The sequence below is a fragment of the Helianthus annuus genome, chromosome 17, assembly GCF_002127325.2.
Source record: "Helianthus annuus cultivar XRQ/B chromosome 17, HanXRQr2.0-SUNRISE, whole genome shotgun sequence".
Lineage (NCBI taxonomy): Eukaryota > Viridiplantae > Streptophyta > Magnoliopsida > Asterales > Asteraceae > Helianthus > Helianthus annuus.
The window spans coordinates 42,211,595-42,283,683 of record NC_035449.2 but is presented as its reverse complement, the minus strand read 5'-3'; the positions used below and the strand labels follow the sequence as shown (position 1 = coordinate 42,283,683).

Genomic DNA, 72,089 nt, shown 5'->3' with positions numbered 1-72,089 from the left:
AGAATAGATTTTTCAGACTTTGATTTATGCATCAATTATGATCATGTGCACAACATAAAGGTGTATGTCAGATCACCAAAGACAAAAGTTCCCCCAGAGATATTGGAAGATGCAAGATCTGGAGACATCATTGAACTACCAAGTAAAAGTGACAGACATAACTATGGTGTCATCTTCAGAGATTTTGAAAGAAACAAAGCTCTGTTCAGAAGTGTTGATATCTGCATGTACTCAAACTAGACTCTGAAGTTTATCATGAAAGGTATGAACAAAAGACAAGAACAACTTCAGAAGATAGGAAAGAACTTGGAAGGTCACAGAAAAGAAATTGAACAAATGATTGAAGAATGGATTCAAGCAAGAACCTGGTACAAAGACATGTATGACATCTGCAACAAGTATATCTCCTACAAGAAGAAGTTAAAGAAAGGAGATGTGCACAAGAAATTGAAGCTGACTTGAAGAACTTGTTTATTTGAATTTTTATCTTTTATGTAATTTGTTTTTCAGAACATCAGTAACTAGTTTAAATTTGCAAAATGTTTAAGTTTCCACTGTTTGGAAATTTTCTTTTCATGCGATAGTTCATTTTCTTACAATACTTAGGGGGAAACTGTTAGGAAACTTTGTTTGTAAGTATTGAAGAAAATTAGATTCAACTGGATCTATGAAAAAGATAACAGTCCTGAAGATCACAACAAGAAGAAAAAGATCAGATAGGACAACTGAAGTGAACAACATCTACTTCAAAGTATCATAAGTTGATCAAGTGCTTAAGAAGATTATCAGAAAAGGTCATTTCTGATGGATCTGATGATATTTCTGATGAAATATCATCAGTTTCTAACGATTCTGATCATCAGATTTTCTGATGATTTGTTCACCAGAATTTCTGATGAAGTGGTTTATCAGAAATTCTGATGAACACCCCACTTGTCTAAAAATCAACTCTATCCTGCCACAATAACCGAAGCACTTGACATTATTGGATATCATGATTACAAAGGCAACTTGAACGTTGTATCCAATGAATATGTCAAATTGCTACTTTATGCAGGACTTTTACATGAATAAACAAATGTTTATTCATGTATTCAGCCTTCTATAAATAGAAGGCTCACCCAGCAGAAGACAATGAGTTAAGCTTAGAATTCAATACATACTATAAAACTCCATTGCCCTCTCACCTGCAAAATTCAAGATTCATTTGTAATAGATAATAATCTTACATCACCTTGTAAACCATTTTGTTTTAAAGTGACATAAAATTGATAATTATGTAGGTCTTGTTTCTTGAAAGTATGATTTCCATTTCCGCACAACTTTTTCATATCTACTGAAATCACTTACCATATTACGTGAAAAGAAGTTTTTAAGTCCAAACTGGGACCAACAGCCAACGTCAAATTCAAGGGATTTGCGTCGTCTATCGGCGTAACTTTTCTGATGACTCCGAGCTTTCAGCAGATTGTCTCGAATTTGGAGGATCTTGACAGTCGTTTCTTTAAGTAGCTCGGGACCGGTTAGTTGCGCATCTCCGATCTCATGCCACACAATCGGTGATCGACATTTTCTTCCGTATAATGCCTCAAATGGTGCCATTTGTATGCTAGAATGATAACTGTTATTGTACGATAATTCAACTAAGGGTAAGTGAGCGTCCCAATTACCACCGAAATCTATGACACACGAGCGAAGCATGTCTTCAAGAGTACGAATCGTTCTTTCAGTCTGACCGTCAGTTTGGGGATGGAAAGCGATACTTAGATTAAGCATAGTACCGAGAGCAGATTGAAATGTTTCCCAAAGACGCGAGGTAAACCGACCATCGCGGTCAGAGATGATGTCACGAGGTGTACCGTGTCGACAGATAACTTCGTCGATGTATATTCGGGCTAATTTTTCTACCTTGAAGTCTTCTCGTATCGGCAGGAAATGAGCAGATTTAGTCAAGCGGTCAACGATAACCCAGATGCTATCGTGACCTGAGGTCGTACGCGGGAGTTTCGTGATAAAGTCCATGGCTATGCTTTCCCATTTCCACATCGGGATCTCGGGTTGCTCGAGCAAGCTAGCGGGTCTTTGTTATTCGGCCTTGACTTTTGAGAAAGTCAGGCTCTTTGAAACATAGATTGCGATATCCTTCTTCATTCCAGGCCACCAGTAACGTAGACGAAGGTCATGATACATTTTGTCGGCACCAAGATGAATAGAGTATCAAGACTTGTGGGCTTCATCCAACAAGATTTGTCGCAAGTTAGTGCGTTTGGGAATCCAAATTCGGTCAAAATAATGGAATACCCCGCTCGATTTATTCACTAATTGTTCACCATTATGGTAAATCCTTTCCTTCTTCAGGGTGCGTTCGGTAAAAAAAGCATGCTGAGCGTCACAGATGAGGGTTTCAAGATGATGCTGGGTGTGAACATTACGAACGCTATGCAAATAGCTTCGTCAGCTGAGGGCATTGGCAACGACATTTGCTTTGCCAGGGTGATAACGGATCTCACAGTCGCAATCGTTGAGAAGTTCTACCCATCGACGTTGATGCATATTCAGTTCTTTTTGGCTGAAGATGTGTTGTAGGCTCCTATGGTCGGTGAAGACCGTACACTTGGTACCGTAAAGGTAGTGTCGCCAAATTTTCAACGCAAAAATAACTGCGCCTAGCTCGAGGTCGTGGGTTGTATAGTTCTTCTCGTGGATCTTGAGCTGACGAGATACGTAGGCGATAACCTTGTCCCGTTGCATGAGAACACAACCAAGACCAAGGTTCGAGGCATCACAATAGACAATGAAGTCATCGTTTTCTTCGGGTAAAGCGAGAACGGGGGCATTGCACAGCATATGCTTGAGGGTTTGAAAGGCAGTCTCTTGTTCGGTTCCCCAAACAAAAGACTTGGCTTTATGCGTTTAGGAAGTAAGCGGGACAACGATTTTCGAGAAGTCAGTGATGAATCTACGGTAATAGCCCGCCAATCCGAGGAACGAACAAACATCGGCGGTGATTTTGGAGTAACCCAACTCCTAACAGCTTCGATCTTCGTGGGGTTGACGTGAATACCTTGACTATTAACGATGTGACCGAGGAATTGAACCTCCTCTATCCAAAATTCACACTTGGAGAACTTGGCATAGAGTCGATTTCCTTGGAGTAGCTCGAGAACCAAACGAAGGTGCTGTGCATGTTCGGTTTTCGACTTCGAATATATAAGGATATCGTCGATGAATACGATGACAAAACAGTCAAGAAATGGTTTGCACACACGGTTCATCAAATCAATGAAAATCGCGGGTGCATTGGTTAAACCAAAGGGTATTACGACGAATTCATAATGACCATAGCGGGTTCGGAAAGCAGTTTTCGGAATATCTTCCTCCTGAATGCGTAACTGGTGATAACCTTAGCGCAAATCGATCTTCGAAAAACATGTGGCACCTTGCAATTGATCAAAAAAATCATCGATTCGGGGCAGGGGATAACGATTCTTGATTGTCAGCTTATTCAACTCCCTATAGTCGATGCACATCCGGAACGACCCATCCTTTTTTTTGACGAAAAGGACTGGTGCGCCCCAAGGAGAGGTGCTAGGGCGAATAAAGCTTTTGTCAAGTAATTCCTGGAGTTGACTAGAGAGTTCGCGCATTTCGGACGGAGTGAGGCGGTAAGGAGATTTAGCAACAGGGTTGGCTCCAGGAATGAGGTCAATACGAAAATCAATATCACGGCTCAGGGGTAAACCAGGTAGATCATCAGGAAATACATTAGGGAATTCACGAACTACAGGCACCTTATCGATTGCCTTTACTTCCTTTTTCTCCGCTACTACTATGTGAGCTAAGAAAGCTTGGTATTCCTTGCGGAGATACTTGCTAGCTTGGACACACGACATGAGTTGGAGTTCCTTCGAAGCGACTTCACCGTAGACACACAATTGATCACCATTAGCGAGCGAGAAGCGAATCATCTTATCGAAACAAACAACTTCAGCACGATTCTCACAAAGAAAGTCCATGCCTACTATGATGTCAAAACTACCGAGCTGCATCGGAATAAGGTCGATAGGAAAGATGTGATTGTTGAGTTCGAGAGTACAATCACGAAGAACAAAATTGACAGCAACGGTTCTTCCGGTGGCAACTTCAACATCGAATGATGAGGGGAGATGGGCGCGCTTACGATTAAGGAGCTTTTCGAATTCTAATGACACAAAACAGTTATCGGCTCCAGTATCAAATAAACACGAAGCATATATATCATTTACAAGGAATGTACCATTGACCACATTGTTGTCGACTTGAGCTTGATGGATGTTGATGTTGAAAGTACGTCCGCGTGCTGCTGGCTGCTGCTGCTGTTGCTGGGGCTGCTGTTGTTGTGACTCTTGCTTCACGACTCGATTCGGGCACATGTTTGCGAAGTGGTTGGGATCACCACACGCAAAGCAAGTTCTAGTGTGGATCGCGGGCGCAGGAGCTGCTTGTTGGCCTTGAGGAGCGGGAAGGAGAGCTTGTTGAACAGGAGCTTGACCTTATGCTGGAGCTGGAGCTTGATGTGGACCTGTACGGCAGTTGGTAGTGAAGTGGTCATACATGTTGCAATGCACACAATATCTGCAAGCAATTCCCACTGGGTGGTGATAGGTACAAGTAGGACAAGCCGGGTGAGGACCAGTGTATGCATGCTTGGCCTGCGGTGCTTGGGTAACAGGTGCCGCTACTTGGTGGTGTGAGGTTGCGGTTGAGCTGGAACTGACTGGAGAGGAGTGGCAGCGATAACAGCGCAATTCTTGATACTGTTGTTGTTCTTCCTCTTGCAATGGGAGGACTTTGAAGATTGCGGCGCGACAACGGTTTCAGCGGTTGAAGCAGCAGTGACTTGATGCAGATTCTTGGAGGCTTTATCCCAATAACTAGCCTTGACTCGCTTGTCGTTTATCTCAGGAGCGAGTAAGAAAGTTTCCTCAATGGTTGACGTCTTTGCAGCTTAAACGAAATCAGCCACGCAATCCGGAAGAACACGGATATACTTCTTGATGGTGATTTCGGGCGTAGAAACTTGACCTGGACAGATTATGCTTAGCTGCTTGAAGCGAGCAGTCAAACCAGCGTTGTCGCCATCCTTTTGCTTGAGATGCCAAAACTCATCCTCCAACTTTTAAAGCTCATGGGGAGGGCAAAACTCTTTCATCATCAAGTCCTTCAACTCGTCCCATGTTAGCCCGTAAGCTGCATCATTTCTGTGCTTGTTTCTTTCGGCAGTCCACCAGTCCAGAGCCCTGGACTGGAAAACGCCGGTAGCATTAACAGTGCGGAGATTATCAGGACAGTTGCTTTGACGCAGGGTGACTTCAATCGAATCAAACCATTGAAACATGGCCGTAGGACCATCTTCTCCGGTAAACTCTTTTGGTCCGCAAGCTTTGAACTGCTTGAAGCTAAAAGCAGACTTAGGTGAATCAGTCCTGGATTCTTCTGAAGATTTGCTAGTGTTTTCATTCAGCTCACTAACAATCTGGGGGATAACTTTCGCCATTTGCTTAGCGATGAGGGCGGCAAGGCGTTTGTCATCATGGTTGCGGCGAGATGATCGGGAGTGAAATGATCCAAATGACGACATTGTCTGCAACAGACAGCGCCATAGGATTCAAAACGCTATATAATCGAATCTCACCTCGCACATACTACTACTAAAGCTCAGGAACACAATGATGTAACACATAGACACATAATCATAGAATCACGTAAGTACGTAAGGCACAGAAGCACGTAAGCACGTATTGCACAGAAGCACGTAAGCACGTAAGGCACAGAAGCACATAAGGCAGGTAGAACACAGAAACCATACTATATTTTGCACGTATTCATCTATATTCAAGGTTCGCGCGTTCGAGAATAGCGATTGCGATTAGCGAGTACACAGCGAGTAGTGTAGCATAGGCGAGTAACATGACATGCGAATATCCACAAGTAGTAGCGATTTTTTAGCGTATTGAGATAGATGTGCAATGCAAATCCTGTGTGTCGATCAAAACGGTCAACGAAAAGCGTATAAATCACCAAAATCGAAACTTATAAACAGGTAAAACCACATAAAACACATAGAATTCCACGTAAAACGACAAGTATCAGAGTCAGTAGTTGCGGGTTCAGAGTCGAAACACATAAAATCAGCGATTGCAAGCTTGAAATTCAAGATAGATTGTCCAAGGCTTGATAGACTTTGACTACCCAAAGTGATTCGACTATTCTCAGTGACTACAAGTATACGTTTTGGCCTAATAGACTGTGCTCTATCACCGGCACACGGTGAATGGCACGCATCCTTTCGGTTATTCGCGCAACTCGAGTCGTTGGAATCCATTGAGACTTTGGTGAGAGTTTTGTAAAACCAAAATAGAGAGGGGAACGAGCCATCAAGGTTCAGGTTTCACCCCTGACTTAACGACTACATTCCTGATTGTGTGATGAAATCATGAGATTGAGGGAGACTTTGTGTTGAAGTACGGATTTCACTCCTGATTCAACGGGTTGATCGAGGAATAGCAATAAGCTCGTGCGGAACCCCCAACGGGTTCGCACTAGGCGGTCACTATAGACTAGGTCGTCTCTAAGACATTGACCCGGACTAGGTCGAGTCTTGCCTAATTCCCTATAGTTATGGCTCTGATACCAATATGACACACCCCAACCGATGGCGGAAACATCGGGGCACGACACTGAGCGAAACAGATTGTCCAGGAATTCCATAACAACTACGATTGCCAATTATTTAAACATCACGTCCCATACCATGACATAATAAGTAGCATAGTTATTACAGACAATTCAAAGACAAATAGTTCTGTTTCGACAACTCAAATATAAATTGTTTTTGTTTGTTTCTAGACTCCATCCTAGCTCAATTCCAGCAAGTAACAAGCAAGCATCCTAAGCACCTGTCACATACGTTAAAATAGAGGTCAATACACATAGTGTAAAGGTGAGCATACAAGTTTACTAATATAATAGGGTTCGAAATCGTTTACGCATAACCAGCATGTAACATGTATTAAGTGAAGGCAAGTAGGTTATCGACAGAGAAATATGCACAGACGTGACTACGAGTTGTAGAATGCGCAACACATATCCCCACTGGGACACGTGAAGTAAAGCCCTTAACAACCCCTGTCCACGACAGGTGCTGAGTCCAAACTATAGTACTATCGTTGCTAAGGTGTCAGGCAACAATCACTATGCCAACATAACATACAAGCATTCATCGAATAATACGTAGCATGCAATAACGGTCAGCGTATAAATAGTATTTACGTTGTGTGTCGATTGTAATTTAGGATAAGTAACGTATGTAACACCCAAAAGTGCGTAAAGTAAAAAGGGTTCGAGTATACTCACAGATAGCATTTAACAAGTAAACACTCTCTTCGATTGAAGGGAGCGCTGAGAGATTAGCATGAACAGTTAACGGTAGTATAAGCGATGAGCGGTGCGTTAAACAGTGAAACGTGGTTAAGTGTCGAGTGGCAATCCGATCGGGTGGCTATCCGATCGGTTGGCCATTCGATTGGATTGACATTTGTTTGGTAAGGATGTGCTTGTGTATGATGGCTTTGAAATTTTTGTTGTAGCATTTTGAAAACAGAGAAGTATCTCTACTCTTCAGGGCGATCGATCGAATGGTCGTTCGATCGGATAGCGATCCGATTGGCGGGACACTTAGTGAGAACAAGTTCACAGCAGGGTTGTCACTCGATCGGATAGCAATCCGATCGGATAGCAATCCATTAGAAACTGATGTTCTTTGAAAATTATGAAAATGGTTAAGTGTGGGACCAAGTGCTATCCGATCGGATAGCAGTTCGGTCGGATGGCTATCCAATCGGGCGGCAATCCGTCCCAACGAACCTGATCGTCTTGAACTTGATTATTTTTGAAAGTTTTGCAGTTTGCTCGAGGCGGTATGATAACGTTCTAAACAACGGAACTTCGGCCAGTCCCAAGTCATTCGATCGAACAGGAATCACCCTAATCCGATCAGTTGACTGTTCCTTGACGGTTGTTCATGTTTATCCCGAAATCGGTTGTCTCGTTGATAGGATCCAGATCTCAAGCCGATGCTTCACTAAGAATGAGTAGAAGACCAGAACGAGCTCCGATTCTATCGGTTCTAAGTGCATTGAGTGTAAAAGAGTTGAAAGAAAGTTAGAAAACCATCTTTCAATCCTTTTAACCATGGAAATGTTTGGATTTATGTGAAAATCATGTTTAGTCATGTGGAAATCCTTCAGATCTGAGTTATTCTTGGTGGAATGAGGTCAAAACTTGAAGTTCATAAGAATTCCATGATGACATCACCCTAGAACACCTCAAATCCGTTGATTTCACAGTTAAAAGTTAAGATTCAAAAGAGAAAATGATGAAGAAGTGTGTGTAGATCTTAGAAGTACAAGATTTAGGTTGAAAACTTACAAGAATCGCGAGAAAATCGAGAGAAAGGAGGTCTTGAGTGAGCTGGTCGAGTGAGAGAGCTGTCACATCACAAATGATATGACAGGAGGGTATTTATAGGTTACCAAAAAGGGAAAGATGCATAAGTATCGACTAGGATGCACCTCGATCGGATAGCACCTCGATCGGATGGCCATTCGATCGAGTGGTCACTCGATTAAGTGGCTCCGACGAGTTGTGATTTGGCGTTTTGTTTCGCGTGTTGGGCGTTGCGATGCGTTTAAGCGAGTATCGATTATGCGATGCGATAGGTTTATAATAAACACACAAATACTATATCTAACATACAATCACTATAAATAACTTGCGTTTAGCGTTTGTGATTAAGTTGCGTTGCGATTGCATTTTGATTAATCACCACAGACATAAAGTAAGCATGCACAAGTAACACATAAGTAACACACACACGTAAACAATATTCAGAATCTTTTTTTTTCAATCAAGGCGCAATTGCGATGCGATTAGCGATGAAGCGATAAAACATGCGATAAACATCGATTAAATCTCGATTATTAATAGATACTCCACATAATACAACTAAAGCGATTAAAATAAAAGACTCGAGGACAAGTCAAGAAGTAAAATCAATAGTTGAGCAACGAATGACAGATCGCAATTAGCAATCTTTTCTTCCTTTGACTTCAATCTTGACTTTGACTTTCGTAACACGGGGTGTTACACTTTGGAAGACATACGCATTCTGTCCCCATACGCAGGTTGATCCGGCGCTCCCTTCAATCCATTTCAGATCGTGTTTAGCTATTAAACACGCACTGTGAGTATACTCAAACCTTTTTTCGCTTAACAAACTTTTGGGTGTTATATACGTTCTCTATCAAAATACACAACACTTAAACACCTTAGAAACGCTAACCGCACTCACATGATATACGTGATTAGATGAATACTTATTGCTATGTTACATAGTGATGGCTTGCCCTACCGCCCTTAGCAATGATTGTACTATAGTTTGGACTCAACACCTGTTTATTCAGGGGTTGTTAAGGATCACATACCTTACTTCACTTGTTCGCTTCGGTGAACATGTGTTGCGCATACTCTACTCGCGGTCATGTGGTTAGCTTGTATCATTGCGATAGTTACATGATTCGCCCGTTACGTGTTACATGCTGGTTATGCGCAAACACTTTTTATACTATACTTATGCAAACTTGTGTACTCACCTTTCCATTATTGTATTGACTTTATTTTAATGTATGTGACAGGTTGATGGATTCTATGCTGCAAATGGATAGGAAGTCTAGAAACCCACAATAAAAATCTAGGTTGTCGGACTTTGATTTGGTTGAGAGACATGTTATCCCTTATGACTGTTTGTTGAAATATTTGTTTATTAGTATGGGATAATGAACTTGCTAAATATTGTCACTAAATAGTTATGGATTCTCTTGAGCAATCTGGTTCGCCTAGTGCCGCGCCCCGATGATTCCGCCATCGGTTGGGGTGTGACAACTAGCGTCTTACTCTGCCCAACTGGCTGGTTATTTCCTTATTACTCTTTTCCGCTCCATTTACACCAGGATCTAGCAAAACACAAAACAATATAATATAATATAATATAACACTAAAAACTAAATATAAACAAATAAAAGCTATACAAAAATTATACACTTTACACGAGACAAATATGTGTATTTTACCACACATCAACTACTTATATCTCATTGAATCAGTTATGTTTCGCTTGCAGTAATTTTATTTATCTGTTGTATTCTTTCATTATGTTGGTCTTTCTAACATAGTGTTAAAAGTATTATTTTAGACATTTTTGCATAAGTACGCAAATGAGGACGTTTCTATAGGATCATGGTTTATCGAGCTTGATATTGAGCATATTTACTACCGAATTATGTTGTGGGACACCACCTGGTAAAGATTCTAATTTTCTAAACTCGTGGTGAATACACAAACAAAGGTGAGAAAACGACCGAGTTGGGTAATGGGTTCCGGACTTCATGTTAAAATGAGTAAGTTTGGTGTGGGCCAAATATGATTATCGTGTTATTTTTTTTTCATACACAAGTTCATAGACTATATATTTGCACGATTAAATCTCTAAAATTTTTACTTCACGACGGTCTTTATAATAAAGTTAATTTAATCGTCTATGGTTGCGATGCTCAAGAAGAGAATTGTTACAGAGTCGCCCAAAGGTATGAATTGCTTCAATTTTGTGTTTATAGTTTTGATTATTCATTTTGTTGTATAGTTAACACCTGTTTGTTTTGAAGATACACACCACTATGAGTATGAGGTTCTTTTATTATGAAAGATATAGTAGGACTCTTCAAGCCGAAGGGTATTTGACCGAATGTCAAAAGGCATGGTAAGCAGAGAGGACAGAATGGGTATTGTGAAACGAGGTTAGGGAAAAATGAGAATCTTGAATGTCATTCTTGAAGAAACAAGATGATTTCTTAAGGTTTTTTCTTAGGGTTGGCAATAGATATCTGTATAAGACACGATTAGATCTGTTTACTGAAAAATTACACAACGTGATTTTTTTGCTTTTTAAAAATAAATATAATTATGAGGTTGGGATCCATCATTTCTCTTGGTACATAAAACGTAAAACTGTGTCATAAACATGAGATATAAAGTAGTTAAACGAGTTGTATTCATGTTTAATACTTGTGTTACACACGTCGTTAGAGACCTGTTAAACCCGATAAGACACGATTTGCCAGCCCTACTTTTTCTTGAAACCCAATGATTGGTTTTCTATTTATTTGTTTACACTTGCTATGTATATATACAGGAGAAATGTTATTGGTGAAATGACTCATGTTAATGTGGTTTGCGTATGTTTTATTACAAGTAAGTACTACACCAATATAGAGCTCGGTATTTTAAGATGTCGGTTGGATTCACTTTGTACCCAAAACTATATGTTTCATGCTAACATGTAGTATAACTTTTACAAAAGTGTAAAATTTCATTGGTTTTTTTTCATTCTATGAGATTAAAAAGGATTAACTGAAAAAAATAGAATAAAGAAAAAGTGTTCTATATAAAGATGGTCAAGATGAAGGGCTCAAGGAGTCACAAGTCACAATATTATTATCAAATAGAGAATGGAGTAATATCAGTCGTATGGATTAGCTATAAAGTACGAATGGGAAGGAAAGTCATATATTCTAGAGTATTGTTACTTAATATATTCATAATTTTATGATATATAGGAACTCAAAAGGTTGGCTGGTGAGCTTCAAGAAGAGTCTATACAGGTTCAAAGACCAGGGGTTACCTGAAAATTTAGTGGCCGCCGAACTAACCGTCACACTGCACCATGTATTTTCAACATCCCTGAAGACAAGATAATTTGGAACGTTGGTCACCAGGTGACAACCAACTCAGAATTCCTAGCATCCAAGCAGATGGTAATGATGCTTGTTAATTGAAGTGTATTTTAGTATTTTTACACAATCAATCTCTTTAATTGGTGTTTTTTTACTTCGCTCGAATGTGAGTTTATTTTAGACATATCTTGCTTTATTTTACTTTACTTTCTTTGATTTCATATTAATATACCAATCTATAAATTTTTGTTTTGCAGATTAGGGTTTTTTTTTTTAATTTCAAGGTTGGTAGTCCTACTTTCTCCTTCTAAGGTGTTATGTTTCTATGTTCAATTACATGTATCTTGATTGTAATATTCTATTTTTTCATTCATTTTATAAAGTAGTATGTTTGTATTTTTTTTTCATATACGATGTTTGTGGATGTTGACTCAAAACCATGTTCATAGTCAAATATTACAAAGATTTTAAAATTGTTGACCCTTTTAGGCTTTTAAAACCAATAACAATATTCTTTACCTGATTGCCAACAACTTTGTGCTTCAAAATTAACTTCCTCTTTTATTCAGTAGTCAATATATATGGTTTTCCATTGGAATAATTTTTATAATGTCAGATACTATAGTAGTATTCTGGAACCCGGATTAATGCTTTTGATTTAACTAATTTTTCATTTGTTTTATTAATCAATAAATTTTTAATACAAAGTAAATTATTACACGAATTATAACCAATCAATAACTTTATAAGTTTGGTTATAACTTCACAACCCGTGATTGATTTTATGAAAAATCTTCAAAGGGACTCCACTATCTTTAAATTGTATTTTCAATTTGTCACTAATTTATATAACATGACACTTTGTATTTTATTTTGTTTATACACTATTTAATTAAATTTCTCTAGCCCGAGAAGCAATCCCGGGTGATAACCTAGTATTATTATGAACATCTTTTTTTACTTGACATTTTATCTCTTATTCAATCATGTACAAATGTCTCTAACCTAGTATATTCTAATGTAATTATAATTATTCATGAAACTAATGTAGATTCACCATTTTTTGTGATTTTTTATGATAATAGAGTTAAAACTACCTACGTAGACTTAAACATACTAAAAAGTTTATCATTTTCTATTTATTCTAACCAATTGCGTATTTTTTATGATTATACAAAAAAACCCTTTGATAAAGAAACAATATATATAGACAAGACAATCCCTTGTTAAAAGAACCGATATAAAGAAGAGAAGTGTGATGAAGACTTGTACATTTTGATTTAACAATATAACACATTATTATTACCGTTGGATTACTTGATTTCTAACTCCAATAACATCTCAGACGTTACACAAAATTATTATTCGATTATCATTATTCTTTGACTAAATTACACTTTGTGTCCTTTCTGTATTACACAAATTATGAAACGTTAAATTGATTAACATTTAATGTTTCTAAAATCAGTTTGGTTAATTAACATTTGATTCAAATTGTATGTTTCGTGAAAGGTGTTAGGTGCATTCTAATATGTCTAGCGCTTGCATAAGTTATTGTATATGCAATACAAATCAAACCACGGTATGTAATGCTTCGCTTTTTGATATTTTCCTTATTTAAAAAGTATTTGTATTTCTATTTTTGGAGACTTGTAATTCTTTTGTATTCGTACTTTCCTTTCTAAATATTGTAATCTGAAGCTTTGATCATAATAAAACTCGATTATTTTATACATCATCTTATACATACTTGTTAAATACTCGTTATACGTTGCAAACATCAATACCTGCTTATACACGTAAATTCATACATGAAATACTTGCAATATCAGTTTATACATGCATTTTATTTATACTGATACATATACATCACACTTGTATGCTTGAAAGAATTAAAACCGGCTAAAATACGTGAAAACAGTCAACTTAACTCTTCGAGCAACTGGACTAGTCGATCTCTTCGTGCGAATGGACTATCCGTTCGTGCGACTGGCCTATCCGTCCCAAGCCCAGTCGCACCAAACACTCCCTTCGCCTATAAATACGAACCCATTCCCTCACTTCACACCTTCCACTCACTCTGAATTCTCTCAACTTACTGACCTAGTGTATTTTAAACAGAGTAGACCAGAAGCTCCCAAGTGAGTCTTAGCTCACTAACTTCAACATTTTCTACTTGATTCTTCTACATTTCTATTATTCTTCAAATCTTTGCAACTTGGGTATCCTCTAGGATGTCTTCACAGACTTGCCTTTGCAGTCTGATGATGAAGCTCACCATATTGAGGTCCAAGGTAAAGAATGAAGTTCTATTTTATTCAAAACTTTTATAAAATACTTTTTTTCAGTTCTAGAACTTGGCGAAAACTTGAACCCACCAAGCTCACAGCAAAATCCATAGTTGTGGGTTAGTGTAGAGGTTGATTGCAGCCAAGAAACGAGTCTGTTCAAATAAAATAGAACCTACTCGTTCAAACAGAGACCATTCGCACGACTGAGCAAGTCCACTCGCATGACTGAACAGTCTGTTCGCGCGACTAGACATCTGATTCGCACGAAGGGCCTCTCTGTTAATCCCATTCCTGCAAAATCCTAAGTGTTGAATGTTATCTTGGATCCCCATCTTCAATATGGGTGAATCTGTGTTTAACAGAAGTGTGAACCGTGGAAACCTTGGCTTTCCAATCTAGTTCCACCGCCTCACTTGGACTTGCAAACGCACACCCAAACAGTCTCATAGACTGAGAATAAGTTAACCCCCTCGCCTCCAACACTTGCCATGTTGGGAATAACACGCCCGGGTTGTCCTTGTTCGACTGTTTGGTATACTTATTTTCTGCTATATTCGTGACCAACCGAGTTTGTTAACGATGTTAATAAACTTTGTGCTTTGGTGAAACATATAATGAGGTGTTATACCTCCATACATGACTTCTATGAATTCTTTGACTTACTAGACTGTTGTTATATGACCTTTCAAAAAAAAAAAAAAACTGGACTGTTATTATATACTACATAATATAATATAATATAATATCTAAACATAACTGAAATCAAAACGTTAACCGAATAATGGTTAAAAGTGTCCCAAACAGAATCTTTCGCACGAATAGGCCCTTCGCACGAATGGGAATATCCCATTCGCACGAATGGACTTTGTTCGTACAAACAGACCCGGTTCGCACAAACAATGTTTTGCACGTTTGGTTATTCGTTTATCTCAATTCTGCGTTCTTTGTCGCCAATTCTAATGGGAAAACCAGGACCCATGAAATCACAGTAACTTAGTGTCACAACGGGTGCTTATACGGGATATATTTTCGTATTTACATATATACTCTCATACTTTAACTCAACTCCAATCCTCTGCTCAACTCCAAATGACTCACACCTTCGTTTACCCCATGTAGGGTAACCTCGGTGTTCCAACGCTATCAACGAATTGACAAAGGAAGCTTTGCATAACCGTGAGTATACTCGACCCCCTTTGTACGTTTTACACTTTTGGGTGCAACATGTTTACATTATGAAAACTTACACAATCACATGGACTTTATGCAATCACTAACAAACAATCCAATCATACATGCTTAATATGTTATACTTGATTCGTACGTGTTGGAACATTCTTATGTGTTATAATTGTCATTAACTTCGATCAAGCCTCCCTTAACATGTATAGCGCTACAGGAGTAACGCATTGCCTGTATTCTTGAGGTCATGTTAAGTTAAAACAGAATGGTCCTATTGTTGCTACGATAGGATTACGCTAGCGGTAATCTTTGGGTTGACATTTATAGTTACATGCCAGTCTTAGGTTAATCTTAACCAACTGGGGTAGCCCAGTTGGCCACTGACACCCACCTCTTCCCAGAGGTACCAGGTTCGAGTCTTGGGAGTTACATGGAAATGCCCAGGGTAAGAACTCGGCAAGGGAATTCACCGCGGAGCTAGCTTGGTCGGGTAGCGGCTCCCGGAGTGGGATCACTCCGGCGGTTGGGAGGACCGTGCACTATCCCCCCCCCAGTCTTAGGTTAATCTTAGATAACATGTTTTGCCATGTGGATCTGTTTAAACATTTTTATACTTATGCTATTATTTAAACTTGTATACTCGCCAATACTTTTGTATTGAACTATACTTTGAACATGTTGGAGGATGATGACGTTGATGATGATGATGAAATTGAGTATGGTTGGTGAAGGGGTATGGTCCCAGATCTCGCGTCAGCACGTCCGCGAGTGACCATTACCCTTATCAAAACCCCCACTAGCTAACAACCTACCTGTGTCCGTGCGGGAACGCGCAGACACAGTGGTTGAATCCGATCTGCCCAATGATGGAGGAGGACTTACCTGGAAGATGAGAACGGTAGAGCGATGCGGCATGGCATCGCATCTGGTGTATGAAAACGGAAGTATTCACAGCGATGCGGCCTAGCACCACATCGAGTGAACACTTCTATCAATACAGGGAAGCTGGATAACAGCAACAGTCACCAGAGACGACGATGCGGCCTCGCACCGCATCTAGCGTATTTCTTGATCAAAGGGTGAGACGCGGGAACACTTACAGTTACCGCAAACAGCGATGCGGCCTGCACCGCATCCTGTATACTCAGCAAGTGGGACTGACACCACAGAGCAAGTAGCACCAATGGCAGCCGCCTGTCAGATCTACGTAAGCGACAGACTGACGTGGCTTCACCTCCACAGCCAACATGCCTGACACACCTGCAAAGGTGCAGCATGTCGTCAGTCTATCCGTCCACCTCCTCCTTCACTCCTCGACTATAAATACCAACCCCAAACCAGGTTTGAGGTATCTCTTCACAACTCTCTCACTACTACTACTACTATCACACTTTGCTTCCCAAGCAAATTACTGATTCTCACGCCGGAGAGTGGTAACAAGGAGCACCTCCCACCCCATCCTCCTTGTTATGAGTCATGGTTTGTTTCCTTGTGCAGGAGATCAACCAGCAGGCGACCTAGCCAGCGATCCTCGAGAGGAAGGGATTAACCCTTCTTGACGAGACCAGTGTGTTAACCTTGCCCGGTTAACCATTGTTTCATCATTGGCGCCCACCGCTACTCTTAAGCACTTTTTTATACCATCCCTCTCCCTCTCAAAAGATCATGTCTGACCGTCTGAATAACACTACTGGGGATAACCTAAACCCCACCAACTCAGGGACTGTGAGGATCACTCCTCCAATCCCAAATCCTAATCACATTGACACATCAACGCAAAGGGGTCCATCCCTAACGTTCGGACACGACCTATCACAGTACGCATCTGTGATCCCTCCGGACATGGACCTTCACACCTGGTATGACCAGCAGGCCGCCTTGCTGGCCGCAACATACAACCGAGCTTGCGCTGAAGCGCAAGTACAAGCCGGACCTACCCCGGCACCTCATACACCTGCGGTCCGTATTTTACAATATGACGGCAGGGCACCCTCACGTCCAGCCTCCAGAAGCAGACATGAAGACCGCAGATCCTCTTACTGTGAGGTCCGCACAATAAATGAGGACGATTCCTCATACGGGTCTCGCACCAGGGGCCCAATACAAAGCCGCCTGGGCCCCCAAGGCGATAACAGGCGGCAATCCACAGTTCACCGCGGTTCCGGCATCCAAAGTCGGCTGGGACCGCAGCCCCAACACGAAGGATATGGCCGTACCGACCCGGACGACCATACATATTACGGGGATTCTCATGCCACTAGTAGTAGACTGGGAGGACGCAACTATTCTCCTCCCACTCACCCCCGAAACACATACCTCCGCACTGCAAAGCGCCCCGAGAACCAACCCTACAGGCCAAGAGCCGCGGCCGAAAACTCTAAATTCGCCCCAAGAATCGCACACGCCCATGTCACCACCACAAAATTCCCATTCAACATTGGGAAATACAACGGTTCGTCCGACCCGGACGATCACATGAATATTTTCATGGGCGCAGGATGCAACGGCAGGTGGGACGAGCCCACCTGGTGTCATTTTTCCCCCAGACCCTGACGGGTCTGGCCAGGGCTTGGTTCGATTCTTTGCCAGTAGGGTCACTGGCCTCATTTGAGGAACTTCATGCAAAGTTCCTCGCACACTTCAGCCAACAGCGACGTCACGTACGTGATACGATGGACGTCATGAATATCTGGCGCAGGGATGACGAATCCCTCAAAGCATTCGTCGTCCGATACAATAAAGAATGCCTGGAGATAGGCGACGTGGCTGACCAAATGGCACGTAACCACTTCATCAAAGCCGTTAGAGATGAACAGATGGTTATGACTATCTCCGGCAAAGACGGCTTGCCGAAAAAATGGGAAGATGTCATGACTGCGGTCAAGACATACGCCCAGACTCAGCGGTCCCTGAAACCGCACCTCGCAAAGGCACAGCCCCAAGCGGAAGGTCAAACCTCCCTCTACGAGCCCAAGCGCAACAACAAGCGCAACCGGGACGCAGGGAATCGCGGCAGCAATTCCAAACCTTATTTCCCGCGCACCAACCAGTTTGACGCAAGGGCAACAATTAACGCCCAACGGGACAACCGGGCGTCAAAGAAAGAATCTCGGGACCACAACTGGACCGAGATCACTAGGTCGCCAAGCGAAGTCCTTCTTACGGACGCACAGTACTTGCGACCAGCCCAACCAATGAAGTCCAAGAAAAATCAAGATCTCACTCTCTATTGTGAGTATCACAAGGACTCAGGCCACACAACAAACAACTGTATCAGTCTCCGACTGGAGATTGAGCGAGCCCTAAAGGAGGGGAAACTGCAGCACTTGTTGCCCGGTGGGTAAAAAGCCACCAAACGCATCACCCCCCATGGCGAGGGCACCTCCTCAGGGAAGAAGACCATGTATGTGGCCTCAACCCATATGATCAACGGAGGCAAGGGAAGGCTGCGGAAGGCGGCGAGAAGACTGGACAATGACTGGAAAGACGAGCAAGTCGTCTTCCCAAAAGTCCGAGGCGGTCCGCGCGACAGACGCGCCGTCGTCATCACCGGCCAACTAGCTCATTACTGCACTGAGCGATTATTCATCGACCCGGGCAGTACTTCTGATATCATATATGAGCAATGCTTCAACCAGTTCGATCAGGAAGATAAGGATCGGTTGCAAGCAGTGGATTACCCGTTGGCCGGGTTCGCAGGGGAAACTGTCTTTCCCCTTGGCCAAATTACGTTTCCTGTGCGCCTCACCAGCTGAAGGCACACACGAACAGAAGAGGTAAACTTCATGGTTTTACCTCATACTTCCAAATATGACGTGCTCATTGGGAGAGAATCCCAAGGTGATTTCGACATGATTACGTCCGTACCCCATTTTGCAATCAGTTTCCCAACCGAAACAGGGGTCGCGATAATCTATGCACGCAGGGAAGTTATGACGTCGGACGAACTGTGTCCGACCAAGATAGCAAGGCTGACACCCAACAACCAACCAGAAAAATGGGTCCTCAACGCAAGATACCCAGAAAAAAGGTCACGTTGGGCCACGCCTTGTCCCCCAACACCTGAGCGCACCTGAAGCAACTTCTCTTCAGGAACCAAGATATCTTTGCGTGGGCACCCGCAGACATGACTGGGGTACCACGTGAAATCGCGCAACACTTCTTGAATACCTTGCCAGGTATTAAGCCGGGTATCCAAGGCCTACGCCACATTGGGTCCGCAAAAAACCAGGCGATGCGCGAGCAGGTCGAAGAGCTGCTCTCCGCAGGCATCCTGCAGGAAGTCAAGTACCAGAATTGGTTGTCTAACCCAGTCATGGTAGAGAAACCATCCGGGGGCTGGCGCATGTGCGTCGATTATAAAGACCTCAACAAAGCTTGTCCCAAGGATTGTTATGCACTTCCAGAAATCGACGAAAAGGTCGATAACCTCGCACCATTTCGATGGAAGTGCTTCCTCGATTGTTACAAATGCTATCATCAGGTACAGATGGCAATCGAGGATGAAGACAAAACGGCATTCCGCACCCCTACCGGAAATTACTGCTATACAAAAATGTCGTTTGGGTTGCGCAACGCGGGCGCAACCTATCAAAAACTGATGAACAACACTTTCTGCGGGCAAATCAGCAAAAGTGTCGAAATCTACATGGACGACCTGGTCGTCATGAGCATGGAGGAGGATATCATGCTCACTGATATCGAAAGAACATTCCAAACTCTGCGAAGCGTCAATATGAAGCTCAATCCAGGGAAATGCTCGTTTGGAATGGAAGAAGGCAAATTCCTTTGATTCATCGTAACCAAAGATGGATTCGAGGTAAACCCGGAAAAAGTTCAGGCGATCGAGCGCATGCCATCGCCTTCAACAATGAAAGAAATGCAACGACTAGCCGGCAGGCTAGCCGCACTAAACAGATTCTTAGCCAACCATGCAGCTAAGTCCTATCCTTTCATCAAGACCCTGCGGAACTGTCTAAAGAAAGAACAATTCCAATGGACCGCAGAGGCTGAAGATGCCTTCCGGGAAATGAAGGAGTGTTTGATACAACTCCCAACTCTAACCGCACCACGCAAAGACGAACCACTCATATTATACCTATCCGCCGCAGACAATGCGGTGGGTGCGGTACTAATAGTGGAGTGGGAGGGAGTTCAAACACCCATCTACTACATCAGCAAGATGCTCAACGACCCAGAAACAAGATATTCAATAATGGAAAAGTTGGTAATAGCACTAGTACACGCATCAAGACGGTTGCGACACTACTTCACAAATCACGTGATAACGGTGTTAACTAACTACAGGATCGGCCCGATCCTACCCAAACCTGACATCTCTGGGAGGTTAGCAAAATGGGCAATCGAGCTGGGCGCGCTCACACTGAACTACAAGCGCCGCCCCGAAATCAAAGGCCAGGTCCTGGCAGATTTCGTCGCCGAGGTACCGGCAAATCGCATCCAAGAATGCGAGGAAGAACAAAACCTTGCATCACCACCACCTTCTTCAGAAATATGGGCACTTTTTACCGATGGTGCGTCCAACGAAGAAGGTGCGGGCGCAGGTCTGCGACTCGTCAGCCCCGATGGCCAAGAGCTTACCTATGCAATCCGCCTTGATTTCAAAAACACAAATAACGAGGCAGAGTATGAAGCTCTATTGGCAGGGCTACATCTGGCAGTCAAGCTCGGCGTACAACATCTGGAAGCACACGTCGACTCCCTGTTAGTTGCAGGGCAGGTGCACGGCGACTATACCGCAAAAGGGGATATCATGATCCTCTACCTCGAGCAAGCCTTGCAACTAAAAGCAAAATTCACTTCCTTCAATATCCATCATATCAACAGAAGTGAAAAGAAATCCGCGGATGCGTTGTCAAAACTCGCGTCCACTAGCTTCCAACACTTGGCAAAGGAGATACGCATTGAAATTCTACAGAATCCATCAGTACCCCTGCGCCAAGTCAATGTCATCCAGTACGGTACAACATCCTGGATGACACCAATCATTGCATACTTGCAAACAGGTGTGACTCCCGAAAGCAAGTCAGAGGCACGCAAATTACAATACAAAGCATGCCATTATCAAATGGGAGACGGTATCCTATACCGTAAATCATACCTGGGCCCACTCCTACGCTGTGTCGACCCCAAAGATGCCACATACCTCATCAGAGAGATACACGAGGGAATGTGCGGCATACATGCAGGGCCACGCATGGTAGTGGCTAAAATCATGAATGCTGGGTATTACTGGCCCGGCATGCACCTGGATGTCGTCAAAGAACTGCGCAAGTGTATCAATTGTCAGCGACATGCCCCCAAAACCTTGCGCCCCAAGAACAACTTGATTCCGGTCACCGCCGCATGGCCTTTTCAAAAATGGGCAATTGACGTGGTCGGACCATTCCCGGACGCACCAGGTGCGGTCAAAGTTATCATAGTAGCGGTCGATTACTTCACAAAATGGTTCGAGGCAAAACCACTTGCCTCAACCACTGCTATGATAACAAGGAAATTCATTTGGGAACACATCATCTGCCGTTTTGGTCTACCAATGTGCATCGTTACCGACAACGGCACCAACTTTGCAGCTGACGAATTTCAAAAATGGCTAGAAGAACTACATATTGAACACATATTCTCCTCCGTGGCACACCCGCAAGGGAATGGCCAAGTTGAGAGTATCAATAAAAGTTTAGTCGAAGGCATCAAAGCAAGGTTGGGAACAGCCAGGCGTGGCTGGGTCGATGAACTCCCAAGCATCTTATGGGCTCACAGAACAAGCCCAAAAACAAGCAACAGGGAGACACCCTTCAGCCTGGTCTATGGCTCAGAAGCGGTAATCCCCGCAGAAGTAGGTCTTCCTTCACCTCGAATGTTGGCTGTCAACAAGATAGCCAACGATGAAGCACGCAGACTTGACTTGGACCTCCTAGAAGAAAGGCGCGAAAACGCTGCCATCAACGAGGCCAAGTACAAAACCAAGCTTGAAAAATACTACAACTTACGCGTGCGGGTTTGTACATCTAACCCGGGAGACTACGTCCTTCGCGATAACGAAGCATCTAACGGTGAGCGCCCAGGGAAACTTGCCCCCAAGTGGGAAGGACCCTACCTCATCAAAGAGGTCTTGGGCAAAGGCGCTTATAAACTACAAACGTTAGAAGGCGAAACTATCGCACGCACATGGAATGCACAACAGCTTCGATGCTGCTACATGTGAGCCATGTTCTTTACATTTCCATGTAACATATCGGGTCGCAGGCCATTTGCAAATAAATAAACGAGCAATTTAATGCAATATTGTTTGTTACTACTATTACAAATGCGTGTTCCACTTTGCGGTATCCGCAAAAACAGATTGGCAAAATCTTCATTCGCGATACCCACACAAAGTGCTAACCACACACAAATATTGTAATAGGCACGCAAAGACAAAACATTAAGTGTCTATCCGGCCGGATACACACACAGGTTTTTAGAAAACTGACACAATTCCTAAACCCTAACAGGGCAAACGACGGAATTGACTAATACTCATACGACAAAGGTATAGAGTATACTCAACCCCGTTCACAACGGGTAGAGTTCCACATACACACGTTCAAACATGCAAGAAGTAAAAACACTTGTACAAATTGAGCAACAGTTAAACTTTATATTCAAAAAATTCATGCACCCACCTGGTGCACAAGGGATTTACATAAAGGTCTAACATATACAAAGAGGAAAACAAAAAAGGGGCACGTAGGCCACCCTAGTCCTATTTTGTACCACTGGTACCCGCGCCATCTTAGCCGTCACCAGCAGTATTTTCCTCTTCCGCATCGGCATACAGCATCCGCAACCGGTCTACATAGTCCGCTGCATCTAAACATTCATGATGCTTCTCAACAGAAGAGAGAGACATGTCATAAAATGATGCAACGGCCGCCTCAAGCAGCGCTTCGGTGTCCACATCACGAAACCCAGACCGTTCATCAATGTAGCCGCCTTTAGACAAAATGTTTATATGGCCGATGCAACGGTTATAACCAGCTTTAAAACCAGCATCACGGGCACGCTGCTTGATCAAATCTATACCACTTACGGTCTCAGGCGCGTCCATGATAGCCTTAACAATCTGCACCAAAGGGCAATTATATTATCACGTGCTAATTCAAATACATGTAAAGGCATGAGATACTTACATGTGAAATACCGTGACACCGCATCCACTCACGGTCAGTCTCAAGCTGGTTAAATGAAGAGGTCAGGGCATCTCTAGCCTCGACAGCCTTGTTAGCCCGCTCCTCAGCTACAGTCACGCGGGCAGTAATGTCTGCAAGCTTGGCCTCGCGAGTCTGCACCTCAGTCTTTCAAAAGCAAGAAGCAGTTTGCACAAAATTAGTAAACATTCTCGAAAGAAAGGAAAGTTCAACTGAAAGGCAACTCATACCTGAAGGCTGATAACAACCTGATTCAGACGGGTGCGCTCAGCATTCGCCTCTTCAAGAGCCTTAGAAGCACGACTCTCCCTCTCCTTGGCCTCTTCAAGAGCCTTTGCAGCACGGGCCCCCGCCTCTTTGGCCTCTTCAAGTGCCTTTACAGCTCGTGCCTCCGCCTGCTGGGCTTTAACAGCAATCGCCTCAGCCGCAGCCTTCTCCTTGCCTAAAGCAGCATTCGCTGCCTTGGCATTCGTCAACTCCTGATGAACACGAAACACTGTTTCATTCATCTTGGCCCAAGATTCTTTCCATGACTTACGCTCACTAGAAAGAGTTTCTTTCCAACTATTGCGCTCCTCAGAAAGTAACTTGGCAAGAGTACGAACCTGTTTGAGCTCAGCAGGCGCAGTCACACCCCAACCGATGGCGGAATCATCGGGGCGCGGCACTAGGCGAATCAGATTGCTCAAGAGAATCCATAACAACTATATTGCGATAATAATTATTACATTTGTTATCCCATACTAACAACATTACAATCACATAAGTTATCACAGATTTCTTGTCCTCTCGAACAATACAAATCCGACAACCTAGATTTTATGTGGGTTTCTAGACTTCCTAGCTTGATTTGATGTTGACTTCGACTTATATACCTGCAACATACGTTGAAAATAACGTCAGTACGAAGGGTACTGGCGAGTATACAAGTTTTGATAGTAGCATAATAGATAAAAATAAGTGCTGCGAATTCCTATATACATAACGAGATACACAGCATACGCACTACAAGACTAATGCTCCAGCTTTGTCTCTACGGCTTAGATTCTCGATTTCTCGAACACCTAAACTAGACCCCGTCGGGTGCTACAGATCCATACTAGTTAAGGCGGGACTCCGCGAGTAAAAGTCCTAGCGCATACATACTAGCATCACGTGTAACTATGCATAAGTCATTTGCAAGTGATAGATTGATTGATTGATTGAACACATTCGATTTGCTTGATTGATTAAATACATTCAATTTGCTTGATTCATTGTAAACGTATGTTACACCCAAAATATGATTAAAAAGGGATTCGAGTATACTCACAGTCGGTGTTTAACTAGTAAAAAACAACTTGGTTGGATTGATGTCACACCCCGACCACGTAGAACATACAAAACGTGGCGGAAACTTCGGAGAGTGTTGTAACAGAATCAATTGTTTCAAATCCATGGCAATTGAAGTTTCGTTTTATTGATCAAATATGAAAGTATACATTGTTTAAACAAGAACCAAAGAGTACATAACATGAATTAACTAGTTCTTGTCTCGTTTTAAGTCACTAAGGCACATGTCCGCCTAAGTATGTCTTGATAAGTCCTATGCATCATCTCCTGAAAACACATGTGAAAATAGGTACGTCAGCATAAAAATGCCTGTGAGATACATTGGTTTTGTGAAAACGAAATTCATGACTTATGTTTGAGAAAATGTTTAGTCATGAACCTTGTAATTTGCTTTGTCTTGTAAATCATTTGAAAAACGATAAGATCAGATGGTATGTATAAATAAGAGAACACTATATGGTTAAACGGATAACCATGTAAAATGAGTTTGTATAAGATAAGTCGTTTGTAAAACAATGTGTCGTGAAAAGTGTGTTATTTGTATAAAATGTCATATGTCTCAAATTGAAATGATTCAAATAACGCTACGATATGTAATACCATACAAACACTTATATATAGGAAGTACCAGCGGCGTATCCACCATGCTTGTATCATATTACACACGCTTCGCTACTTAATCACTTACTCAAACCAAACCATCAAGATCAAGTGTTTAACAATTGTAGAAATGTTCATGTATAGTCAAATGTCTATTGTCAAATGTAAATCATGTCAACAGATACAACTGGTTCACACGGTTCAATGGTTACAGACGGTTCATGTAATCAAAGGGGTAAGACGGTTCACATAGTCAAATGGTTACAACGGTTCAAAATGTAGCATAATGTGTTCATATGCTGGATGAGCATATGGAACAGAAATGCAATGTAAAACCATGTACTAAGTATGCACACAATGGGCATACATAGCATAGAATGTATTGTAAAGTGATGTACTAAGTATGTACACAATGGGCATAAATAGCATGAAATGTAATGTAAAACCATGTACTAAGTACGCACACAATGGGCATACATAGCAAGAACACAATGAAATCATGTACTATATATGTACTATCGAACATAGCAAGTATATGATGTGAAAACCGGAAAGCATGAAAGTAACAAGTAGGCACATGCGTTTCACCCCAAAACAGTTTGGAAAACAGTAAAAGAGGGGTTCAATGTACTCACCTGAGATTGCTTTGAAGTTCTTGTATAATAACCAAATAATGCTAGAGATCACGGAATATCAAACGGCACCTAATAGGTAGCTATGTTAATATACCGGACCTAAATCGGAAGGATCGGATAGTATGCGGGTTCGTAAACCAAACGAGTATGGAGACTCGTGAAATATGGTTTAACAAAGCCTACATACTAAAATGAAACCTAACCTAAGTGCTTGCGACCCATTACGACCCGTTTAGGTAGCTTATGCTACCTTAACGCGTCGTTCGCGTATAACGCGTTTGGAATGACTAACATCGTGACCACAAGGTATAACCTCGGAAGGTTACAGCTGTGGTCACCTAATGTGTTTGGTCGGATCCTAATGATCGACCAAATGGGTCGGGTTCGAAAGTATAAGCGATGGTTTAGATCGCTTACCTTACGACCCTATATAAGCACTATACTAAAAGTGACGAGCTAAGCATGTTAGAACATGCTTAACTAAGTTTAGAAAACAGGTTTGGCATCAAAACAAACGGCTTTGATGCTCACGAGTAGTTTGGTTACAAAATACGCAAGAATGCGCATTTTGGCCGAAACTACGACTCGTCACTGAGCCTAGATAACGTGGTAATCAGTAGGTATAGTCGCCATGGACTATAACCATCGTGATCACGCTCACGTTATGAAGTTCCAATGAACTTCGTGTTGACCATAGGCTGGTCAATGTAGAAAGTCAACAAAACATTGACTTTCGGACTCGAAAAGCGAATAAAAGAACGAAAGAACACTTACGAAGGGTCCCCGAATGCTAATCTAGATCAAAATGGCTCAGGTATGAAACAAAGGTTCCAACTTAGAGCTTTTGATCAGATTTTTGTGGGTTTTACTCAAAAGGGGGGGGGGGATTTATAGGAAAAGTAAAGCCGTTAGGATTGTTTCTTGAATATCGTGCCACGATCCAAGCCGTACACTTGTCACAAAGTTGTGGTGCCTTATCTTGACCCTTAGCTCCTGAGATTGTGAAAGGGCATTGCCCTTTGGAGTGTTTGAAAGGCCAATCTTAGCAAGAAAACAACTTTTCTGTTACTGAAGGGGCCATGCGGTCCGCATCAGGATATGCACAAACTCAGGCGGGCCGCCTGGGCCTGTCTGATCTGCACATACTTTCAGAAATGGCAGTTTTGGTCCCTGTTGCGTATTTAAGCCATTTCCGACACTTCTAAGGCCCGTAAAGCCAACTTTAAGGCCCTAAAATGATGCCTAAACATTGTGGACATGGAACATGCTCAAAAATATGCCGGGTGTTGGTTCGTTTGGCCGTACGATCGCGATGTTCGCTTAGTTACGACGAAATGCGCATAAGCGCGAAAGACGATCCAAATGACGCGACGAACGGATTTTTCTCATGCCAAACACTAAGGCATAATATAAGGATGCTTACATAAATTTTTTGGATGTCCGGATGTATTCAGAACGTAAGTTATGCGCGAAAGTGCAAACTTATGCACTTTTTGACACTTTTAGTCCCTGAATGATCCAAAAGTTTGTTTTTGCATACCAAACCCTTCAAAGCCTATTTCTAAGCTATGTAAAGGATATTTATGGTATGTTTAACTTATGGACATGTTCCGGAATGTTTGTTATAGTTCAAATTGGCATACTTTTGCAGTTTGTCAAGTTTAGTCCCTGTAAGCGAATTAACTTGTTTTTTGCCATACCAAAGCCTTCAAAACTTATTTCTAAGTTATGTAAAGGTTATTTAAGGTATGTTAAGTATATGTTGTTGTCCCGGAGTATTTTTCGCATTAAACTGAGTACGTTTACGCACCAGGTTGCGTATAATTCTCTAGAAAGCGATGTAAAGTTTGAAATTGAACAAGAATTGATATGTGCAATAGATACACATATTTATACAAGATCCCAAGTATGAAATACGATATTTCATTGGATTGGTATTTGTTTGATGGTCGCGGTGACACAGGTGTCATAGTCTCCCCTACTTTAGGAAATTTCGTCCCGAAATTTATTTGTAGGAGTCTATTTGTGACTCTGCCAAATAACCATCAGCGATATGCAAAGTAATGTCCTATCATTTCCTTAACGGTCATTCTTCAGAAACGAAATGAACAGACAGAGTCATTTTCAATGGTTGCTTCATCAGAAATGGAAATGAAGGATTACACAACGGATATTCATTTCCTCAACAGATAAATCTTCAGAAACGAAAATGAACTAACGGAGTCATTTTCAATGGTTGCTTCCTCAGAGTTGGAAATGAGGGATTACACAACGGATATTCATTTCCTCAACGGGTAAATCTTCAGAAACGAAAATGAATTAACGGAGTCATTTTCAACGGTTGCTTCATCAGAGTTGGAAATGAAAGATTACACAACGGATATTCATTTTCCCCAATGGATAATCTTCAGAAACGAAAATGCACTTACGGAGTCATTTTCAATGGTTGCTTCATCAGAAATGGAAATGAAGGATTACACAACGGATATTCATTTCCTCAACAGATAAATCTTCAGAAACGAAAATGAACTAACGGAGTCATTTTCAATGGTTGCTTCCTCAGAGTTGGAAATGAGGGATTATACAACGGATATTCATTTCCTCAACGGGTAAATCTTCAGAAACGAAAATGAATTAACGGAGTCGTTTTCAACGGTTGCTTCATCAGAGTTGGAAATGAAGGATTACACAACGGATATTCATTTTCCCCAACGGATAATCTTCAGAAACGAAAATGCACTAACGGGGTCATTTTCAACGGTTGCTTCATCAGAGTTGGAAATGAAGGATTACACAACGGATATTCATTTCCTCAACGGGTAAATCTTCAGAAATGAAAATGAACTAACGGAGTCATTTTCAATGGTTGCTTCATCAGAGTGGAAATGAAGGATTACACAACGGATATTCATTTCCCCAACGGATAAATCGTCAGAAACGAAAATGAGCTAACGGAGTCATTTTCAACGGTTGCTTCATCAGAGTTGGAAATGAAGGATTACACAACGGATATTCATTTTCCCCAACGGATAATCTTCAGAATCGAAAATGCACTAACGGAGTCATTTTCAACGGTTGCTTCATCAGAGTTGGAAATGAAGGATTACACAACGGATATTCATTTCCTCAATGGGTAAATCTTCAGAAACGAAAATGAACTAACAGAGTCATTTTCAATGGTTGCTTCATCAGAGTGGAAATGAAGGATTACACAACGGATATTCATTTTCCCCAACGGATAAATCGTCAGAAACGAAAATGAGCTAACGGAGTCATTTTCAACGGTTGCTTCATCAGAGTTGGAAATGAATAGGGTTAACTCTAGACACATGACAGAACTTGCTGTGATTCCTGTGCACTAAATTCCATAATTATGTATGCATCCATAATTACGTAATCCCTTGCACAGTCCGCACAGTTTGTTTTGTAATGTTTTGGGTAGGGGTGTTCAAAAAAATCCGGATCCGAAACCGAATCCGAAATATCCAAAAATCCGTATCCGAAATATCCGAAATTTCGGATATCCGAAAATTCGGATATCCGAAAATCGGATAATCCGAATTTTCGGATTCGGATATAAATTTCAAAAATTTCGGATAATCCGATTATCCGATATCCGAAAACTAATTATTTTTTTATAAATATATATAGTATATGAGCATTATATTTTGTTTGAAGTATTGTAAAAGTTAGTAAAAAAAGTAGTAAATAATTGTATTCGTGTGAATTTATGATTGTTTTTAGTTTTAAATGTTGGAAATTTATAAAATTGAATATAAGTTTAGTTTTAATCTATACACGAAACGGATTTTTTGATTTTTTTTTTTATAAATTCGGATATCCGTTTGGATATCCGAATCCGTATCCGAAATTTTGGATATCCGAAAATCGGATATCCGAAATTTTGGATACGGTTCGGATATCGATATTCACTATCCGAAATTTTCGGATATCCACCGGATAATCCGATCTTGAACACCCCTAGTTTTGGGGAAAGATATCAAACTTGTGATGAGGGTGACTAGACTTCCATCGGTTCCCTTTAATTAGATCTACAGGGGATCCTCTTAGTTAGGCCACCAAGGAGTCCTTTCAGCTATATCATCACATGATATTCCTAACCAGATTTTTGGATCAATCTGTTGAACTAGACCACTCAAGGGGTCTAATTATGAAGTAGTACTTTATAATCCGAGGGACTTAACTGTAACGTAGAAGTCCATTGAGGATTTTAAGTAATACCTCTGGGTATCCTACGATGAATCTCTTGTACAAGGATATGTAAGATTCTACGAGGATTTGGATAGCATAATTTGGATCACACAACAACACATAAGGGAACACATAAACACAAAGTCACATAATTGTTTAACTTGATTATAATTTGTTATTAACTTGTTATTGATTGAATACGGATATGGAAACCAATCGACGGGTCTCAATGTTCACGGGAATCTATCTGAGAAGATAGAAAGATCTCCCAAAATTCGATTTTTGATTACAAGGAATTATCACATTCGAATTAAGGTATACAACAATTAAGGACTTACGGGAAATCCTTAGGTACCCTATTAAGGATTTATAGTGGTACTTTGGGTATTCGTCATGTGTTGTAACTTGCGCCTTGTACTTCGTTTTTCTTAGAAGAAACGGGTACTAAGGAATTACGTGGAAGACGCAAGAGATCGTAGAATGGGAGAAATTTGGGGGTAGTTTGTTCTTCAAGGAATACGGCATCTTGATTGTCGGTATTGTAAGGGATACGTCGTTTATACATGCAACCACAGCAATACATTGCAATGTAAATAAAAGATTTTATTTATAAACAACGATAACAACTGTTTCTTGGATCTTGACAACAAAAGGAAATAATACATAAGACGTGATTATTTCTAAACGATGTTGTCTTCTAGTCAGTCAGATGCTTATCCCTGTGCTGGATTTGCATTAGCAAGCTTTGGGCAATTTCTTTGGAAATGACCCATCTCGCCACAGTTGAAACAAGAGCCTGGTAGAAAACGACCTTGAGCAGGATTGTTGCCAGCTTGGTTTGGTGCAGCTGCAGCTGGGCAGAATCTTGCTGTGTGGCCTATAAGTCCACAAGTTTGGCATTTGTGGCACTGTACATTGGCGTGATGATGGAGGCTACATTGGTTCCACAAGGGTGCAGTTCCATTGTATGGTTTTCTAGCAGGGGGTTGAGCTGGTTGGTTGGGGACGGCTTGACCATTGTGAGTGACCACGGCGAAGTTCTGAGAAGCCTTTCGTTTCTTTGACTTCTTAGAGGATTCAGTCTGTTCATCCATGGTCTTTGATTCCTCAATTGGGTTCGATTCCCCGATCGGTTTCTTGTCACCTTTTCGGAAAAGTTTACCTTTCCTGATCGTTGATTCAGTCAAGGTTGCAGTAGCTCAATGGCCTGTCTAACTGTAGTAGGGTTGCTACCAGTCACAATGTCTTGTATTGAGTCAGGGAGGCCATCAATGTACTTTTCGATTGCCTTATCCAAAGGTGTAACCATATCCGGGCATAACAAACTTAACTCCTCATAACGGTCCGTGTAGGCTCGATGCTCACCGCTAACTTGCTTAAGATCGTCGAACTCCGTTTCCAAAGCCCTGATCTCATGACGAGGACAGAATTCCTTCATCATCAGAGCTCGAAGCTCTTGCCATGTTTGAGCCAGTGCCACATCGGCACCCCTATCTCTCATCACACCATTCCACCATGTCAAAGCTCGTTTCTCAAAGACGCTAGATGCGAATTCTACCTTTCGCTCGTTTGGACATTGAACATGTCTGAAGGTGTTCTCTAAACTCTCGAACCATTGCAGAAGTGCAGTCGCTCCTTGAGATCCAGAAAACTTTGATGGCTTAGCTGAGTTGAACGTCTTGAAGTTGCAGGGGGCATTATTGTTGTTGTTGGCTTGGTTCCATTGAGCAAAGAGGTTTGGGAATTGAGCAGCCATTTGCTGTGAAATGATCTCTGCCAGTTCGGCAGTCGCTATCTGGTTTTCGCGTCGAGGAGGCATTCTAAAAGAGAAACAAGAAAGAAAGCAAATGAAATGGCACTGGGTAAGAATAGGATGTTACAATTACCGGCCATAATCATGGTTGATGGTCATTTGTTTGAATCCACGAAGCAAACAAACAACACCAAGGCTGAATCAAAGCAAATAGATCCTCATAGTGTATCGCGAAGACATGCTCGCCTATAAGTGGACACTCACCCCAAGAGTTCCCAGGTAAGAGTGACTGGTCCGATTATGTGGATTTGTACGAACACTCTAACCTTAGACAGAAAACCCAGGGTACAGGCATTCACTCTTCCAGTTTGCACGTGTTCACATTATTTCGGACCCAAAACTTTGACGAGAGTTTTGAAAGTTCAAAAGGGTTCAAAACCTTATAACAGAGGGTTCAAAACCTAGTAATCAATCAGCCTAGAACAGATGATTAGTTTTCAAAGCGGTTTTGAAATTTATGTTCTTGTTGTGGTCGTCGCCTAAGGATAGGTGACGGTATTGTTTTATGACTAACGCAAGTAAACTCGCGTTAGGGTCCTAGGAAGGTTATAGACTAGGTCAAAGCATTACTAATAACCTAATTCCCTATAACCATTGGCTCTGATACCAACTTTTCTGTCACACCCCGACCACGTAGAACATACAAAACGTGGCGGAAACGTCGGGGAGTGTTGTAACAGAATCAATTGTTTCAAATCCATGGCAATTGAAGTTTCGTTTTATTGATCAAATATGAAAGTATACATTGTTTAAACAAGAACCAAAGAGTACATAACATGAATTAACTAGTTCTTGTCTCGTTTTAAGTCACTAAGGCACAGGTCCGCCTAAGTATGTCTTGATAAGTCCTATGCATCATCTCCTGAAAACACATGTGAAAATAGGTACGTCAGCATAAAAATGCCTGTGAGATACATTGGTTTTGTGAAAACGAAATTCATGACTTATGTTTGAGAAAATGTTTAGTCATGAACCTTGTAATTTGCTTTGTCTTGTAAGTCATTTGAAAAACGATAAGATCAGATGATATGTATAAATAAGAGAACACTATATGGTTAAATGGATAACCATGTAAAATGAGTTTGTATAAGATAAGTCGTTTATAAAACAATGTCTCGTGAAAAGTGTGTTATTTGTATAAAATGTCATATGTCTCAAATTGAAATGATTCAAATAACGCTACGATATGTAATACCATACAAACACTTATATATAGGAAGTACCAGCGGCATATCCACCATGCTTGTATCATATTACACACGCTTCGCTACTTAATCACTTACTCAAACCAAACCATCAAGATCAAGTGTTTAACAATTGTAGAAATGTTCATGTATAGTCAAATGTCTATTGTCAAATGTAAATCATGTCAACGGATACAACTGGTTCACACGGTTCAATGGTTACAGACGGTTCATGTAATCAAAGGGGTAAGACGGTTCACATAGTCAAATGGTTACAACGGTTCAAAATGTAGCATAATGTGTTCATATGCTGGATGAGCATATGCAACAGAAATGCAATGTAAAACCATGTACTAAGTATGCACACAATGGGCATATATAGCATGAAATGTAATGTATAACAATGTACTAAGTACGCACACAATGGGCATACATAGCATAGAATGTATTGTAAAGTGATGTACTAAGTATGCACACAATGGGCATAAATAGCATGAAATGTAATGTGAAACATTGTACTAAGTACGCACACAATGGGCATACATAGCATGAAATGTAATGTAAAACCATGTACTAAGTACGCACACAATGGGCATACATAGCAAGAACACAATGAAATCATGTACTATATATGTACTATCGAACATAGCAAGTACATGATGTGAAAACCGGAAAGCATGAAAGTAACAAGTAGGCACATGCGTTTCACCCCAAAACAGTTTGGAAAACAGTAAAAGAGGGGTTCAATGTACTCACCTGAGATTGCTTTGAAGTTCTTGTATAATAACCAAATAATGCTAGAGATCACGGAATATCATACGGCACCTAATAGGTAGCTATGTTAATATACCGGACCTAAATCGGAAGGATCGGATAGTATGCGGGTTCGTAAACCAAACGAGTATGGAGACTCGTGAAATATGGTTTAACAAAGCCTACATACTAAAATGAAACCTAACCTAAGTGCTTGCGACCCATTACGACCCGTTTAGGTAGCTTATGCTACCTTAACGCGTCGTTCGCGTATAACGCGTTTGGAATGCCTAACATCGTGACCACATGGTATAACCTCGGAAGGTTACAGCTATGGTCACCTAATGTGTTTGGTCGGATCCTAATGATTGACCAAATGGGTCGGGTTCGAAAGTGTAAGCGATGGTTTAGATCGCTTACCTTACGACCCTATATAAGCACTATACTAAAAGTGACGAGCTAAGCATGTTAGAACATGCTTAACTAAGTTTAGAAAACAGGTTTGGCATCAAAACAAATGGCTTTGATGCCCACGAGTAGTTTGGTTACAAATACGCAAGAATGCGCATTTTGGCCGAAACTACGACTCGTCACTGAGCCTAGATAACGTGGTAATCAGTAGGTATAGTCGCCATGGACTATAACCATCGTGATCACGCTCACGTTATGAAGTTCCAATGAACTTCGTGTTAACCATAGGCTGGTCAATGTAGAAACTCAACAAAACATTGACTTTCGGACTCGAAAAGCGAATAAAAGAACGAAAGAACACTTATGAAGGGTCCCCGAATGCTAATCTAGATCAAAATGGCTCAGGTATGAAACAAAGTTTCCAACTTAGAGCTTTTGATCAGATTTTTGTGGGTTTTACTCAAAGGGGGGGGGGGTATTTATAGGAAAAGTAAAGCCGTTAGGATCGTTTCTTGAATATCGTGCCACGATCCAAGCCGTACACTTGTCACAAAGTTGTGGTGCCTTATCTTGACCCTTAGCTCCTGAGATTGTGAAAGGGCATTGCCATTTGGAGTGTTTAAAAGGCCAATCTTAGCAAGAAAACAACTTTTCTGTTACTGAAGGGGCCATGCGGCCCGCATCAGGATATGCACAAACTCAGGCGGGCCGCCTGGGCCTGTCTGATCTGCACATACTTTTAGAAATGGCAGTTTTGGACCCTGTTGCGTATTTAAGACATTTCCGACACTTCTAAGGCCCGTAAAGCCAACTTTAAGGCCCTAAAATGATGCCTAAACATTGTGGACATGGAACATGCTCAAAAATATGCCGGGTGTTGGTTCGTTTGGCCGTACGATCGCGATGTTCGCTTAGTTACGACGAAATGCGCATAAGCGCGAAAGACGATCCAAATGACGCGACGAACTGATTTTTCTCATGCCAAACACTAAGGCATAATATAAGGATGCTTACATAAATTTTTTGGATGTCCGGATGTATTCAGAACGTAAGTTATGCGCGAAAGTGCAAACTTATGCACTTTTTGACACTTTTAGTCCCTGAATGATCCAAAAGTTTGTTTTAGCTTACCAAACCCTTCAAAGCCTATTTCTAAGCTATGTAAAGGATATTTATGGTATGTTTAACTTATGTACATGTTCCGGAATGTTCGTTATAGTTCAAATTGGCATACTTTCGCAGTTTGTCAAGTTTAGTCCCTATAAGCGAATTAACTTGTTTGTTGCCATACCAAAGCCTTCAAAACTTATTTCTAAGTTATGTAAAGGTTATTTAAGGTATGTTAAGTATATGTTGTTGTCCCGGAGTATTTGTCGCATTAAACTGAGTACGTTTACGCACCAGGTTGCGTATAATTCTCCAGAAAGCAATGTAAAGTTTGAAATTGAACAAGAATTGATATGTGCAATAGATACACATAATTATACAAGATCCCAAGTATGAAATACGATATTTCATCGGCTTGGTATTTGTTTGATGGTCGCGGTGACACAGGTGTCATAATTGAGGGGTGCACGTCCGAAATTACCCTGATTACAGTTCAATAGCGTAAGCGTTGGATAGCGTGTTAAGAAGTTGGGCAGTAATCTGGTAAGAAAGGCTGCTGTTCGATCGGATGGGCTGTCCGATCGACTAGCATGTCCGATCGGCTAGCATGTTTGATCGGCTAGCCTGTCCGATCGGCTAGCCTGTCCGATCGAATGGGCTGTCCGATCGGCTTGCACGACCGATCGACTAGCCTGTTCGATCGGCTAGCCTGTTCGACCAATTAGCATGTTCGTTCAGCAGGTTTTTGACTAAGTTTTGAAGGTTTTTCGGTGGTTTTGACTAAGACGGTGTGCTTTCGTGCTAAACAACTGAAATTCCAACATTTCCGACTTATTCTGATGGCCGGGAATCACCCCGTTCCATCAGGTTTGGCCGTTTTTTGATGGGTTTCCCTTGTAAATCCCGAAAATCACCCGTCCTTGATTAGAAATCAGATCTTGAACCAACTCAACACTAAGAATGAGTAGAAAAGTCGGTACAACTCTGATTCCTTCGGGTTTTTAAGTGCATTGAGTGTAAAAGAGTTGAACGAAGGTTGGAAATCCATCTTTCAGTCGTTTCACACATGATTGAATGCAGATTTGTACAAAAAACATTGTTAAATCTTGTGGAAATCCTCCAGATCTGAGTTGTTCTTAGTGAAATGAGGCCAAAACATGAAGTTCATAAGAACACCATGATGACATCATCTTAGAACACCTCAAATCCGCTGATTTCACGATTAAAAATTAGAATTTGAAAGATAGAAAGATGTAGGATTGCGTTTTGATCAAGAAAGTACAAGATTTGGGTTGAACACTTACAAGAATCGCGAGGAATCGAGAGAAAAAGAGGCAAAAACGTCCTGGCCGGTCGAGAGCTGTCACTTCACTGTTCAAGTGAAGTGAATGGCTATTTATAGGCAAGGAGGAAGAAAGGGAGGGAAAGGAAGGCCATTCGATCGGCTGGCCTGGCCGTTCGGCCGGCCCAGCCTATCGACTGGTCCTTCGTCGTTTCGTTTCGGCGTTGCGATAGTTTTGTCCGTACATAAACTTGTATTTATTTATTATCATCATTATTATTATACATCAGTACACGTTAACACTTTTCGATTTCGATTTGAATTGAATTGATTCGATTCGATTAACTTCACCAACACCACAGCTATTATCATTATTTGTTATTATTATTATATATATATATATAGGTCCATCCGTAATTATCCATATTTCGATTCACCTTGCGATAATCGGGTTGCGCATGACCTCGAGTGCGCTTTCGAATATTGCGACGCATCACGGCCATCAAGGAGGGTAGTATCGGTCCTTTCTTGATGTCATCGCGAGCGTTGGTATGTTTGATGTGATTTGATATTGAAAATACTGAGATATAGCATTATAATAGATATTGATACATTATGATCTGAATCTCCGGTGCTTGGCGTAACGAGATATAGCATTATAATAGATATAGCATTACAGTCTCCCCTACTTTAGGAAATTTTCGTCCCGAAATTAATCCACCAGTATGGTCGACGGTGATTGAATGCGAATGGAAGTCTCGGTAATAGCGACAAGAGAGCGAGCGTTCGATTTTTTTTGAGTTGACATACGAGAGCATTTCGAAAACTGGCACGAATTGACAGCACATAACCAAGGCGATAGTACACACACACAGGTAGAAATAGTTCCATGACACACACATAAGAGTCGTTGGATCAGTCAGCTGGTTGATCGGTCAGTAGTCCGATCAGCCGGCTGTCCGTGGAAGTTACAATCCGCTTGGTCGGCTTGGTCGTCCGAGTGGATGGTTTCTTTATTGAGGACGCATGATGACTTGACTTTTGAAGTTTTAGTTGCAGCATTTGAAAACAATGAAGTATCCTTACCCCTTCAGGTTGGTCGATCGTTCAATCGTTCGATCGGCTAACAACCCGACTGATTGGTACTTCAGCAAGACAAGTTCCCAGCAGGATGTCACGTGTTCGGACTACAGTTCGATCGGATGATATTCCTAACGTGTCGAACATGTTGAAAATCGATTAAGCTTTGAAGTTCAAGTATCCCATGATACGAAGAGTAATCCGATCGGCTGGTACTCCGATCGGTTAGCACTTCTTTCAATACTTAAGCTTCAGGTAGGTTGGCTAAGTGGGACCCAAGTGCTAGCCGTTTGGCTGACCGGTCGTTCGACTGGATGCCCGATCGGCTAACTATTCGATCGGTCGGCACCTTGACCAGGTCGGCCTATTCGTCTCACACTTGGTCGTTTCGATTGTTTTGTAGCTTTATCGAGGTATTTTGATGACGAGTTAAACCATGGAAACTCGGTCCTTACTTGGTTGTCCTGAACGAACAGGATCACCCAAATCTGATCAGTGAACGGTTCGGACGGTGTTTCTGGTCTACCGAAATCGGTGAACCTCGTAGGTAGAATACAGATCTTGAGCTAACACAACTACTGATTGGGTAGTAGTTCGGCACATACGTACATACATACGAATGTTGAAAAGCTAACTAATTGGTATTGTTTGTTTATGAAAATCTTCTCATGGCGCGGTGTTGACTGTATCGATGTCCACATCAGCGCTATGAGAAGGGTTACTTTTAAAAGATCTTGGGGCGAAAAACTCATTTTACGAAATTTTCTCGTCACCTGGTGTTAACTTGAGTCGATTGTTACACCAGCGTTACCAGAAATCTCGATTTGGTTAAAAATTTCCAGAAAATTTTATAAGAAAAGTCCTCGTTTTCACAAGGTTTTTTTTTAATAGTTGTTAAAACTTTAAATCCTGAGGTCGGCCCTGCATGGCACCTTTATATGAAAGTTCGACAATACGGGTAAAACACTTGTATATAGGAGACACCAGCGGTGCATCCATCATGTTCTATCCATTTGGTTTCCGTTTCGTGGGTCAGTGTCATGCGTGTCGACATAGCATAATTGCGATGACTCGACCCAAACAAGGATGGGTCGACTAAAGTCTCGGTAGATGTATTGGGTAGACTGAATGATGAACTAGTCTTTCGAACTTAGCTTGGCAATATAAGCGAGGGTGATAAACGACAGTTGATGCATTGCGAACGATGGAGACACGCGATTTGATTAGATTGAATACCATAAACGTTAACCCCACGTGGCCCTTTTCCACGAAATTCTGCTAGTAGGGTTGAAACATCACCATGTTCCAGCCTTATTAGTTTTGTTTCGTGAAGCGAGGTCACACGAGTTAACCTAACATTGATAACACGAATAATGATGAGCGATAGGAGTATTGTTTCGATGAGCTTTGCACGAAAAACGTTTAAGCAGAGAGCGACGAGCGGTTTGCGACACTTGTCTAGCGACCGCGATAAACGATTCGCAGCAAGCGATAAGCGATAGGCTAATAGCGATTAGACAAAGGTTGATTCGATTCCTCAACATCATAGAATTCTGACTAACATTGAGCCCCACAGGGCCTTTTTCCACAAAGGTCCATTGATACGGTTAAAGCGTTGTCGTTTTAAACATATAAGTTTCGCCTCGTGAAGCGGGGTCGTGTGTTCTACTTAACTTGATAACACCAAAAGACTAGGAGTGATAGCAATGATTGATGAGCGATAGGATGATTCACACAGTAGAGATCACGATTCACACAATATACTTGATATCGATTTGCGAGATAGATTCAGAGATAAGCACAAAGAGTTATGTGTGCGATGCTTGATAGATTCAGGCAGAACTGCGATTGGGTTTCGATATGGACTTACGACTAGTCTTGCGTTGCTTCAATTGCTCTTCGGGGTGAACTTATTCAAGTTCATCGATGTGGCAATTGTGTTGCGTTCGCCGACTTACGAAAGTCTCGCAGCGATGCGATTTAGTTTTGTTACGCCTTGCGATCGATTTGTAGTGTGTCAAAATAATCCACATAATAATAATTATTAGTATAATAATAACAAAAATAGTATAATAGGGCTACATTCCAACTCCACATGGCACCTTCTTCACAAGACTTCGGTTAGTATGGCGAAACACCGTCATGTTTCCACCATACGCCTCCATCCCGTGAATAGGTGTCACACTTTGTCAGACATGGTCAAGAGGCTTATATATAGGAAGTACCAGCGGCGTATCCACCACGCTTAACCATGCCCTGAACGTAAAGGCATCATTGAAATTTACTACGATCTCCGTGCACTAACCAAGATAATCCCGTGTACACCCGTGATTAGTTGATTCTTGCACGTATATCGTACCTTATCTCAAGAACGCATAGTAGGGTTAAAATGCATTATATAGTACATAGTGCTAGCATATAGATTCGTGCGCAAATACGAGAAAGAAATAGAATCCATGTTGCGTCGATTTGATGCATAAGGTTCCACACAAATGTAACGGCGATAAGACGTATGATTACAACAACATTAGAAATGAAGTAACGTTGTTGTGGAAAACTCCTACGGTTGCTGCTAAAGTTCTTCAATGCTGCGGCCCTGAGTGACAGTTCCAGGTATGATGACCATAAATGTTGCAAGTTACGCAGTACTGGCAGCCTGTTCCAGGTGGATGATGATACGTACACCGGAGGCACTGGGGATAGCTTCCAGTGTATGCGCGTTCCGCAACAACTGGAGCAGATCGTAGCGGCTCAGGTTTCGGAATCTCTTCCACGTTGGGTTCCTTTCGCTTGCGATTGGGCTGAACTTCTTGAGATGATGCAGTGTCGTCGGAGGCTTCGTCTGATGATTCACTTGAGGCGTCGTCGGAAGAATCCTTCGAAGAGTTCTCAGAGGAATCGTCGGAAGGATCTTTAGAAGAGTTATCATGGGAGTTTTCAGATGAACCGTTGGTAGATTCGCCAGAGGAATCAATGACAATTGCTTGATGAGCCTGTTTGACTGGATTCTGGGAGAAGAATCCACTCAAGACTCGTTTGTCGTTAATCTCTGCAGCCAGTTGATAGGCTTCTTCGATTGCAGCTTCGACGAAATCACCCACACACTCCGGCAAACCGCGAATATACTCCGCGATGGCTTTCATCGGAGTGTCAACTTGACTTGGGCAGATTACACTAAACTGTTTGAACTTTGCAGTGTAGCCAGCATTGTCACCTTTGTCTTGCTTTATTTTCCAAAATTCGTCTTCGAGCTTCTGAAGTTCGTGAGGAGGGCAGTACTCTTCCTTCATGAGTTTCTTCAACTCATCCCAGGAGAGAGCATAAGCTGCGACGATCCCACGTTTGCTATGTTCGGCGGTCCACCAGTCGAGTGCTCGTGATTGAAATACTCCGGTAGCGCAAGTAGTTTGGAAATCCTCGGGGCACCCACTCTGACGAAGGGTAACCTCGATGGCATCAAACCACTAGAGTAGTTGAGAAACACCTCCTTCACCCGTGAAAGGCATTGGGTCACAGGCCTTGAAGTGTTTGTAGAGGAATGGAGGTTCCGTCTTAACGTCTTCCGGGGTTCGAGAGTTGCTGAGAGAGTGCACTCGTGCGACAATTTGAGGGATAACCTTAGCCACTTCCTTGGCTATAAGGGAAGCAATCCTCTTATTGTCACTTCGTTTGGCGCGTCTCCTGGCTGTCCTTCTCGAGGTAGAGTTGTTGGAAGGCATCTAGACAGAAGGATTTGGAGTGAGATACGATCATAATGATTTTTTTGAGTTCTTGATGCGATTCGATTCGATCAAAACTTGATATAGTATTATATAAACACATAGGAGCCACATAGGAGGCACAAGATTCCTAAGTTCTCACACAATTGATTTGTTTTGTATATATATATATATATATATATATATATATATATATATATATATATAAACTGTAGATTATACCTTTACACATAGATATCGATGCAGAATTCGCGAGGACGCGATGGAGAGAGAAATAGCGAGAGCGAATTCGAGTAATTAGACATCAGTTTTGTTGTGATTATTCGGTCGTTGTTTTAGATTGCGATGGTTGTGCGAGTTGTACGTTTCGTAAAACAAGGAGCGAAAACTGTTAAATCGAGAAATTGGCAATTCGCAAAGTTTAAATTCGTAAACACATAAGCATAATTGATACCGTAGGCGCAAAATAGGTAGAATGCCTTGGGTGTTTAGGCGTCGACTACCCAAGTAACCCAACTATACCCAACAAGTTCGTGCACATGCGTTGACCTAGAAGACTTATGCTTCCATTGGGATGCAGCTCATGGCATTCGTCCTCCTAGTCGTCACGTAGCTCGAGTCGTCGTTATGGTCGAGTCCTTGGTGAGAGCTTTTATAAACCATTTTATAGAGTGGAACAGTTGATTAAGGTATGGGTTTCACCCCTGACTTAACAACTTCGTTCCTAATTGTGGTTGTGCCCTTCGAATAAATCCGAGAGTTCCACTAGATTTTCGAAATGGAGACCTTTTTGTTGGTGCAGTCATCTGTCGACTACGTCTAATGTCGAGTCCGGGTTGCGATGCGGATCTGATCAAGCATGATGTCATCATGGTTAATGATGACATCATGTGACATCATCATTATACTATGATCATCAACAACAACAAACGACAAAACTCATTTAAGTTGTAAGAGTTTAAATGGCAAGTTGATGTTGATTGGACCATTAGGAGGTCCAATGGTGTGCTTCCATTAAAAGGTCCAATAAATGAAGAGTTCACAAGAAGACAAGAGTTCAAGAAGACAATAGTCAACATGTGGAATCAAGATGAACCGCTTATACGACAAATCTTGTGGATCGCTTTTAAGGAATTTATTCGGATCGCTTTTTCGGCATCATGTGGAATCGCTTTTATGGCTGTCTTTGGAGCGGTTCTAGTTTACTATAAATAGGATCATTTGTCATTTCATTTGTAACAATAGTTCAGAATTGATACCGAGGTATTGCCGGTTTTTCCTTGTAATCAAAACGTTGTGAAATCAATCTACAAGAGGTTTAAAGTGTGAATCTAGCTGTGTACGCATCCGTTTCTTTGTTTCCGCCTCTGAAACAGAGTTGAGCTCTTCCAAACGACTCGTTTAGGTCGGAAATCGATCCTACAATTGGTATCAGAGCCAAGGAGGAGGAGATCTCGCATATACAGCTCGTTTTTCATCATTTTTCTGCTTCTACACCTTTCTTTTTCAAAAAACGCAACTTTTTACGGTCAAAATCGCTTCAAAATTACACATTGTGTGCGGAATCATGATTTAACAAATCCTGGTAGTTTTCAGAACTTAAATCATCTTAAAATTGATTAAAATAGAACTTTCGCTCGAAAAACGTTCGTGTTTTGCTGACATCACATCGTGGACCGCTCCAAAATACTGTCTTGGGTCGCTCATTGTACCGTATTTAGGATCGCTTTTTGAGAAAATTGTGGCTCGCTCATAAAGACATTTATGAACCGCTCATATGGTTTTATAAAGTCTTGGTTCGCTTTTGAGACATCATATGAACCGCTCATTGTGCCAAAAGTCCTGACCGCTTATAAGTCAAACATCTGAATCGCTTTTATGACAATAGTGTGCACCGCTTAAAAACAAAAAGAACAGAAAGAACAGACCTATAATATTCTGAACCGCACCGCCCCACTATCCTATAATATTTCATTGAGGATTAAAGTTGTCGGCCACCTAAAAAATTTAATACCCATTCAACAGCCCACATGTCCACCGCCCAAGTTTAGATGTTAAAGGGGCAATAAATTTGTTGTTGTCCACTAGAATTTGCGCAGCCCAATAAAGGGTGTTTGAGTTTTTGTTTACACCGCCCAAAATTTTTTATACATATAATTGGTTGAATGTGAGGCCCAATCAACATATACTTTTGTTATCGGTTTTTGCAAAAGGGCGTCGAGTTTCATGAGATTGTTTGAGATAGTTTGAGTTCACATGAATTGAATTTTCATGCAGTTTTGATAATTGATCAGTTCATACAAAGTAAATTTTGTTTCACACAGTTTGAATTTGATTCTTGTTCACAAGAGGTGGTTCAGGTTGTTTGAATTCGAATTCGTTCAAGGTAGTGTGGTTTTGCCAGGTCATTGAAAAGATCAAAGCAGTCCGCACAGTGTGTCAATCTTCTGTCCGCACAGTTTGTCAACCTTCTGACCGCAAAGAAAATTCATCAGTTCAAGTATTTCCCTAAGTATAATCTGTTATTGAAACATGGATAGTGATGATGATACTGAGTATTGGGCGAGAAAATACAGAGAAGATATGAAGTTACTCGCTGAGAGTGATAGCGAAGATGAAAAAGTCAAGAAGGAGAAGAAAAAGAAGAAGATCAAAACGCCGGTGAGTAGTGATGATGAAGAAGTGCCAGTGATGAAAAGGCAAACTGTGAAAGAAGTGCCTAAGTTCAAAGTTGATGGAAGTGTTGATGCGAAAGAGATTCCGGTAAAGTGTGAAAACTGTGAGATTGTGAAAAAGCAAAACAACGAGTTGATGCACAACTTAAACCGTCTGAAGGAGTCATATGATGTGCTGAACAAGACAATGAATCAGTACAATCAAACGAGTGAAGAACAAGCTGTTGCTATGAAGACTCTTCAGGGAGCGTTTATGACAAAACAAAAAATTGTAAACAATTACATTGAAAAATGTGCTGCTTTAGAACAGAAGCTTGAGCTGCAACGAATAGAAACTGAAAGAGTAAATCGTTTATTGAAAAGTTACTCATGTACTTCCTATGTGATTGACAGGATTTATCCGACTGTTGAGAGCATGAAGGTCTGGGAAGAGGATGAGGTAACTGAAGAAAAAGCAGCTGAAGTCAGTATTGAAGAAAAGATTGCTGACAAGAGGAAGAGTGACAAGAAAAAGGATACTGAAAAGGCTTCATCTGGTAAGAAGAAAGGTGTCAGTTATAACAGATGTCCACCTCCACTGGAAAATGGATATTTGCCTAGACATCCTAACGATGAAAGAGTCAAAAAGGCTACAAATTTACAGTGGGAGTCAGAGTCATCGGTCAATCTTCCAGAAAGTATTGATGTTGTGTTTACATCATCTGACACTGATCAACAGTCTCAATTGATGAAGATAGTCGTGGATCATGTGTTAGATAGTGATGACAGTGAAGAGTCAAAGTCGGAGTCCGCGTCAGAATCAAAATCTGAGTCAAAAGCTCGGAGTCAAACAGAAAAACAAGGAAAATTGGTTTATGATAGAAAATTCCTGTTATCAAAATCTAATTTGGATGATGGATTGTTTAAAGTTGCTTATACTTTGAATAATTCGGACAAATTATATTCTGATGAGGAATTTCCATTAAGGGGTGTCAAAACTGAATTGATAAACAAGGTTTTCAAACTCACAGAAATTAATATTTCTGAAATTAAAGACTTATGTCTTAATGAAAGACCTAAAAAATACACCTCAAGAGTACAACAGAGATTAAACAAGAAAAAGAATTACGGTTGTGGTTCAGATTTCCAAAAGAGATCAAACCATAGCGGTAATTTCAAAAAGAAAGGATTAGGTTTTACACCTACAGAAAAACAGAAAAATGAAAAATATGTTCGTGATTTTAAATCCAAAATGTCGTTTGTTTCAGGTACATCAACTGATGAAGAAGAAAAGACATGTTTCTGGAGGGAAAAGAACAGTGAATTTTTGAAAAAGAAACAAGCTGAACTAAAGAAAGACTCGAGAATCTGTTTCAAGTGCAACAACGTTGGACATATCGCCAAAGATTGTTCTCAGGCGATACAATCAAAACAGGGAGTTTTTCGCAAAATCTCAGAAAAAGTGTTTGCGTTCGAATCACCACTTGATAGAACAAAACTGTTTAAAGATTCTATTTTTGAAATTGGTGAGAGTTCGAACAAGTTTTACAAAAAGAGAGCCAAATCTAAAAACCAGAAATGGCTTGTGAAGAAGGGTAGTGAAAGCTCTAGCGATGATTCTGATAGATCAAAATCAGAGGAGCTATCTTCAGGAGATGAAACTGATTCCACAAAGTCAGTGGAGCCACAAGTTGTTTCAAAATGTGAAGCTGATGTAAAAGTTGAAAACTCAGTTCCGAGTGTTAGTGATGATGAGTTTCCATCACTTCGGGCTGAAAATTATAAAAAGAAAATTGGTAAAGTTGAGATTTCTAACCAATTTTATCATGATGAACAGGAATTTGATGCTGAGAAGGTCTTTAACCCCAGGGTAAAACATATCTTTGGCAAAATGATTGATCGAAAAGTCAAAGGAGTTAAGGAATTTTATGAGAAGAAAACAAAGAAAGAAAAGGTTGAACCATCCCTGGTTTGTGACTGGGATGGTACATATTTCGAACAGTAAGTCTCAGGACTTGCCGGAGCTCCCAGGTTGGTAAGCGTGGAGCATGAATCGGCATCTTTCTTAGAGTTGTATTCGGTAACGTCATTCAAACGGTAAAGAGGTTTGTTTGTGTATTTCTTACAATTGGTACAGAGGTTTCTGAAATGCAAATGGTAAATCAAGGACATTAAGTTGTACTTGTATTTTCCTACATTGGTCGAAAGACAAGATGATGAACCACAACCCCGAACATTTGTTGGATATTTCTACAAATGATAATCTACAATTGGTAAAATCAATCAAACTTATTTTCTGGAAAAACCATTTTGATTAAAACAAACTTAAGTGTTTTGAAATCTAAATGGGAAAATAGTTTGTTGATAGGGGGAGTTCTGATTGTTTATGCCTAGTGAATGGCGGATTGAGGAGATTCGATATCAGTTGTCATGTTCTGTATAGTTTGTTTTCAATTTTCATTAGATGTATTTGAATTTTAGGGGGAGTAAGAATTTTTAGAGAAAATCCAAAAACATCGGAAAATTTGAAAAAGTCAAAAACATGATAAAATTAAAAAAATGAGTTTTTGTTGCATAAATGAGGAAATGATAGTACATCAGTGGACTATCACAGCACGCTAAAGAATGGGAAAGTTTAAATGTGATAAACGATCTTACTGCGGATGTGTCAGTAGATTTTTGCACATTTAGTAAATTGAAACGAGATATAAACCTAAATCAAACTTGCTTAATTCGTGGGTAACTATTCTTGGATATATGGGTAACCCCCGAAATCTTGTTTGAAAGGTCCCGTATTCTGAGATACTAGGTCTTTATACTCAGTGATATCTGGGATATTATCCCGGGACTTCTGCTGTATGGAAGTACTGACCTAGTCCCCGGATAATACTTTCTGCAAATGCTTGAAAAAGCGCCGCCCTCAGCATGCTGATGAAACAATAAAATTGATAGTCGCTGCTGTTGAAATGCAAAAAGATCCTCTAAAGGGGACCCACCAAAAGTCGAAGCCGTCATCTCTTTGCGTATACGGAAGTATCGACCTGAGCTCTCACGGCCCTCGCACATAACCCCTTTACAGATATCATCTGTGGTATACTCACCTGTAAGACTGAATATTTGGGATCTGGATACGGGAGTATATTCAAGTGGAGTGATACACAATTAACTTTAAGTCTCTAAAACATTAATATCGTATCTCGAATCGATTGAAATTTGTGTGAAGATTTAAGTGGACAAACATACTGACAATCTAGGTAAATTGTTTATAACTGAGTATGTTTAAAGCTTAACGGTGTTGGTGATTTGTCTCAAAACTGATATGATCCTCTTGCACGAACTCACAAAAAATATTGTTTGTAAATAGTTTATTTCTGCATTTTAGTTTTTTTATATGTCAAAATACAAAAAGATTTTAAGTGTGTTTTAGCATAAATTTTTGAAAAAGTCAAAAAGATTTTCGACAACTGATGTTGAATAGCTGATTTTCAAAATTCCGAGTGCTAAACATGATGAGCAATACTTGAGGGGGAGTGTTTGTATGAAATTAAAATGTTTTTCATAATCTAACCTTTTCAAGTGGTTCATCAAAATCTGTGTTTGTTTTGATAGAGAGTCTGAATTAATGCAAGGTTATATGTTTGATATATATATGTGAAAGAAATTTACTTTGAGGTAGAGTTTATGCAGGATAGCCAGACGTCGATCCTGAAGATGTTGCTGAAGATCAAAGGAATGCCAGCAAATCGAGAGGGGGAGTCTGAAGATAGAGAGAGAGAAGCCCAAAGACTGATAAAGACTGAAGTCGTTGAAGACTCGACACTTAAGACTCGTCAACATCTGAGGGGGAGTCTGTTGGTGCAGTCATCTGTCGACTACGTCTAATGTCGAGTCCGGGTTGCGATGCGGATCTGATCAAGCATGATGTCATCATGGTTAATGATGATATCATGTGACATCATCATTATACTATGATCATCAACAACAACAAACGACAAAACTCATTTAAGTTGTAAGAGTTTAAATGGTAAGTTGATGTTGATTGGACCATTAGGAGGTCCAATGGTGTGCTTCCATTAAAAGGTCCAATAAATGAAGAGTTCACAAGAAGACAAGAGTTCAAGAAGACAATAGTCAACATGTGGAATCAAGATGAACCGCTTATACGACAAATCTTGTGGATCGCTTTTAAGGAATTTATTCGGACGCTTTTTCGGCATCATGTGGAATCGCTTTTATGGCTGTCTTTGGAGCGGTTCTAGTTTACTATAAATAGGATCATTTGTCATTTCATTTGTAACAATAGTTCAGAATTGATACCGAGGTATTGCCGGTTTTTCCTTGTAATCGAAACGCTGTGAAATCAATCTAAAAGAGGTTTAAAGTGTGAATCTAGCTGTGCACGCATCCGTTTCTTTGTTTCCGCCTCTGAAACGGAGTTGAGCTCTTCCAAACGACTCGTTTAGGTTGGAAATCGATCCTACACTTTTTTCGAGATGCGGATGTCACTCCTGGCTCAACGAAGAGTTCTCGTGCTAGAAAGATACGCTGAGTGAGTGATCTTATCGAGAGTTCTTGGTTTTCACACCTGGTCTCGACTGGATCACTCGGTTTTGTTAGGCGAGTATTTTTGAAAACATGTGAATTGTGTATGCCTTAGGAAAGGCTAAGTAACATTCCAGCCTTAGGAAAGGCTCTTCGTGTGATACTGTAGTATGCAGTGTTCACACAAAGTTGTAACTTTTAACAAATTCGATCGAAAGTATCAAGTTGGCCCAAACAAACCCTAACGAGTTCGTATGAGTCGGCCTGTTGGTACTTAGACTATAGACTAGGTCAATCCCAAGACATCGACCCGGACTAGGTCGAGTCACAAAACTTCACCTAATTCCCTATAGTTATGGCTGTGATACCAATCTGTCACACCCCAACCGATGGCGGAATCATCGGGGCGCGGCACTAGGCGAATCAGATTGCTCAAGAGAATCCATAACAACTATATTGCGATAATAATTATTACATTTGTTATCCCATACTAACAACATTACAATCACATAAGTTATCACAGATTTCTTGTCCTCTCGAACAATACAAATCCGACAACCTAGATTTTATGTGGGTTTCTAGACTTCCTAGCTTGATTTGATGTAGACTTCAACTTATATACCTGCAACATACGTTGAAAATAACGTCAGTACGAAGGGTACTGGCGAGTATACAAGTTTTGATAGTAGCATAATAGATAAAAATAAGTGCTACGAATTCCTATATACATAACGAGATACACAACATACGCACTACAAGACTAATGCTCCAGCTTTGTCTCTACGGCTTAGATTCTCGATTGCTCGAACACCTAAACTAGACCCGTCGGGTGCTACAGATCCATACTAGTTAAGGCGGGACTCCGCGAGTAAAAGTCCTAGCGCATACATACTAGCATCACGTGTAACTATGCATAAGTCATTCGCAAGTGATAGATTGATTGATTGATTGAACACATTCGATTTGCTTGATTGATTAAACACATTCGATTTACTTGATTCATTGTAAACGTATGTTACACCCAAAATATGATTAAAAAGGGATTCAAGTATACTCACAGTCGGCGTTTAACTAGTAAACACAACTTGGTTGGATTGAGGGGTGCACGTCCGAAATTACCATGATTACAGTTCAATAGCGTAAGCGTTGGATAGCGTGTTAAGAAGTTGGGCAGTAAACTGGTAGGAAAGGCTGCTGTTCGATCGGATGGGCTGTCCGATCGACTAGCATGTCCGATCGGCTAGCATGTTCGATCGGCTAGCCTGTCCGATTGGCTAGCATGTTCGATCGGCTAGCCTGTCCGATCGGCTAGCCTGACCGATCGAATGGGCTGTCCAATCGGCTTGCACGACCGATCGACTAGCCTGTTCGATCGGCTAGCCTGTTCGACCAGTTAGCCTGTTCGTTCAGCAGGTTTTTGACTAAGTTTCGAAGGTTTTTCGGTGGTTTTGACTGAGACGGTGTGCTTTTGTGCTAAACAACTGAAATTCCAACATTTCCGACTTATTCTGATGGCCGGGAATCACCCCGTTCCATCAGGTTTGGCCGTTTTTTGATGGGTTTCCCTTGTAAATCCCGAAAATCACCCGTCCTTGATTAGAAATCAGATCTTGAACTAACTCAACACTAAGAATGAGTAGAAAAGTCGGTACAACTCTGATTCCTTTGGTTTTTAAGTGCATTGAGTGTAAAAGAGTTGAACGAAGGTTGGAAATCCATCTTTCAGTCCTTTCACACATGATTGAATGCAGATTTGTACAAAAAACATTGTTAAATCTTGTGGAAATCCTCCAGATCTGAGTTGTTCTTGGTGAAATGAGGCCAAAACATGAAGTTCATAAGAACACCATGATGACATCATCTTAGAACACCTCAAATCCGCTGATTTCACGATTAAAAATTAGAAATTGAAAGATAGAAAGATGTAGGATTGCGTTTTGATCAAGAAAGTACAAGATTTGGGTTGAAAACTTACAAGAATCGCGAGGAATCGAGAGAAAAAGAGGCAAAAACGTCCTGGCCGGTCGAGAGCTGTCACTTCACTGTTCAAGTGAAGTGAATGGCTATTTATAGGCAAGGAGGAAGAAAGGGAGGGAAAGGAAGGCCACTCGATCGGCTGGCCCAGCCGTTCGACTGGCCTGTCCGATCGGCTGGCCCAGCCGTTCGGCTGGCCCAACCGATCGGCTGGCCTGGCCGTTCGGCCGGCCCAGCCTATCGACTGGTTCTTCGTCGTTTCGCTTCGGCGTTGCGATAGTTTTGTCCGTACATAAACTTGTATTTATTTATTATCATCATTATTATTATACATAAGTACACGTTAACACTTTTCGATTTCGATTTGAATTGATTTGATTCGATTCGATTAACTTCACCAACACCACAGCTATTATCATTATTTATTATTATTATATATATATATATATATATATATATATATATATATATATATATATAGGTCCATACGTAATTATCCATATTTCGATTCACCTTGCGATAATCGGGTTGCGCGTGACCTCGAGTGCGCTTTCGAATATTGCGACGCATCACGGCCATCAAGGAGGGTAGTATCGGTCCTCTCTTGATGTCATCGCGAGCGTTGGTATGTTTGATGTGATTTGATATTGAAAATACTAAGATATATCATTATAATAGATATTGATACATTGTGATCTGAATCTCCGGTGCTTGGCGTAACGAGTATAACGAGTAGTAATAACGCACAAAAGTGCGGGTTGTTACAGTCGCAGCCCACTCCTCGGTTTGCTTCTGCTTTTCAAAAGCCGCCCTATCTTTTTCAAGCTGCTCTGCACCCGCACGAGCAACCTTAACCAACTTCTCCGCCTCGGCCCGCAAGCGCGCAGCCTCCTCCTCCCTGCGACCCAACACCTTGTAATCTTCCAGAATGGCATTCACCACTATGGAACTTCCCACAAGCATGGTGGAAAGTTGGTTGATGCGCAGTTCACGGGGTGCGGTACGGGCATGATGAACTTCAAACGGAGTGCCCAGACCACCTAAAATCTCCTTGCAAGCAGAAGGATCATTAGAAATACCATCCCCCTACATAACGCTCTAAGGGGGTCGGTGATAGCTGGTACTTCGGTCCGGGGTGTAGGTGCGGTAATAATACTCCAGCTCAGACTCTCCAGGCTGAATTTGAGGCCCTTCATAACCCGCACCCCCAGATGCGGAACTAGAAACCTTCTCAGCAGCAGGAGACTTCTACGATTCAGCACCAGATTTTTGTTTTCCAACATCAGAAAACCTCAAGTCCAAATCATCAGCATCATTTGGAGTGATCAGGTTGTTGGAGGAATCAACAGTTTCACACCCCAACCGATGGCGGAATCATCGGGGCATGGCACTGAGCGAAACAGATTGTCCAGGAGTTTCCATAACAACTATTCATATAATCCAGTTAAAGATACGTCCTATACCGTATACCGAATAAACAAATACATCATTACAGATAACATCCAAACAAGTAATTCTGTTCCGACAACTCAGATTTAACATAACAAAATAAATTAATATTGTTCGAATGCCCCTAAAGACCCAGGCTGACAAGATCTACAGACAACTATGCACTAGAAGCTGGTTCTTGACAGAGAACTACTTGTTGGGGGCCTCTAGAGACTTATTCTAGCCTTGCCTTCCTAGCAAGCATACACCTTAAACACCTGTCACATACGTTAAAATAAAGTCAATACATATAATGTAAAGGTGAGCATACAAGTTTGGTAATAGCATATGGAGTTCGAATAGTTTACGCATAACCAGCACGTACATAGAGGAAAACGAAGCATGTTAATTATCGAAATGGGTCCATCGATACCAACGACTGCGGGTTAACTGTCCGAGACAGTTCGCAATACATGATTACCACCGTAATCCATGCAAGTAATTGTCCTTAACAACCCCCGTGTGAACGGGTGCTGAGTCGAAACTATAGTACTATGTTGCTAAGGCAGGTAGACAGCATTCCATGTGTAAACATAACAACAAGCATTCATTTAGTCACGTAATTCATGCATTCGGTTAGCGTTCTAATAGTTTGAATAGCGTGTTCGATTGTGAATTTGATAGGTAACGTATGTAACACCCAAAAGTGCTGAAAGCAAAAAGGGATCGAGTATACTCACATGATTGATTATGGATTGAAGGGAGCGCTGAGAGTAGGGTTAGCCTGAATAGTTCGATAGTATAACGATGAGTAATGCGGAAATGCTAACAAGTTTAATTGGGTCGAACGGTCTGGTCGATCGAACTACAGTTCGATCGAACAGTCCTATCCGTTCGGTTGGTCTAGCCATTCGGGTAGCCTGCTCAATCGGCCGGGAGGCTCGATCGATTTGGACCGTTCAAGTGGATTGTTTCTAGGGCTGTTCAAAAAGCTCGCGGCTCGGAGCTCGCTCAAAGCTCGCTCGGATTTAGCTCGGAAAAAGCTCGCTCGATTTGGCTCGGTTTAAAAGTGAGCCGAGCCGGCTCGGCTTGGTTAGAAAGTGAGCCTAGCTCGGCTCGGCTCGTAACGAGCCGAGCTGGCTCGGTTCGTAACGAGCCGAGCTGGCTCGGTTCGGCTCGCTTTGTAGCTCGACTCGGTTTAGCTCGAATTATTTTACTTATAATAAGTTTTAATTTTATATACATTATAATATATTACGAAAAAACTGATTATTATTTACATGTATATAGGTTTGTAATTTGATATTTATGGCATATTTGAAGATTGATTACCATACTACTGAACTAATTTTGTATTTTAGTGAAATTAAAACTTATTTTGCGTTGTTAAACTTCATTTTGGTTTGAATTATATTAGGTTGAACTTATTTTGAATATATTCTTTTAAATTATTGAATAATATTTTAGGCTATTAAATTTTAAGAGGTGTATATTAGTTTTTTTTTTTTTTTTTATAAAATCGAGCCAAACCAAGCCGAGCCATGCTAGCTCGGTTTAAAACCAAGCCGAGCCCGAGCTTAGATTTTCAGCTCGGTTTCAAATCTGAGCCGAGCCGAGCCAGCTCGGTTTATAATCGAGCCGAGCCCAAGCTTGGCCTGGCTCGGCTCGGCTCGGCTCATGAACAGCCCTAATTGTTTCTTCCTTTGAGAAGGATATGTTTATGTATGATGGTTTGAACTTTTGAAGTTTTCGTTGTAGTATTCGAGAACACTGAAGTGTTCTTACCTTTCAGGTCGATCGATCGATCGAACGGTCTGTTTGATCGGCCGGCTTAACCAATCAGTTAGGAACTTCAGAAGTAGTCCTCAGCAGGATGTCACTCGATCGAACAGCATGCTCGATCGGGTGGCACTCCATACTACGAACGAGTTGTAAAATTGATTAAGTGTTGAAGCTTAGTATCTCATGATCCGGAGAGTAATGTTTACCAATCGAGTAGCATATTCGGTCGAACATCACCTCATCAATAGTATACTTCATGAATCTGAAAAGTGCGGGCCATGTGCTAGCCGATCGGCTGGCCCGGTCGGTCGGCTGGCATGTCTAATCGGCTGGGCTGTTCATTCGAACAGCCTAGCCGTTCGACCAACAATTCTGACCTGGTCGGCCTATCTTCTAACACTTGGCTGTTTTGATTATTTCTTATGATTTCAAGGTATTTTGACAACGAGTTAAACCATAGGACGTGGGTTCTTACTTGCTTCACTGGTTCGGACAGGAATCACCCAAGTCCGGCCAGTGAACTGTTCGGAACGACAGTTTAACGGTTAACCCGAAATCGGTGAACCTTGTAGTTAGAATCCGAATCTTGAACCACGTGGTTGTTAGAATGATTAGTGAGCTGGTTCAAGCTCCGTTTCTACCGGGTTGAGGGTTATGAGTGCAAAAGAGTTGAAAGAAAGTCGGAAAATCCGTCTTTCAATCTTTCACATCGTGAAATGTCTAGATCTATGAAAGATTTTAGTTTGTCTATGTGGAAATCGGTTAGATATAAGCTATTCATGGTTGAATGAGACCAAAGTATGATGTTCTTCAAGAACACCATGATGACATCATCCAAGAACACTTAGATCTTGGTGATTTCACGGTTAGAAATCAAGTTTTGAAAGATAGAAAGGTGTAGAATCGCGTAATGATAAAAAACGTACAAGAATTAGAGTGAGAACTTACCGGAGTTGAGAGAAATCTGAGAAAAGGTGAAGAACAAGGACTAGTTCGGTCAGAGCTTTCCAAAAGTGGAAAAGAAGACAATGACATCCCTATTTATAGGCTCCAAAAGAGGAAAGTGGTAACCGATCGGCCAGGGTCTCCCATCGGTTGGGCTGCTTGATCGAACAACATGTTCGATCGGCTAGCCTGTTCGATCAGTGATTCCTGTTCGACCAGGAACCCCCTTTTGAGTGTTTTGTGACGATTTTTGATATTTCGATTTCGATGAACGATGACGCGAATACGATAGAGTTTCCTAATTAAATTACTTTCAATCCCGACTACTATATCTAATATAAGCATCTATAGTTTCACATCTCGGTTTCGATTTCTATTGAGTTCGATTGCTTTTCGAGGTTTGACTCGATTTGATTGATCACCACCCACAACAGCATAAAGTAAACATGCACAGATAACACATAAGGCACACACACATATAACAATACCAAAGTTCGCATAATTCGAGGTTCGAGTTCGATGATTGATTTGATTAACTTGATTATCGATTGATTAACTTTATCGCATTGTTACTTCCTGCCATTAAGGTCGATTAACGATTCACGTTCGATTAAATATTCGATTCATTTGATCAGACAACACTTACTCCATATAATACAAAATTAAAATAGACTATTTACAATCAAAAGTCAAACTTTGACTTCAAAAACACGGGGTGTTACAACAGTATCAAAAATCTGGGATGCAGCTTTCCCCACAGTCTCCTCTGCCTGCACTGAAGGATCAGGCACCACCTTGGCAGAAGGATCGGTGGATTCTTTAGTCACCCCCTCACCCATAGCTGTGTCATGCGGGGGAGAAGAAGGCATCTCAAACAAACCGGAGAAGTCCTTTCATTGTGGTTCTGCAAAAACAAGAAAGCAATGACTATCAAAAAACAAGTTGTGCATACAAAACACTTGCAAAAGTTATAAATCATTTACCAGCAGGAACCACAGGCTTCTTTTGCATCGGCCCAGTGGACCTTTTAGCCTGCAACCTCTGACGTTTCACCTGACCAGCAGCATCAACTTTCTGCTCAGGTTTCCTCTTCTCACCAGCAAGTGTGGAACCCGCGGCGGTCCCACTTGCAGCCGCACCACCACCTGGAACACCCAAACCCTCAAGGGTGTCAGATACTACCACGTAATCAGTATATCTGCGGTAACAAGAACGAGAGATACCTGCGGCTTGTGGCACCAAAGGAGGGGCAACAGAACCCTCAGGTTTTCCCTTGCCGCGACCCTGCGCGGGTTTCTTGGCTTGCTTCTTCTCCACATGCTTCTTAGCGACAGTTTTCTCAAACTTCCCCAGATCCCTAAGGTTACCTGCATTTAAACAAACAAGCAAGCAGATTATAAGGGTGAACTTTAAACAACAAGGGAATCTTAGAAGATACCTTTGCCTTCCGGAATGGGTGGGTTCAGCATGTCACGTGTGGGAACGCGGAAATTGCCAACAATCTCCAAATTAAAACCTTCACGTTCCGACACCGCAATCAACTCGACTTTGCCCTTAAAGTCCGGCTCAAACATCCTCCACAAGCCGACCGCATTCTCTGAAAAAACACATTCAAATTAACAAAAGCATAAAGAAGCAAGGAAAACACACAAGAATAACAGACTTACCACCACTCTTCTCCCGCAAAACGGGCCTTGCCTTCCTATCCGGCCTGGTAAGCATCATCCGCAACACCCACAACTCATTGTTGTCCAGTTTCTTAAGTTCAATAGGCCGCAGCCTAGAGAACCAGTCTACAGTCTTTGCGGAAGCAACAGGAATATCTTCCGGAGTAACACCCACACTCACGTTCCGAAAGGTCATGTTGGCATGCACCGCACAAGCTTTCACGTAGAAAAATCTCCTTTTCCACTTGAACAGACCCTTCGGAGGGGTCATCAGCTTGAGACTCCCATACCTTTGGTTAAAAGAAAAAAAACCGGTGTTTACCGTTAACTGGTAGAATCGCCGGAAGTTCTCAACAGTAACATCCAAGCCAAGGGCACGAAAAGTGTACTCGAAGTTCCTGATTCGGAACATCCCAAATGGACTCAGTTGGGAAATATGAAGGTGATAGTGTTCTAACACATGGGCAACAAACACCGTTACCGGCAATCGGAGGTTGCCATCATTAAAAAACTCAGCCCACAGGGTGATATATCCCGCCGGAGCGTCGACACCGGTGTCACCCTCTTGTGGGTAGATGGCGCCCCACTCCTCCGCCATTTGTATGCTGGTCATCAGGATCTTAAAATGATCCTTTGACCACTTCAGTACCGGTAGCCCACCACCGGGAGCACCACCATCATCGTCTTCATCTTCATCAGCCGCTGCCACCGGCTGTTCAGGGTTTTCACCCTCCACATTGTGTGGATTTGATGGTTCGGCCATAGAGATGTAGAAAGAAAAGAAAGGAGTACTAAAAACTCAAACAACCTCACCAGAATTTCAGAAAACCTTATCGGAGAAGACAGAGGAATCCTTTTTTCTCTCACCAGAATTTTTGAAATTTTGAATAAAGTGAGGGGAAACCACGAACGGTTTCCCCTTATATACTGATCGCAATTAATGCAACATGGAAACTGAATCATCACGTTCAAAAAGAGCGAATTATGCGGCAGTACGTGTCAAGCGACGCTTCCGCTGACGGTTACCACGCGCGCGTGGTCGCACACGCGCCTGACATATGAGACGTTTACACTCCTGATACAGTGCATTTAATGACCTCGGGCAGTGCAAATGTCCTTTCATTTCAGCACATGCCAGGAAATCTCACAAACTTCCACCAACTCACACGTGCGCTCAGCCACGTATACAACAAAAAGCGACAACATTATCCAAACACAAGCGGCATGCGGTTTCTCTGGTGTACCGCACCATAACCCATACCGCATGTCGTTTTTTTACATACCCCATAAAATAGCCAAAAATTATATCTTTCCATGGTTAAGGGGGTATAAACATGTCCGCACATACCCACGAGCACACGTGGAATATGCGGAGATGACACACACGAGCCCGTACAGGTGGGTTAGATACTCAGAACCAGCGTTGTTCTTTGGACTAAACCGCATCTCAGGAACAGGTAAACCGCATTGCCTTCATTCTCTTCAAGCTTCAAATCCCTCCTGTCCGGTTCACAACTACAGAGGGTGCATAAACAACTTCTTCAACAAAGAGAAGGAGGGGAATGTACGCGAATGCACATCAGCAACCCTGACTCCTGATCCTTCAAGAGCCACATCTGAGCAACACACTCGTTTCAAGTGAGTCTGGGGTTACAAAACCGCAGACACTCATGAGTTGCTGCGGACGCACCTATAGCTCCGCAAATGGTTGCTACGGTAGAGCAACAACTAAGTCATCACATAGATGAACGAAGCTACTTCAAGGAAAACTCCTCGGTATTGGAGCGTGAAGGAAAGTGGCTAAGGAAGAGATGCAGACGAGATTTCCAATAATCATAAGAGATCTCGTCGAACAACAAGCGGCCGAACAGCGGTAACAAGTCTGCTTATGACTTTGCTGCCCCACTTGTGAGATGGATAGAATAAACAATGGTGGGCCTAACCAGGCCTATGACCATGTTTATTTGACCATTATCCAGATTCACATTGTTCGACCAAACACGGCCAACAATGACGCAAGTATCCAACATTGTTCAGCCAAACGTGGCCAACAATGCCAAGCAACAAGGTAACCGCAAAGGACGTGCGGTTACTTGAGAGCTAATTGGAAGAACATGAACACCCCACAAAAGGGATCATCATCACATGTCCAATTACTACTGAAGACCACTCTCTTCTTCATTCACCACTTCAGAGGTTGGTTCGAAGTTTGTGCATATCTTCAACCACCATCTCAGAGGTTGGTTCGAAGTTTGTGGACATCTCCAGCTAGATCTCAAAGGATGGTTCGACACACCAACAGGTGGCACCCAACCCTAACGAGATCAGACGCACGTAGCCTATGCTACCATATCAAAACCCGAGGCTGAGAATTTCGCATCAGACGAAACTTTTTCACCGGTACGAAAGAGGCGTCGCATGACTCTTCCAGATATCCAACTTGATTTACGAAGAGCAAAGACCATCTACATGGTCTAGAATCTTCTCTAGACTCCAAACTACCTTCTAAACACCATAGTCCAGTACTCCTCCCACATGTAACTTGCATATGGCAGCAACACTAGACTGGGGGGACTTGAAGGGGTATGGTCCCAGATCTCGCGTCAGGACTACCGCGAGTGACCATTACCCTTATCACAACCCCCACTAGCTAACAACCTACCTGTGTCCGTGCGGGAACGCGCAGACACAATGGTTGAATCCGGTCTGCCCAATGATGGAGGAGGACTTACCTGGAAGATGAGAACGGTAGAGCGATGCGGCATGGCATCGCATCTGGTGTATGAAAACGGAAGTATCCACAGCGATGCGGCCTAGCACCACATCCAGTGAACACTTCTATCAATACAGGGAAGCTGGATAACAGCAACAGTCACCACAGACGACGATGCGGCCTGGCACCGCATCTCGCGTATTTCTTGATCAAAGGGTGAGACGCGGGAACACTTACAGTTACCGCAAACAGCGATGCGGCCTGCATCGCATCCTGTATACTCAGCAAGTGGGACTGACACCACAGAGCAAGTAGCACCAATGGCAGCCGCCTGTCAGATCTACGTAAGCGACAGACTGACGTGGCTTCACCTCCACAGCTGACATGCCTGACACACCTGCAAAGGTGCAACATGTCATCAGTCTATCCGTCCACCTCCTCCTTCACTCCTCAGCTATAAATACCAACCCCAAACCAGGTTTGAGGTATCTCTTCACAACTCTCTCACTACTACTACTATCACACTTTGCTTCCCAAGCAAATTACTGATTCTCACGCCGAAGAGTGGTAACAAGGAGCACCCCCACCCCATCCTCCTTGTTACGAGTCACGATTTGTTTCCTTGTGCAGGAGATCAACCAGCAGGTGACCCAGCCAGCGATCCTCGAGAGGAAGGGATTAACCCTTGTTGACGAGACCAGTGTGTTAACATTGCCCGGTTAACCATTGTTTCATCAGTTGGCTAGAAACTCGTTTAGAAAACTTAGTATTTTGTTGTATTATTCACGATTCCTGTTGTACTTTCTTTCTTGTTGTACTATATTGTATTTCGAAACAATTGTTGTACTTTGATTTCAAAAGTTGTACTTGAATATTATTCTATGAAATGAAATTCGGTTTTGATTAAATATTGTCGCAAATAGTGTTATGAAGTCTCGAGCAATCTCGTCTTCGTCCCGCCCTGATGTTTCCGCCATCGGTTGGGGTGTGACAGATTGGTATCAGAGCCATAACTATAGGGAATTAGGTAGAATTGCCATGATTTGACCTAGTCTATAGTTTAAGTCCCAAACTTGAGCATTATTGCTTTTCATGCTTAAATGTTACTACCGGTTACAAACACATTGATTCAAAACCACAAGAACCTGAAAATGATAAGAAGAAGAAGCTGAAGAACATATCGAACAAAAAAAAACACAACACTTTTTTACTGATAAAAAAATTCATCAAAATCTATTTGTAACTCTTGTGATTTAGGTTTTCCTAGAGAGAGAAAGTAACTGTCACTGAATTCTGAAAAATTGAGTCTTGATTTAGGGGTTGCCAACGAGTTTCTGAATAGAGGTAGGGGTGCTTGTGGTGGTGATAGGTTGGTTGATGGTGGCAGTTGAGGCCAAAACCCAGCTCAGAATTGGGTAGAAAATGATGGGTTCAGATCTACAAACACCACACAAACGATGGGTTCAGATCTACAACACCACATAAACCGCCTCCACCGTCGCCGTAGAACACCACCACAACCCCGCCTTCACCGTGAAACACCACCACAAACCCCCACCTTCATCGGCCAACTCAACCCACCACATAAACCATCTTCATCGGACTTCACACTCCACCGCATCGATCCGATTTGTTTCAGGAATCGTTCCAGAAATTATGTTTGTTGAAAGATCTAGATCCGCAAGCCGGTAGATCTCTGAAAGACGCCGGATTTGATCCGGTGAGTTGATTCCGGTTGATAGATCTAGAGAGCAATGCTCTGATTTCGTGACAAGAGAGAGAGAGAAACAGATCTTTATGATAGAGAAAGAAAAAATGATCTGATACACACCTCGATATTCCATATATCAGTTTAGTTATTTTACAAGAATACCCCTCAAAATATCCACATATGCTTAATGAGGTGTCCAAACTTGATTGGTTAATATTGGTTCCTATGGTTCTCGCAACTCGGCTTGGTTCTCGATTGAACCGGATCTTATATATATATATATATATATATATATATATATATATATATATATATATATATATAAGGGTGGGAGTTGGCTACAAAGTTCATTTTTCCTACAAAGTGTAAAAAGTCATAAAACACCATAATGTCAACCATAAAACACACTCAAAACCCACAAGTAACATAGTGGAGATTACTAAAACACCATATTTGTGGGTTTTGGGTTGTGTTTTGGATGATAAGACTTTGATTATCGAATGACTAACATTAGTGTGTTTTATGTTGATTATCATGTTGTGTTTTATATTCATAGTTGTACGATGGTGTGTTTTAAGTTTTTAAAAATTGTCAGGGTTTGGATATTGTGTTTTAGTGATCTTCACTATGTTATTTGTGGGCTTTGGGTGTTTTATGACTGAAATTATGGTGTTTTATGAGTTTGTACACTTTGTAGGAAAAATGAACTTTGTAGCCTAACCTCGCCCATATATATAATATTAATTCATATACATACATATATATATAATTATTTAATTAAACTTTTAGTTTTTTTAATTTATAATATTAACTAAAAGACAAAAATGAATTTAATGAATTAATGATAAGTAACTGAGTATATTACACTTTCAGTCCTTGTATGGTAAGTGAAATGACAATATTGCCCTTACCTAGATTTAACCTAACTGAGATAAATAACTCAGTTAGGTTAAAAGGACATAAAGTGTTACATACATGGTGTTTTTAGACATAATATGTAATTGTTTTTTTTAAGTCACGTTTCATAATTTGTGTAATATATAAAGGACTCAAAGTGTATTTTACTCTTATTCTTTACTTAAAAACTAGTTATGTATCAGACACGCTTTATAACAATTTTGTGGATTACATGGGAACACCATTATTGTATTATGAGATAACCTACTCAATGTAATTATTGGTGGTTGTTTTTCGAAGTTTGGGATAGCAGAGGAAACGAATCCAGTAATTGTGATCGGTGATTGTGAGTGGAGAATGATAGAGCCATACCAAGCTCTGATACAAAAAATGTTTCCGAGAATGTTTTGTGATTATAATGATTTTAAATGAGTAGGGTTACAACGGGGCTTTATATACAAAGCTATAGATCTATCCTCTCTATCAATGTTTACATATGTGTCTTAATAGCGAGACAACTTAAAACATTATAAACCAATGTTAATATCTAAACAATTTATCATAACAAACCTATGTAACACGTATAAAAGTTCTAAGAAAATTGAATGGTCAAAGAGTACAATTTGTAGCCTCAGACGTAGCAAGTGATTTTTCACGATTGTGGATACAAAAATGCCGGCCAGACAATATGAACTATTCATTTCACTTTCCAAACAACCAATTGCAATAAGTTGACAAGTAAATATTCAACAAGCTGCATCGCAACTTAATGTCTGTTTGATACAGAGCCAATATTAAGTAGAGAAAACACTTGTACATTTCACATTAACCAAATTACGAAACACGAATATGTTACTATTTGCTTACCAATTTTCTTACCCCCATCAAGAATTATATTATTTAATTTCTATAATCATTTGCTTAAAACTAAATATGTATTAAACAAGGCTATATCAATAACTTTGTAGATCACAACCAAACACCATTATTATTTCAACATAGTCTGATTAAAGTAGGATAATATGGAACTCTCTGAATTAAAAAATGTGATAACCTTATAGATGAAGCTTAGCATTGAAAAAAAAAAAACAGCCAAACACCATTATTATTTCAAAAGATAATTAAATTATATCGTGTGACTGTAATTATATCCGGGAGTATAAATACAGCCCAGAAACTATCTTCCAATGTGAGAGAGAGAACTCAACAAACAAATACAGGTTCTAGAACACACTAATTTGGGCGAATCGATTCAAAACAAAAATGAGTTCACAGAAGAAGATGAATTTTCAAATCGAAGCCTTTAAACATCGAGTGGTTGTAGATCCAAAGTACGCCGAGAAGACTTGGAAGATTCTGGAGCATGCGATTCACGAGATTTACAATCATAACGCTAGCGGCCTCAGTTTCGAAGAACTTTACAGGTTTCGATCGTTGTTTTATTCCGTTATTTTGCTAATTAGCTTGATTTGATTCGTTTACTGCCTTTTAATTTGATAAATTGAACGAGTTTGACGCCGATTTAGGGTTTCGTTGTGTGTATAACTTTATATGACCGTATTTAACTGTATAGAACTGTATTTGTGTTAATTGAACATTAGGTTGTTGTGTTTATGATGTGTTTTGTACATGATTTGGTTTGATTGTGTGTGTAGATGATGTTTTAGAGTTAATTAGCAGAAGGATGAGATTGTTTCGTGGATTTTTGTTATGTCTAGGGTTTCTATATGCTTTAGACAAGTTGACTGAATATCTGGATCAAACATACTGGATGTTGTGCACTTTTTGTTTGAAATTATTTATGGATGTTATTATCTGGATAGTAGAATGTTTTGTTGATACGGTTGAATTGGATGGAGATGGTGTTAGTGACATGGTGGTATCGTGTTACGTGTGTTTGACAAAGGTTGTGCGTTCAAAGTGGTTGAAACGAGCAATATCTTCGATGACTTGTGTTATGTGATTTATGATTTGGGCTTATAATGGATGTGTGATCGTCACGTATCAGGCAACTTCGTTATGGTTGGTCATTGATTTTGCATACGCTCTGAAGTATGCGCGTGTCGGTGTAAAGCTTAGCTATACTCTGTCGTCTGTTGTGTATTACTTATCATTGTTGTTCCCTCATCTTGGTTTCCCAAATGGAAGTAAAGAGATTCAGAGACCAGAGTTGAGTATAAGTTAAAGATAGTTTTGTTTTCTGATTGTCGTCTCAATCTTCAAGGCGTATAAAGTTGAAGTTTACTTGCAGCTCTTTTTCGATATCATTAATTACATAATATTCTTTTCGTATCCAAGGTTAATCTTATAACACAGACGGTTTCGACTCTAGGGCTTATAAATAGGCGTGTGTAGTGATGTTTTTATTTCCACGCGCCTCATTTTCGTGGTCCTTCTTTTATAGATAAATAAGCATGCATTGACAACGTAATATAGTGGTACCAAATCATGAAATACATTTATTATCATTAAATTGATAAAAAAGATCTACCCTAAATAGAATGATAGATATATGATATATCATATATGTCCAGAAAGTTAATGTTGACATTCATTGTTCTATAAATCCAGGAATGCCTACAATATGGTGCTGCATAAATTTGGAGAAAAGCTCTACTCCGGGCTTGTGTTAACCATGACTTCACATTTAAAAGAAATAGCAGTGTCAATAGAAGCTGCTCAGGGAGCTTTGTTTCTAGAAGAACTCGACAGGAAATGGACAGAACACAACAAAGCATTACAAATGATACGAGACATATTAATGTACATGGATAGAACGTTTATTCCTAGTACACACAAAACACCAGTTCATGAGCTTGGGCTTAATCTATGGCGGGATAATATCGTCCACACAATCAAGATCCAAACAAGACTTAAAAACACGCTTTTGGAACTCGTGCAGAAAGAAAGAGGAGGTGACGTAATTAACCGTGGCTTAATGAGAAACGTGGTTAAAATGTTAATGGAATTAGGTTCTTCGGTTTACCAAGAAGATTTTGAAAAACCGTTTTTAGCTGTTTCCGCTGATTTTTACCGTGCTGAATCTCAACTGTTTATTGAAAGTTGCGACTGTGGGGATTACTTGAAGAAAGCTGAAAAACGGTTGAATGAGGAGATCGAACGAGTTTCACAATATCTGGATGCGAAAAGCGAAGTGAAAATAACAAATGTGGTGGAAAAAGAGATGATCGAAAGCCAGATGAATAGATTAGTACACATGGAGAATTCAGGGTTAGTTAGTATGCTTATGGATGATAAATACGAAGATTTGGGTAGAATGTATAATTTGTTCAAAAGAGTGCCGAACGGGTTGTCATTAATAAGGGATGTGATGACATCACACATTCGGGAAACGGGTAAGCAATTAGCAACGGATCCGGAACGGTTAAAAGATCCTGTGGATTTCGTGCAACGTCTTTTGGATGAAAGAGATAAACATGATAAGATCATTAATCTTGCGTTTAACAATGACAAAATGTTCCAAAACGCTGTGAATTCTTCGTTTGAGTATTTCATTAATTTAAATACTCGGTCCCCGGAATTTATATCGTTGTTTGTCGATGATAAGCTAAGGAAAGGTTTAAAAGGCGTTAGTGAAGAGGATGTCGAGGTTGTACTTGACAAAGTTATGATGCTTTTTCGTTATCTTCAAGAAAAAGACATTTTCGAAAAGTATTATAAACAACACTTGGCGAAAAGGCTTCTTTTTAATAAGAGTGTGTCGGAAGACGCTGAGAGAAGTTTGATCTTGAAGTTAAAAACCGAATGCGGGTATCAGTTTACGTCAAAACTGGAAGGAATGTTTACCGATATGAAAACGTCTGATGATACGATGAAAGGATTCTACGAAGCGATGGGACCCGAGTTAGGTGATGGGCCGACACTCGTGGTCCATGTTCTCACAACCGGGTCATGGCCGACACAATCAACCACCGCGTGCAACCTTCCATCCGAAATCCTCACCGTGTGTGACAAGTTCAAGACGTATTATCTCGGGACCCACAGTGGGCGCAGGCTGACATGGCAAACAAACATGGGGTCTGCCGATATAAAAGCGACGTTCGCTAAAGGCCAAAAGCACGAGCTGAACGTTTCGACATACCAAATGTGTGTTCTTATGTTGTTCAACAATGGAGATGGGTTGAGTTATAGAGAAATTGAACAGGCTACCGAGATACCGAGTTTGGATTTAAAACGTTGTTTGCAGTCGTTAGCTTGTGCTAAAGGGAAAAACGTGCTTAGGAAAGAACCTATGAGCAAAGACATTGTAGAAGATGACGTGTTTTTCTTTAACGATAAGTTTTCTAGCAAGTTTTACAAGGTGAAGATTGGGACCGTTGCCGCGCAGAAGGAATCTGAACCTGAAAAACAGGAGACAAGACAGAGAGTCGAGGAGGACAGAAAACCTCAGATAGAAGCGGCGATTGTTAGGATTATGAAAGCAAGACGTGTCTTGGACCATAATAATATTGTGGCTGAGGTTACAAAGCAATTGCAGTCGAGGTTTTTACCGAACCCGGTTGTGATAAAGAAGAGAATCGAGTCGCTTATCGAGAGGGAGTTTCTAGAACGGGACAAAGACGATAGGAAGTTGTATCGTTACTTGGCTTGACGTGAAGAAACAGGTGTTATGGTTACTGTTTCGAAATCTTTATGTTTTACAAAAATATGGAATTGGTGGTATGATGATTTGGGAACTGTTTGGTTGTAGTGTGCCTTTTGTTTTCTGGGTGGTGTTTGATGTCAATATTGGGTTAATTTGTTAAAAAGTCATAAAATTACCAACTTATGCTTACATCCAAACATCCATCTAGTAAGAAAAAAGACTATCCTATACCATTTTTAAACTTGTATTTGTTTTGGGTAACATGATCAATAGTTACATGACAAACAGGAGAGAATACGCAAATGCCCTTAAATAGATTATACTAAAATGAAAACAGATTAGTTGCTACGTATATGCATTTTTATCTACGTGTAGTGTCGAATGAGTGTAATCTATTGAAGCAATATATATATTTTTATTTCCTTAGTTGAATATTTTGAACGTTTAGACTTTCTAGTAACAGAAAAAATAAGTTATAATTTAGAGAAATTTGAGATATTTGTTATCATTATTGTTATTATTATTTGACTATTTTCTCTTTAAAAAGTTATTTTAATCAATTTTAATTCATTTGATTGTTCTCTTACTAGTTTGCAATAGGCTTCAATATTACAGTTTACAATTTGCATGCTATTCAAATGATCAAAATTTGTTATGCTATATTGTGAATGTTGATCGTTGTTCCTAACGAGTTGGCGCTAACCTGTGCGTTGCGGCGGGATGTTGATTATAATTTCTTATTTGCTAACGTGAAACAACATTTTAGTGATCGCAAAACCAAATTAACAATTTTGAGTGGTGCACTGTCATATACAAATCTATAACACTATGGGTATGTTTGGCAAAAGTAGCGGGTAGCTGGTAGCTAGTAGCTGTAGCTTTTTAGATATATTTGGGGTATGTTTGGCAAAAGTAGCTGGTGACTGAAAGCTGGAAGCTGGTAGCTGGTGGCTGGAAGCTGGTAGCTGTAGCTGGTAGCCAGTAGCTGTAGCTTTTTAGATATATTTGGTGTTTGGTAGAGTAACTAGAGTTTTTAATAAAATGTATAAAATGACCAAAATAGACATAACTAAAAATTTAGAAAGTTGGTGCATTAAAAAGTTCCTTATTTCAAGAGGTTAAATTAGTCAATTTTTCTCTAAAAGCTTCTAGCTTCTTCTAAACGCTACTACTAGTAGCTTTTAACCAAAAGCTTCAAGCTCCTAAGCTAAAAGCTTAAAGCTCCTTCAACCAAACAAGACTTTTTATTGAGTAGGAGCTTTTTCTTAAAAGCTTAAAGCTAGAAGCTCCTAAAAGCTCCATGCCAAACATACCCCAAGGTGTTTGGTAGAGTAGCTGGAGCTTTTAATAAAATGTATAAAATGACCAAAATGAACATAACTAAAAATTTAGAAAGTTGGTGCATTAAAAAGTTCCTTATTTTTAGTGGTTAAAATAGTCATTTTCCCTAAAAGCTTGTAGCTCCTTCTAAACGCTACTAGTAGTAGCTTTCAACCAAAAGCTTGAAGCTCCTAACCTAAAAGCTTAAAGCCCCTTCAACCAAACAAGACCTTTTACTGAGTAGGAGCTTTTTCTTAAAATTTTAAAGCTAGAAGCTCCTAAAAGCTCCATGCCAAACATCTACTACTTCTAATAAAACAAAATAATTTTTAGCCACTTGTCATCCTCTTACCCATGTGTTTGACACGTGGCAATTGATTGTTTCCTCAATTTTTCCTTTGAGCGGCAAATCTCAATACACTCTTCCTATTCTACGATTGATAACTTACGCCAGAAGAATCCCAAATCCCACACAATCGTCCTTTCATCTTCTCTCAAATCATCTTCCAAATATGAACCAGTTTCCATATGTAAGAATTATTGTTACAAAAAAACCTAGATCTACAAATGAATTACGTACATTACTCTGTTTCTTCATCAATCGGTTGTTAATCGATCACTCAATCATATCTTTAAGGTATGTTTCTTAATTTCGTTGTTAATTCATCCATTATGTGTTCGTCCGTTGATTTTGTTTAGTAAATCTATGTTTATGTAATAGATTATTGATGTTATTATAAAACCCTATTGTCCGATTGTTATGGAAAATCCGTTTTCTTTTATTTGATTTTGTACAATATGAACCCTAATAACTGTATTGAATGCATCCAAAAGTAAACTGCAGGTTTAATTTGTTTTCTGTAATGTTTGATTCCGTGTTTTTTATAACAGAGATGGCGGCTAGGGTTTGTCATGGTGGTGTCGGCAGGGGAGATGACGTTTGGTGTTTTGACGAAGATTAATCTTATGGACAAGGGGACTGGTGCAGTTTATGTAAGCTGGGTTTTGAGTTTTAGTTTTGTCATAATTAAGATTCTTTCATAAGAACCCTTATATAATCAGCTTTTAAAAATGTACTAATTTTGCAATGTGATGCAGACACAAATCTTGATAGAGCAGATGGAAGAGCTTCACTGCAAGGTAAAATCCACAAATCAAGTTTAGACTCTATGTTTGCCCATTTGTATTACTATAAATTAATTAACACGATTTAACCAATTTTCATTGTTAAGAATTTTAAAAGTAGTGCTCCTTATGAGGATGATAAGATATCACTATGCATTTTTATATTTATGCTTGCATATTTTCAATGCATTACCAAATATTAATTGTGACGACCACATTATTTGATGCCAAAATAATTAAAAAGTAGTGAATTGGATCACCTGTTTGTATAACCATCTAAGGTTGTTGAGGATAACTTAACCATTTATAAGTAAAGTTTGACAATAAAACTTGATGAATATTTTTTTTGGTTATCTATTGGCGCAGGGTATAAAGGCTTTTTTGTTTACTCGAATCTGGTGGTTTGTTTACTAGGTATTCACTTTTCTAATGTTGTCAAAGAATAGTTCCGATTAACAAGGTTAGATTAACAATAGTTCCGATTAAAGATAGTGATTTTATCATTCTAATATGTTGATAAATGTTCTCATTATCATTTGATTTTGATTTTCAAATCAGAAACCCTAAATATATTTCGCGATTCCACTTTGGCTACTAATCTCTCCGACATTCCCCTGCCGCCTTTGTTTGATCGACTTCTTCTTCATCTCGGTAAGGTAATTTATCTTCTTGAATCCATTATATTGTTTAATTAATCATGTATTTGTATATGTTACACTGAGATTTGTTTATGTTTTTCTTAGATTTCATCTATGTTTGAATTTTTGTTGTACGATCTTTCCCAAATTTGGGGTTTATTCTAAAGATTAGTAACCCTAACTTTATAATTTCTTGAGTATTAGTTCATCCGAAGTCCATAAACAGATTGTTATTGAATTGGGAAAGAAGATGAAATTTTTAGACAACCATCTCTGAGGTACATGTTATTTTTCTTTTTTACTCACTGTCATGCTTTTGTAAAAATCGATAGTACCTTGCAGGTGGTAATAATATTGTTTGTAATTGTGTTTTATAATAGTTTATTTTTAGTTTTGATATTAGGTTGTGGAAATGGTTAATTTGGTGCCATTTCTCAAAACTCCAAATCTGATGAAGATTCGTCAAACACAACAGCGAGTCGCCAGTTTCATTGTAAAACAATAAGAATAATCTGTTGGTATTTCATTTATTTTTTTTATAATTTTCTATACATCTTTGTGGGTAGACATGAATCAGAGGTAAATGATGAGGACTGAGGCAAACTTTTATTCAATGTGGTGAGATTTTATCAATCAAAATACCTGTAAGAAAAGGATGTGGTTTTGTAGCGAGTCTAATTTAGGAGCCAGAGAAAAGGCATGATCCTGAAAGGCCTTAGAGATATTAAAGGTAGCAGGACTTCTTTAATCACAACTTTACGATACATTTGCTCATCAACTAATCAAATTCTTTAATTTGTTTTCAGTCCATTCCGTCAATCTTTGCTAAAAATGATTATATCATTGGAACCACAATGCTATTGACAAAGCTGGTAAGAGAAGGAAGGCTTTGCTATTAGCTATTGCCATCATCACAGTTGTTCCTTTCACTTTTGAAGCTATTTACAGGTACCCTTATCCCCCAGGCCTAACTTCCCTCTTTTTGTTTATTTATTTTAATACATAATGATGTTTGTTTGGTTAAAGTTGATGAATTGATGCTTACAGAAGACCTAATTTAGTATGTTTTTCTCATCACACCCTTGAAGTTTCACGTGGTAAAGTATATTCTTTCAGAACACATGTAATCCAGCAATTCTTGAAATATTATAGAGAAACTTTAGTTTAATTTCTGCTCCTGTAATTGATAATCAAGAAGTGCATTGAGCATATATATGTAAAAAAGTGAGATCTTGCTGCTTAATTTGTGAAGAAAAGGTTGTGCACACCAACTGTTTGTTTTATTGCCTGAGTGTCTATTTTAATTTATTAAGGTTTTTAATGTGGTTGTATCTAAGTGAAGGAGATTGTGATGTATTGTTACACTTAAATATCATGGGGCTGCTATAGAAGTTAGGATCATAGGTAATGAATTTGTATTAACTTTTTATTTTTGAATAATAGGTTTTATATATAAAATTACTAAAATCATGTATATGTGATGGATATGTGGCATTACACTACGTGATTTCTTGGAGGCCCTTCCCCATGAATGGATTTCGGGAGATCTTATGGAAGTACTAGCAGACAATGGGGTTCATTTGTTTCCTACAATATTAGTCCCTATGTTTTATTTCTCTTCAATTTCTTGAATTTTTCCTATATGACGACTTGATTATTTAATGTTGAAATGGTTGTATAGATATCAAGTAGGCGACTGGGTGAAATTCAAAAGTATAGTTGCCTCTTCATGGAGCATGGAGCATGGAGAACTAGAGCAGGTTTAGTCAATGGCATTTCAACTAGAAGGGTATACTTTCATGAAACCCCCTAATTTTCATTTTTGTTTCATGTTGCTGATTGCATAGGGTTTTTTTTTGTTATTGTTTATGACCAGAAGAAGAGTAATTATGGTAACGGAAAGAGTAGATTGATTAGCCTAACCAACATGGCACAACAAGAAGATGCCATTATTAGAATAATTTATGCATCCGCCATTGGTCAACAGGTGTCATGTAAGAGTATAATATTATAATATCAATTTTTCTTAACAATGTTTGAATATGTGGCTTCTGGTTTGTGATGGTTTGGTTAGGTTACTGAAGAACAACTTGCAACACTTTTTATTTGATGGGGACAGGTAACTTGTGTTATTCCTTTCACTATTGGTTTTTGTTGGTTTTCAAACAAGAAGAATTTTAGAAAATGACTCTCGAATTGGTTTCGTCTAAAATAACAGAACACTTTCGAGGTTATCAATGCTTTTCTCTTTGATCTCAAGTCCATATAATTGTATAGGTGTTAAATCTACCACAATCTGTATGTTATGATGAATGTATGGAAATTTAAAATTAAATATATGCATAGTTTAGATTGGTTGTCTGATCTATGAGGAATTATAGCTATTTTTTGAATTATTTCCTTATTTTTGAAGCTTTATGTACTTCATGAATTGGCCACAATAAATTA

General features: G+C 40.4%; 2 protein-coding genes across 2 annotated transcripts; one reads left to right on the top strand and one right to left on the bottom strand.

Moving 5' to 3' along the window:
* Positions 1-23,096: 23,096 nt before the first annotated feature.
* On the bottom strand, positions 23,097-41,210 carry LOC110885775. Its single transcript, XM_022133509.2, has 4 exons — positions 40,604-41,210; positions 23,742-23,953; positions 23,494-23,658; positions 23,097-23,426 (listed from the first exon to the last, which is right to left on the bottom strand). Exons 1-4 carry the CDS (start codon positions 41,208-41,210, stop codon positions 23,097-23,099), a joined length of 1,314 nt encoding a protein of 437 aa, XP_021989201.2.
* A 21,920-nt stretch (positions 41,211-63,130) lies between these two features.
* LOC110865828 (cullin-3A) lies at positions 63,131-66,741 on the top strand. Its single transcript, XM_022115153.2, has 2 exons — positions 63,131-63,376; positions 64,524-66,741. The coding sequence occupies exons 1-2, from the start codon at positions 63,216-63,218 to the stop codon at positions 66,562-66,564; spliced, it is 2,202 nt and encodes a 733-aa protein (XP_021970845.1). The 5' UTR covers positions 63,131-63,215; the 3' UTR covers positions 66,565-66,741.
* The last annotated feature ends 5,348 nt before the right edge of the window (positions 66,742-72,089 follow it).

Bases quoted from the DNA above. Each gene is read 5' to 3' on its own strand.
- LOC110885775 (XM_022133509.2), bottom strand. From the start codon at position 41,210: ATGAAGGAAGAGTACTGCCCTCCTCACGAACTTCAGAAGCTCGAAGAC. The intron at 23,659-23,741 runs GTATGAGTTGCC...TGCTTTTGAAAG, and splicing joins AGGTTGTTATCAGCCTTCAG to ACTGAGGTGCAGACTCGCGA. The intron at 23,427-23,493 runs GTAAGTATCTCA...CCTTTGGTGCAG, and splicing joins GGTGTCACGGTATTTCACAT to ATTGTTAAGGCTATCATGGA.
- LOC110865828 (XM_022115153.2), top strand. From the start codon at position 63,216: ATGAGTTCACAGAAGAAGATGAATTTTCAAATCGAAGCCTTTAAACAT. The intron at 63,377-64,523 runs GTTTCGATCGTT...CTATAAATCCAG, and splicing joins AGTTTCGAAGAACTTTACAG to GAATGCCTACAATATGGTGC.